Raw genomic sequence first — 72,089 nt, 5'->3', positions numbered from 1 at the left:
GGTTTATCTTAAAGCACTGTCCAATCACTGCTGGTTGAGTCCCACAACAGTCCTGAGGGGGCTGCCCAGGGCTTCAATCATATGAGCTATGACAAGAATACTGACCCCATCACATGGTTAGGCGAGCCTGGTGCTCATGAAATGCACAATAGGTGTGAGATCCTCCCAAGGAGGAAATAGCACTGTTGTTAGAATTTCCATGTGAATTTGATCATCATGTGACTTTCTTCTTTCACAAGAGAGTCTGTGCAGATTAAGATCACTGGCTCAGGGCTTGGAAGATAGGCTGGAGGTGGCGGGAAAGGGAACATACCAGGGGAGATGCAGGGGTGTGGAACACAAACTTGGCTTACTCGAAGTGTTTTTCCTATGCTGTCTGAGTGGAGAAGTAGAGACAGCAATTGCAAAAGTAGGAGTGATGGGAACACTGTGACTGGGCCTCAGCCAGGAGCGTGGTCTCAGGAGAAAGTGCCCATATTATAAAGGGGAAAGGGCCCCATGGCTGCCTGAATGGGCAGACCCCAAGGAAGGGCAGCCAGGCAAAGCACAACCCTAAAGGCTGGGCCAATGCAGGATGAGGGCTTGAGAACGGGGTGAGACAAGGGCTAGGCAGCAGGAATGTTTGAGAATCACAAAACTGGGGAGGGGCAGAATAAGCTGGAAATCACCCTGAAAATCACATGCTCAATTTTTGTTTTACATTTCATAGAAACTGAAGCCAGGTGCTTACATGACTAGTTCCGTGAAACAAGGAAAAGTCGGAACTCAGATTAGTTGTTCTTTTTAAATCTAATGACCCAGAGCTCTTTCATAGATAGATAGATAGATGATAGATAGATAATAGATAGATGACAATAGATAAATAAATTTTAATTGCAACTTGTTTTCAAATTTCTCAATAACGCAATCAAGAGCCAAGTGAGTTTGATGGTAAATAATGTTCCAATATTGGGCAATGAAACCATAATAGCCTTTATGACTGCATTGTCTGTCAGGGAGAGGCTCAGAGCAATGGGAAGACTTGGCTATTTGCATCCATTTCACTACCTGAAATATACCAGCATGTCGATCACGTTGGGCTCTGAGGGTTTTCCTTCACCACAAGCAGGCAATGCTTGTAAGCGGTTTGAAAGTGAGAATTCCCTGAGCTGCCCAAATACGATGGTTGCTGCTAATTTGAATTATTTATCAGACCCTAGTGATAAAAGTGAAGAATTGGGAACTAAAGAAAGTACAGTAGAGAAGAGAATCTTGTCATGAAATCAGTTTGTGACTTTTGGAAGGTTTATGAGAAAAAAAGTCGAACCTTTTACGTGCTCAATACACAGACTCAAGATGCTGATACCTCTTGCAATGTCACGAGGTGGGAAAGTCAGAGTAGGTGCATGTTGGTGGCCTCCTGAGGGACTGAGTAGAAAAAACATCCCAAGGAGGAGAGCCAAGTCTCGGGAGACTCCAGGAATGTGCAAAGGATTCCTTAGCATGACTTTTCTCTGATAAATCCAACTCTGTGAAATCGACGGGACCTCCTGGTTTCCCAGGAGAGTGGCTGGTGCCCGTGCGGGTGCTGTGCCTCCTCAGTGAGAATTCTGTCTGGGCGTCCGCCACCCTGCAAGATATGAAATCTCTCCCTTTAACTCAAACCCCAGCAGAATACTCTGAGCTCTCACAGAGCAAGAACTCTGGATGTTAAGCGGCAGCAGCACCTGGAAGAGAATTCGGCTGTTTCCAAACGAACGCCTCTGTACCCTTCACCTTGCTTGATGCAAACCAATCAGGTTGGGTGTCACCATGTCCATTGGCCATATGAGCTATGGTACTCAGAACAGTTGACTCACCCACCTGCGTGAAAACAGTTCCCCTTTAGGACGTCTCCGTTTCTCATTGATTAGCGCCCCCAAAAGTCATTATCGACTTTCTGGGTTGGTTACAACTCTGCTTGACCATTCAATACGTTATTCATCAAACATGAAGGGGATCCAGGTCGATATCTAGTTAATGTTTCCCTCGTTGAATCTGCCCTATGACTGATCTTTCAGGTGCTTTCATCTCGAAAGCTGAAAACCAAACAGCAGTTATTTGCAAAACGGAATGGCCTAAGTAGACGGTTCTCGGCAGGGGGTTGGGGTCCCACTGAGTGAGAATGGTGTTTGCCAACCTGGCCAGTCCAGTTTTCTCTGACCTCCACTGTCAGCCCCACTCCAGCTTTGGTGAAAAGTCTATATTCAACTGACAGAATCAGTCAAAGGCAAATGAGCTCCCAGGCTCAAATCACTTCAGGAAGTTTTACATTAAGACTGACCTCTGACTTATTTTAGCTGTTATTTCCTTATAAAAATGAAAAAAAAAAAAACCACCCCAAGAAATATATTTTGACTGTCAGGATTTATAAAGTGACTCTTGAGTAAGTCCTTGGGGTTAGTCAGCTATTCAGAGCTAAGGCCGACTGTAAATGAAGCATTCTATGATGGATTTTATAACAAATCCCAACCCCATATCTTCAAGGCCAGTTTCTCACCTGAGACTAAGATCAGCGGCCTCCTAAGCACCTACATTCTGATTCAACAAGCCAATAAGCCATTCTTTTCCTACTCCTCTTCCTTCTGCCCTTTGCTCTCTGTTTTATAAATGGAACTGCCATTGGCCCATGGATTCGAGCCAGAGATCCAGCTATCATCCTGTCCCCTCCATTCAGTCCCCAGATCTCATCATGTGGGGCTTGCTAGGACTTCTCACACCTGCCAGCCTCCTCTCTACATTCACTGCTACTGTCTCTCAGACAGGTACCCGTATCACAACCCCTAAGGCTCTTTCCCTTTCGGTTTGGCCCAATCCAATGCTTGGTCCACTGGGTAGTCAAAAGTGGGTTTCCCAGTGCAAAACCTCTTATGAAATCATCCTCCCTTTTGCAACACTGGTGGTTCCTCCATGCCCTACAGATAACACACAGACTCCTTAATAGAGCTACGGGGCACTCATTCAACAAGGATTTATCAAGTAGGTTCTCCGTGCCAGGTCCCGAGAATAAACAGGGCACATGTGGCCCTCCTGAAACTCGGCTAGTGGGGGATTCAGCACCACACACAGAGCCACACCCGTCAACACCCAATCCCAAGCTGTGCGTGCACTGTGACAGGAAATGTGATACAGAATGAGAATGAGTAATGGGGGTGGGGGGAAGGTTGCATGGCTTCCCCAAGGAAGTGATGAGGTGGAGGGAGGAGCTTTCCAGAAAGCGGGAACACCAATTATAAGATCTCTCTGATTAGGAGGGAGCATGTGCTTGAGAAACTGAAAACAAGGCCCCCACAGCTGGAGTGGAGAGGACAAGATGATGTTCAGTGTGAGTTAAGACCACAGCGATGAGGAGGGCCAAAATCACACCAGGCCACCGGGCCACACGGAGAACGATGCCCTCTTCTCCACTGCACGCAACTGAACCAACGTGGCTGGCATTCCAGGTGAGGTTGAGGTTGGGGAAATACCAGCCAGATCCTTGGACAAGCTGAGTTCGAGAGGGTTTGAATCATCCTAGGAGAGATGTCATGTAGAAAGTAAACATCTGTCTAAAGCTAAAAACAGACACTGCAGCCAGAGGGGGGCATTTGATAAACAAACCTTGTGCCTGGCCACCCTTCTTCATGGCCCACACCCTCTTGCTGTGCGGCACTCCGACCTACTTTGTAATTTCACGAAGCCCCTCGGGCCCTCTTCTTTTGGAGCCTTGCATCCAGACCCTACATTCAGAACCACTGTCCCTCTCTCTCTCTGTCTCTCTCTGTCTCTCTCTCTGTCTCTCTCTCTCTCTCTCTAGCTTCTGCTCATCCCTTACTGATTATTACCTGCTGATCCCCTACTGGGTCCTTCAGAGCTTGGCGAAAACACAACCCCGGAAGCATATCTTCCCAAAGCACCCGGGCTTGCCCCCAGGGTCGCAGTGATCCTCCACACTAAGCTTGCCGACTGTCTGGTCTTTTCTCCCTGCTAGATGCCAAGCTGTGGGGGATGTGCTCGGTAAATATTTTTTAAGTAAGAGAATGATGAATTGCTTAATTAGTGATTATTTATGAACCCTAAAACTACAGAACACCAGAAAGACAAAAAGGAAATCTTACCAACGGCCAGGGGAAAAAAGGCGAAATAATTTTTGACAAGCAGTAACTAGACTCACGTCTGATTTTTGACAAAAACAATGGAAGGCAGAGTGATATATACAAAAAGCGAGAGGAAGTAGCACACTGCACCTGGGGAAAATGTTCCTTAAGAGTAAAAGTTAAATAAAGACACTTTTATGCCCACAAATGCCAAAGTATGCAAGTGGCAAGTAGATCCACACTAAATGAAATACTGAGAGGCTCTCTTCCGGCAGAAGGAAATATTCCCAGATGGAAGGCCACAGATAGTAAACAGTAAATATATGGAAACATACAAATAAAGACTATATAACCAGCACTTGTTACGTCTGGGCAAAGGGAGGAAAGGTACTTCTCTCTGGTCAGAACAGATAAGTATTAGTTGGAACTTGGAAAAAAAAGGGAGGGGGGGAACGTTTGTTGAGAATTGCTGTGTTCCAGATTTTTCTACCACCTGGCTACTATTACTAGGGGTAAAAACTTCAGTCTCTGAGGATTTTTAAAATACTATAACTTTATCAGCAAACTTATGAAATCCCACTGATTCCACACAGAGAGAAAAAGAACCCCGTGACTCCGGGCCAGCTCTAAGTCCGCAGTAAAATCTTCTCCCTCCTTCCCATTCAATGGCTCAACAAAACAAGAGTTGCAAAGTCCTCTGCAGGTCTAGGTGACTGTCCACGGCAGCTGCCCCCCATGTTTTGCCCAATCTTAGGACATTCCATATCTTCTTGGCTCTCATCATTCCCATGGCAGGGGGAGGGAAAGGAACACACAACAGCACCAGCAGTAAAATGTTCTTTTGTTAACCTGAAGAAGTCATGTGGCCATGCATACTTCATGGGGGCAGGAGAATGGCTCCCCTAAGAACTGGAGACTCAAGAACTGAAAAGTAGTTCTCCAGTCTAGGATGATCCGATGTTAATGCCTACTTTAATCAGACTCGGCATTCTGAAAATTCACTGCCTCTGAATTATTCCCAATGCCACCATGCAGTAAAAACATAAAAACATACATACATACATACATAAACAAACAAACTCACTAATCCCTCTTTATAAACCTGAAATTTACTTTTGATTTCTCCCTCCCTCCCTGTCTCTGTCTGTCTCTCTCTCATTCATCTTACTCATGAAACCACATCTCCCTTTTCTCGTAAATATCTCTTGAATTTGCCCCCTTCCCCTGATGCAACTGCCTTGGTCCAGTCAAGCTGCCTTCTCTCCTACAATCATTGCTTCTCCCTGCTTCCAGCCTCATTTTTGGTACCAACTCTAAATCAGAACCTTGAGCATGTGATGTCCCTCCTCTAAATGCCCTTGATGACTTTCCATTGCCTCAGGACAAGGTCAACCTCTACGTGGCATAAAGATGCTCTTCTCTTTCCCCATCCTCATCACCTTTTATCGTCCACTCCATGCTTTGGCCCTAACAAACAATTGTTTTTCCTCAAACCCTAATGCGCCCTATCGTTTTCACCTCTTTTCTCTCAGCCTCCCTGCCTGGTGCACACCTGCCATTGTGTAAGAACCATCTCATCTTCCCCTCGGTGAAGCCAGCTCTACCCTCTCCCCCCATCTCCGGTGCTACTCAAAGGCCCGAGTCCCATTAACTTCTGTACGCACAGCCCAGCAGAGTGTCTGGTGGAGTAAGTACTTTTAAATGTTAGATTTTTAAATGGCTGATCAATAAGTGAATACTAGCTCTCCCACTTGGCATTCAGAGGCTATGTCCCCAAGAACCTGGGTCCCTGTTTGCCGTTAATAAAAATAATAATAGGGATACTTAACATTCATATGGTGCTTACAGTATGTCAAGTACTATTCTAGGTGTTTTACGTGTATGAACTCCCATAATCCCTCTAAGTGCCCCCGGAGGGAAACGCTATTTATTACTTCTTATTTTCCTGGTGAGGAACCTAGAGCCCTGGCTGGTAAAGTGCCAGGTTACACAGCTAGAGTTGAGATGTGAACTCCTGCTCTTCACCTTACTGGCTCCAGGGAGAGCCAAAGGCTGTGTCCTGATGGCCTCTCAGGGTCCACACACAGACCCTCTGGTGGAGACACTCCATACCCCGTATTTGCTCAACACGCAGTGCACCTGTCTCGTGTCGTTCCCTCCAAATCTAGATGGGACAATGGTGGTGCGTTTGGCAGATTGCCATAGAGGTCTGCGTTTACCCTATCGATTCTCCGATCAACAGAAGGGCATGCTAAGGAGATATTAAAAGTTCACGAGAAGCAGATTCAGTCTCTTATCTGGTAATAATAATGAGCATAAAAGCAACAAGCACACAACAGAAAGTCTTCTCAGGACATATACATACTAATTCATTTAATCCTCTTAACCACTATGCAGTGGACATTGCCACCAGCCCCTGTTTATCAGATAGGGAAATAACTCAATCTGACCATTGATGACCTTGCCCAAGGTCGTATGACACCTAAGTGGCGGGGTAGGGATTCCCAACCAGACATGTGTGGCAGAGGGTGCCAGGGGTACCTGGCTTCTCCAGCACACTGGGCTGCGTCATTGCTGATCCAGGGAGGCACAACTTGCTTAGCTCACCTTCTGTGCCTTAATGCTCTCATCCTCCTTCCCTTGAAAGCTCAGAGCTGTGCTACCTCACGCCTTCTCCCATCAGCACTGCCCTGGCTTCTCCACATGTATGCCTCCACTGTGATCTGTTCTCTTTTTTATGAGCAAACCAAGTTTGCATGTTCCTCCCATTTGCGCTGACCCATTCAGATGGTCTGTCCAGGAATTTCCTGTCCAATTGGCTAATTGTTTTCTACAGTCATCAGGAACAAAGGCTGAAGATGGGGAGTTCCCCAAGCCTCGTTTTAAAGGAGCTTTGAGTCACCTCTAGTCCGCATATGCCAAACTGATGTGAGTTGCAAGGATCTGTCAAAACACACATATGCGGTTTTCATTAACTTGTTCCCTAGAATGAAAAAGAGAGTCAAGAAGTCCTGTGCTAGGTACATCCTCTGCAGGATAGAGCCTCCAGCTTGCCTTTAACTGGGAAGAACAGCATCTGGAAGCAGTCCACTGCCACGTTTTATTGGAACATTCAGATCACCTCATGAAAGACCCTGGAGACACAGAGAGCGGATGAAGGTTATCAGCCCTGTTGACATTGATCCTGGACCATCTGTATCCATCTTAATTTGTCATCCTGGCCATTCAAGAGCTGATGACTAGACAGACTTCAAATGACTTTTAACTTTGTTTTCTAGCACTTATGGAGGATACAAATCTTAATCGAGTGGTCTGTTGTTATCTCCGAGCCCCCAGACCGGTAAGAAACCAGAACTCATGTCAAATAACCCCAAAGTTTTCGTGACGTTTTGTGAAGCATGAATGACAGCAGTTAAAGCAGATTTTTCTCTGCTGGGGCAGGAGATAATCACATGATTCTTAGACCTCCTCAATCCCCCAGGGTTGAGTGAGAAGTAGAATATGAGGATCACAAATAGATAATGGGAATAATCGTTACGATTATACTTTAACTCTGCAGCAGCTCTGATCTCTTATTCCTCTTAAGCCACAGTGTCACATAAGATCATAAATTAGAAATAATATGAATATGTGACCAATTCCCCTCGTGGTGGTCACAAAAGAATACAGGAGACCGGGTCAGTTTCCATAAAGCACCTCCCCTGCCCAAAGACGTGACAGTTTTCAGTTATGAGTTGTTCTGTCCATATTTGTCTTAGGGACAAATGGAAGGGAAAGGGATCCAGGAAAATCCAGCTGTCCCCTCACTGGGTGGTGTCATATGGTAAAAATCCTCTAGAGAAAGTGTCTTTTCTCAGGGGTTTGGAGACAGAGCCTCATCTCAGGAGACCCTGCGTCCTTGACCTTGCCTGTGTGCCATGTATCCTTGTTGAATCATGCAGGGTGGTGTGTAAGAGCGTATGGGCAGGCTTTGGATGAACACAATTCTAATATTTACATTTAGCTCACAACAGGCATAATTAGTTAACCCACCTCTGGACTCAGAGCCACAAGAAACGTTCACGATGCAAAGCACACCAGATACATCTGTTTCCATATGTGGTTTTGAAGGCACTCTTCATTTCATTCCAATAATTACAGGAAGATGTTTGGGGGCCACCAATAGACTAAATGTTATAGCATAATCTTCATTTCTCTAGCTTATGGCCTCTCAACTCTATGCACATTTTTAAAAAGACATGTTTATTTTTCTCTTGAGCTTTTGAATGTGGGGCTGTTGTATTCTCCTCTCTTCATTCCTGTAAGTAGTCCTTCTCTGATTTTTGTTGTTGTAGATCTGAAGTTATCTATTATTTCTTGACCTTGGCAAAAAGAAATCTCTCGTAGGTTACAGACAAATTATAAACATTATTATCTGGGGGAGAGGAGCAGAAATTCCTGGGCTTGTGAAGTTAATTCGTTAGAAAATAATAGTACGTGTCTTCCAATATTGGGTCAAATGTGACCTTGGCTACTCCTACATTCTGTAACACTTCAGAAAGCATTCAGCAAAGAGGAACTCAACCTTCTGACATTTTATTGCGTCCAAAAGACACCCTTATTTCCCATGAAGGCTATTCTGTCCATTTTAGGGAATAGTGTAATATGGAAGAGAAAGGTACCGACTATACGTGGGATCAAATCTTGGCATTATGCGACCTTGTCAGAAGTCGCCCTTTCCAAGCCTTTGTTTGTTCGTTGGCTATAATATCACCTGGCTCACAAAGTTGTTGTCAGGATTAAATGGAGTAATATACAGGAGGAGTTTACTCAGTACGGAGCCTGCAATGTATAAGTGTTAATAAACATCAGAAGTGAAAGCACCATTTTAATGATCCGAAAAAGATTATTACTGGCTTTGGTCTATAAGACATTGAATGTCATGATGTCATACACACCCTTTCCCAGTACTACTGCTGCCATCTTGCCTTGGTTTCTCTTCTTCGTGATAAATTCTTAAATTCTGTGGTTCCCTGACGTGGTGCTGTGTGTTGTCTTTTAGGCTTCCAGACAAGGATATAACAAAGAGTTCGTGGTTTCTAGAAGGTTCTCAGAGTGGCAAGGTCTACCTTAGAATATGCCAACACCATTAAGATCCTTTTTTGGTGAAACGTTTCCAGTGATACTCAGATGCCACTGTTCAGAAAGAACCCGGCAGGAGCGAACGAAAGCAGATTCCTCCTCCGAAGAGAGCCCAGGCAACAAATGGAGGCTGGTAAGTAGCACCCGTTGGTAAGAGAGATAAGATGACTTGGGACGAGTCTGAGCATCAGCAAGCCTGCATTTTCAAACTCAGGCCAACAGCTCGACGTCTATTTATGTCAGGTTAGATCGCACCCTTTGATATGATAAAATCATAAATCACCCTTTGATAAAGCATACGGTCACTAGAAAGTGTCCTTTTCTCCCCCTTCCTTCCTCTTGTAGGCATAAATTCCCCCTCATACAGATCAGTCTGCAGTCATGATTGGGTCCACCCTGAGTAAAAACAACCAGGACTTTCATCTGAGATAGGGGAAAAAAAAATCTATCCGAACCCACTGTGTGAAAATTGTATGGACCCCACGTAGTTTTAATTGAATGTTGTACTTTTTACCATATACTTCTGCATCTTTTGTAAATGGGTTGGAGGCCACTTTGTATCTAACACAATGGTACCAACGTTGAATTTTAAAAACAAAAATGAAGGAAAATAGGAAAAACTAGTAAAACCAAAGCTTGCATTGGAAGTGGTCCACTAGAAAGTCCTACAGGATTGCTTAAGGTATCTCAAAACTTGGCTCTACTCTGCTTATGGCCAAGGCAAAGCTTATGCCAAGCACCGGCGAGGGACGTCTATAAAGGAAATCTGCAGGTTTCGATTATATGCGTGTAAGAAATGACCAGTGCTGAATGGGGAAAGTTCTGCGGAAGCAACCCTGTATAGGGACCTCTAAATTTCCTTCAATAATACCCACGCCACAGAGGGAATGAAAGGGCCTGATGGTGGTGTGGCCCCTGCCAAGCAGAGGGAGATTCTGGTCAGGCTCACAGGAAAGGAAAAGGCTCTGCCTGGGACCAGCAGCCAGAGTGGCTCCGGCCTTTCAATTTTTTCATTAAACAAGCCATGTTTCACCAAGGCGTCCAGGAGGCTTTCGGGGTGGGCGGGGGCTGTCTGTGGGCGGGGCCGAGACGGGTTTGGGCCGGGTGGGGCCCCCGGCTGACACCTGCTCCTCACTAGGGTCCCGCGCCCGCCCAGCGCGGGCAGGTGTGCTGGCTCCGCCCCTGTGCCTTTGCTAGGAGCCAGGGCCAGAAAGAGCGGCTGTCCCTGGGGGGCCGCGTGGAGGGCTCTAGGAAGGCAGGTGCACCCCAGACAACGCTTCACCCCGCAGTAAATTCCATAATTACAGGTCACCGAGTGGGCGCCCCTTTGAAGTGAGGGACTTTCTTGTTGTTCCTGCGGCGGATACAATTTGGCTGAGATATCAAATGCAGATAGTAAAAATTTAATTAACAAATCAAAGCCTTTATCTGGAGTTTTTAGAACTGTGGCCAACAGTTTTCTTCAATCTCAAGAGCTCCAGTCAGAGCCGAAGAGAAGAAAGCAGCGCCTTTGTAGTGCAGAAAACGTACAACTTTTCCTGATGATGGCTCTCACAGATAAGGCTCCTCTTAACTGCCCGCTCCTTCCCTCCTTCGGGAAGAGGCTTTGAGGCCCCTCTGCAAAGGGGCTGCATTTTTGAGAGCCCTTTGACACTCTGCTCTGGTTAACCCTTTATCTGGTTAACAGGATGGTTCTCCCAGCAAGCCAGGCTGTTGGGAGATGATTAGTCTCCCTTGCGTGGTTGTGTGGACTGACAACACGCCCTGGACCTGGGAGAAACTGAGACTCCAAAAAGCGAAGAATGTGTTCTGCCTCCTTGTCCCGACAGAACTCTTACGAATAAAGCAAGAGGAAATGTTCCGAGGCCGTGTGTAACGAACATGTAATTAGAACATCAGAATCCAAATTTGCGTGTATGTACTATATACATGCCCATCTGTATAAAGTAAAATTATCATGGTGTCATCTCTGAATGTGATTAAAAGTGATTTTTATTTCCATTTTTTGGTGTGCTTTGCTCTAGCTTTCAGGTTTTCTAAATTAACATGGGTTAAATTCATACTAACAAATTGCTACAATGGTTAATTGAGCTCCCAAAGGCAGAGACCAAATAGCCCCAGTGGCTGGCTCCCAACGCTGACAGCACTTGGTTTGGGATTAATTGAACTAGACAGGGTTGAACTGGATGGAATGGAGAAGGAATAGAGTTCACTCAAGATTGCACACACAGGATATGAAGTGGGTCTGAAAGAGTAATACAGGGAGAAGCAGAGAGCTATCTCTAGAAAACAGCTATAAAGACACAAAAGTGAGACCAGACTTGGCTAGAGGAAATTTAAGAAGTCCCCCCCTCATATCACTCACTTTTCCAGTGTCCAGGGAATGAACATAACCTGGAGGATTCTAACTACCTTAACCCTTGAACCACGCAGGGGTTAGGGGCACAAACCCCCTCCCATTCAAAAATCTGCATCTAACTTTTGGCTCTCCCCAAAACTTAACTACTAATAGCTTACTCAATTTGGTTTAATGTTTATTTTTGAGAGAGAGACGGACAGAGTGTGAGCAGGGGAGGGGCAGAGAGAGGGAGACAATCTGAAGCAGGCTCCAGGCTCTGAGCTGTCAGAACAGAGCCCGACGTGGGGCTCGAACTCACGGACCGCGAGATCATGACCTGAGCCGAAGTCAAACGCTTAATTGACTGAGCCCCCCCAGGCGCCCCTTAATAGCCTACTCTTGATCAGAAGCCTTACTTAACACCGGAAACAGTCGACTCAGGTATTTTGTGTGTTATGTGTATTCTATACTCTATTCTTACAGTAAGTAAGGTAGAGGAAAAAAAATGTCATTAAGGAAATCATAAAGAAGAAATACATTTACAACACTGTACTATATATATGGAAAAAATCCATGTATAAGTGGACCCGTGCAGTCCACGCTCCTGTTGTTCAAGGTCAGTTCTCTAATCCATCATCCTTTATGCTGCTCATGTTGGCCCAGTGATATGGAGAAGAGCGGAAGTGATAAGGAAGCATGAAGAGGGAAAGAGGAGGCAGCCCCTGAGACCTGAAGCACAGGAGCAGAGCAAATCTCCCCATGTGATTTGAAAGCAAGTGCATCTCACAGGCTACGTCTAAATGAGGCTAAAACCAGGATTCGTTTAGTCATTATATGGCACCAATATATTTGGATGTGGGCAGTGAGGATACATAGGCAGGTTGTGCAGGAAAGGAGGTGGGATGAGACAGACTTAAGATGGCCAATTCAGAAGCAGCGTAACTTAGGAACCTTTATTATTGCATGGAAGCAGACAGAGCTCCTCATCACTGTGTCCCAAGTCTGGGAACCTGTTGGCATTGCCAAGCCATCTTGGGCACCTTGTCTCTTGAAGGGAAGTGCCAGACTAGACTGAGACCACCACGTTCAAGGCCACCAAAGGAAAAGTCTGGAAGCAGTTGACCAAAGGAATCCCCTTCCAACTCTATGCTGCAACCCCAACTCTTTGCCCACCATCATCCCCCCCCAGGAAGTTTCCACCCTGACCACTAGAATGTTCCATTTCTGAACATAAATATGATCTAAGATGCATTTAACAATTAAAGCTGTTTATAACCATCATGATCTCCCTTTTAAACAACCGTCTTGTTGGGAAGACAAAAGAAAATGCCTGTGATGCTCTCAAGATGGGTGCAAGTGATCAGAAAAACTGTAAGAAGGTGCCGTGATGTTTAAAGCATCACGTAGTTTTAAAACATACGTCCTCGCCCCTTAGTAAAAAGAGAAGGAATTTTATTAAGGTCTTCAAAAAACAATAGCATTGTGGGTCTTAATTTATTTTTACAGTTCACTGGGTCTGCAATGTATTAAACATGAGAGGCCCCTCTTGGCCAGTCTGTTTTTCATAAGGGTGCCTTGCTAATTCATTTGCACTTGCTTAATGACTGTGAGGGCTGCAGAGAAAGGCCCGGTCTACAGAGTTCTTCTTGGATGACACTCAGCTAAACACGTGCTCACTTAGGCATTTGATGAATAGGATCTGGTCAAAGGGAAGCTGCTATTTAGGCTACAAACCCTAAAAGGAAATGTGCAAAAGGTTAAGTGTCCCTATTAATTTGTTAACGCAATTAATTAATCAATGCTTATTAACTTTAGTTACTATTTACTGAGCACTTATTTTGTGACCAGCCCTGCAGGTTATTATTCAATCCCCACAGCATCCCACTGAGAAGTAGGAACCATTATGCTCACCTTTTTTTTTTTTAAATGTTTATTTATTTTTTGGGAGAGAGAGGGCATGAGCAGAGGAAGGACAGAGGAATCGGAAGTGGGCTCTGTGCTGACAGCAGCAAGCCTGACGTGGGGTTCGAACTCACAAACTGGGAGATCACAACCTGAGCCCAAGTCAGACACTCAAAGACTGACTAAAGTGAGTCACCCTAAGCTCACTTTTTTAAGACATAATAATTGACACGATAGGATTTGACTCCGGGCCAAAAAAGGAAGCAGGTGACCTAAGGACTCCCCCCTCCCAACTCCATGCTTCAACCCCAACCCTTTGCCCACCATCATCCCCCTGGGAAGTTTCCACCCCAACCACTAGAATGGTCTGTTTCCGAACATAAATATGATCTAAGATGCATTTAACAATCAAGGCTATTTGTAACCACCATGATCTCTCTTTTAAATGAGCATCTTGTTGGAAAGACAAAAGAGAATGCCTGTTCTGAAGGAATCCAACCCCCTACCATCCTACAGAGAAATCCATTGCTCGAGAGGAGTCTATAGTCTGCTTGTGCAAAGGGTTCTACCCATAAACTGTCAGCTTCCTGTGATGGGGTGGAAAATGTGTGCGGTAGCACTCAAGAGGGAGGACGAGCCTGTCTGCTCGAATTACCAAGAAAGTTTCCAAAGAGAGAGCATGTGAACTGGCCGTCCAGTGATGATATCAGGAGAGGAGACTTGAAGGCAGCCCAGGATCCTGTTTTCACAAGTTCTGAGCAGGTTATGAGAGGAGCCAGCCTTGAAACGTTTTTATGTGTTAGTGCAAAACTTAAGGGGAAAGAGTCGTTTGCTTGGCTGCAATAGTATCTGAGTTTAGGTCGATAGTGAGGTTCACAATAGCACGCCAACAGCGGCAGCTACTATTTACTGAGCATTGACTCCGTGCGGGACACTGTAGTCGGTCTTTTGCAACTGTTACCTCATCAGACTTTCCAGTAATGCTAAATTCCTGTCCCATTTAACAGATGAGGAAACTGAGGCCAATGGAGGTAGGTAAGTTTCTCATGCTCACACAGCCATTAACTGGCAGAGCCGGAGTAGAGCTGGGTCTCTCTGACGCCAGAATGTGCACTTCGGCACCTGGCCATCCTGCCTCCCTAGTGCGGTAAAGTACGGAGGGCACAGGTAAGGATTCAAATTGACTCCGGAAGGAGATTCTTGGGAGATGCACTGTGGAAGCAGAGTAGCTTGCACTGGGGATCAGAGGTGACTCTCACGGTTGGAGAGAAAGTGACATGAAACGTGGTGTCTCTCAGAGACCAAGAGTCATCATTTCCCTTTTTCTCCTCCAAGAGAAGTCCATGTGGCAAATAATCCAACGCGGAGGGCGTGGCTAACAGCACCTGCGTGTGGCCCCGGATGACCACAGGTGATGCACACAACAGGAATCTGAATAGCTGCCCCCCCCCCCAAAGAGGCCCAGACCCTCAACCTGAGAAACATGAGCATCCACGGAATAAAATCCGATGGCCTGGGGAATTTGCGATTCCAAGTGAAAATACTGACTTGATGTTTGTTACCTGTCATTTTCCCTCTGAGAGGCATATATACCTAGTATGAGGGTCTGTCCCATAGTTAGTATTCCTCTGGTCGATACACTCAGTAGTAGAAAGCTGATGGGAGAGTGTCACGTCCGTCTGCAACTGGCTTTCCGTTTGATCGACGCCGAAAGGCGGTGCCAGCTGCGGAGGCTCCCGGCGCCTGCTGGGCAGACCGCCACGCCGCAAAGCAGGGTTTCTCATCCTGGGCTGTGATTTCGGCACGGGGTCAGGCCCCCGGGCACAGAGCTACCCAAAGGCCTCCTCCCCTCCAGTTCTTTCTCCTGCTTCCTCCCCTCCTTGAGAGTCTGCCCCTCCTCTCTCCACCCCTACACACACAGCATCAGAAACATTGCAAAAGGCATGGCCTTGGGGAAGAGTTAGCGACTGAGAGTCAGGGGTCCCAGATCAGCAACGTGATCTTATATGATAAGATAAGCAAAGGCAGTGGCTCAGAAGTTGAGCAGAGGTTTTTGCAAACTCACGGTGCAAAGAGAACCTGCACTCAGCAAAAAGACCAGGCCCTGGGAAGCAACTCGGGTTGTCCATTTGAATGCCACAGGCTACACTTGAGGAGCAAGAGGGAACCAGGAATGGACCAGCCTCACAAGGACTGCCACCTAGCTTGGCCCCTGAATCACCTCAGTCCTCAACTGGATCAAGATGCTCAGCAGCCTCTCAGAAGCAAAAGTAAATCCTTCAGGCGGAAAAAAATGGTTCCAGGTAGGAACACGAAAATGCAGGAGGACACAAAGAGGAATGAGTGTAGGGGTCAGAAGAAATGAATACTGACTATATAATACAATAATCTTGCCCTGAAGAGGTTAAACATGTAAAATTAAAGCACACGTCAACAACATAAGAGGACAGAGATGGGTGTATATATATATATATGCAGTGTAAGTTTCTGATATTAAGCTTTTTAATTGTGATATAAGTCCCTGACATTAGGCTTTTGATTGCCTGGGCATCCATTTCAAAAACATCTATCTGGAGTAAACATACTGCGAGCCATATAACACAGCTACTAGCAAATCAACTAGGTATGAAATCAGGATGCACCCAGAACTTTAAAAGGAAGTCCTTTTTACAAGCCCTGGGTAAACCCAGATAACCAACCATTTGAGTGACCCTGCTTTTCCATTCTCCTAGCCTAATTCCTAGATGCAGTGAGCCTGCAAAACCCTAGGCACCCTGGGGCACCTGGGTTGAGCCCAGTTGAGCATCTGACTCTTGATTTCAGCTCAGGTCATGATCCAGAGTCATAGGATCAAGCCTCATATCAGGCTCCATGCTGAGCATGGGGTCTGCTTAAGATTCTCTCTCCCCCTCCGCCCCTCTCCCTCACTTGTGCGTGTGCTCCCTCTCTAAAATAAATAACATGGAAAAAAAGAAAAACCCTAGGCACCCTACCCTGGACCCCAATAAAGGCAGAGCCCCGGTTCTGCTCTATATTTCTCACTCCCCTCCTCTCTCCCTCTTCCTCCCCACCAGTGACCTCACTGTGCTGCCCTAGGTGTGTTGTGCATCTTTCAGGACTTGTGAGTAATAAACCTTGATGTTTCGAAGTTTTCTGATGGTTGCTGCTGAGGTGCATCTTGCAATCCTAAAAAGGACCACAAGGGCCAGCCCAGCCACAACGTTGGTTGCAGCTGGGGAAATGTCTGTGAGAGCTCACCACCAGACGTACTGGCCCAGATGAGGTCCTCAGGCATCCATAACCAAGAGTGCCACTATTAATAGACTAAGATCCATACAACAATGGAGTTAAAGTATCCTAACTGCACTCCATTCAGAAAGGGGTAAAGAATTCATTTATATTAGACTTTAGTGAGTCAGGGAAGGGGATTATCATTTCTATAATAACCACTAAAAGAACACTAAAGCAACATGTAACTAACAAACTAACAGAAGAGAGGGCTGAATTTTTAAACATATTAACCTAAAGAAAAGCAATACAAGAAAGAAGAAGGAACATAAACAGGAAGGCAAATGGAAAACAAATAGGAAAAAGGGTAGATTTTAACCAATTACATCAGTAATTACACTAAATGTAAATGTACATTTCAATTCAAAGACAAAGATTATCAGCTGGAATGGGAAAAAAAAATACTAATGCTTACAAGAGCCATGCCTTAAATATAAGAGTATAGAAAGATTGAAAGGAGGGGAAGGATTAAGCATGCAAACAATAACTAAAGGAAAGCTGGCATATCTGTCCTAATATTACAGACTTTAAGGCAAGAATCATTCCCAGAGATAAAGAAGAATTTCATAATAGTTTGCCTAATAGAAAATAATCATTTTACCAATGTTTCGATAAGGAAGGAGTCAAGCCATCGAGTGGGAGAAGCTATTTTTCATGCATCTATATGACAAAGGACTCTTAAATTTGGGATACAGGAAGGACTTCTACAAGGAAATAAACAAAAAAAAAGAAGATAGTACAATTATTTTTTAAATAGGCAAAAATCTTTTTTTTAATTTTTTTTAACGTTTATTTATTTTTGAGACAGAGAGAGAGCATGAACGGGGGAGGGTCAGAGAGAGGGAGACACAGAATCTGAAACAGGCTCCAGGCTCTGAGCTGTCAGCACAGAGCCCGACGCGGGGCTCGAACTCACGGACCGCGAGATCATGACCTGAGCCGAAGTCGGCCGCTTAACCGACTGAGCCACCCAGGCGCCCCAATAGGCAAAAATCTTAAACAGGCGCTCTACCAGAAAAAAATATATCCAAATGGTCACTAGACCTGTAAAACAATACTGAATTTTAGTAGTAATCAGGGAGGTGCTAAGGGCATACCCCCACTTAATGGCTAAAATTAAAGACAGACATGCCAAGTGCCAAATGGTTGGCAAGAATATGGAGCATACGAAACTCTCATACCCTGCTGAGTGAGCGTATATGTTGGAACTGACCTTTGAAAGCTGTGTGATGATATACACACCGAAGTTCAACATGCACATCCCCTATGACCAAGCAATTGCACTCAGATACATAGGCAACAGAAATACGTGTACATGACCACCACAGACATGTTCAAGGCAACTTTATTCATAACACTCCAGAAAAGGAAGCGATCAAAACACCCGGCAACTAGAGAATGAATTAATAGGGTGTCTATAGTATATCTATACAATGAAATTCTGCCTATAAATGAATGAAAAAGGGTGAACTTGTACACCATACAGCAACCTTGATGTACCTCAGCAGCACAGGTTAATCACAAAAGCATGATGTGAGAGAAGGAAGACAGTGGTCACGTAGAGGGGAGGCAGTAATGACTGAAAGGAGACTCTAGGAGTTTCTGGAATGTTCTGTTCCTTGATCCTGGAGCTGGTTACACAGGTAAGTTCAGTTGTAACAAGTTCTTGTGTTGTACGCCTAACAGACATGCACTTTTCCATGGGGGTGTCGTTCTTCAATTTAAACAAGAAGTTTGTTTTCAGTAAGTCTAAGCTATCTCGCAAGAGGAAGACTCTCTGGAAGTTTGCATCTTTCTCAGAATCCGTGATCAACCGCATAGCTGGGCTGGGCCCTTATCCCAGGGCAATGGACGTTCGGAAATCCCTCACTCTCAGGTTCTTCCCAGACCCGGCTTTTGGGTTTGGGTTTATGATGAGCCAGTTTCTCTGTCACTAACACGCAGACCAACATAAGGTCCTGGGGCAGCAAACAGACTCAGGCTGAGGAAAGTGGGGGGGGGGGGGGGGTGGCAAAAAGCCCTTGATTTTTGAGGGTAGCCCTACCCTGCGTGTGTTGCAAAATTACATTCTCTAGTAATTGAAGCACTAATTGGATTGAATCGCAACAGGCATGGGTCAGGAAAACAAAACAAGACAAAACAATAATAATTGTATCTGCTGGCATGGCAGAACGATGGCATTGGCCCCCTCACACCACTTTCCGTTATTTGTTTCTTAAGTGAACAGCTGAATGCCCGGGTTAATGACCTCAAATTACTGCGGTGGGAACTTCACTGTGAATTTGTTTGGGTCTTCAGCTGGTGAGACCTGGTGAGCAACAGACAGTGGGAGGCGACCCCGGTTCCCTGAAACCAAATTGGCTATTATCCAAGTTAGAGACTTAGGGTCCAGGGCCATATGTGTCCTACGTCCCTCTTCAGCAGCCTGCTGGGCCCTGCACCCCCTCCCCCCGGACTTGGTGTGGAAGCTGTCACTGACACACTGAAAAGTGTCTCTTCCAGAAAGACAACCTGGTGGGGAAGCGGAGGCCCCCGACCCCATGGAGGAGTAGAGGGAATTGGGGGCTTTCGGTTATGTGAAGCCCCAGGCCCTGGTTTTAGGGATAAGGGCTGGTGTAGCTGGAGGACTCTCTCTCTCTAACTCAGGGAGGGAAGCTGCGGTGAGAGAGTTGACAAGGAGACAGCAAAGGATAAGATGAGAGGGAGCCGAGCCCAGTCTGCAAAAGCAGAAGCGGCAGGAGGCTTTAAGAGCTGGAGCATCGGTCAGCGACCCGAGGCTGGGTGCTGTGCAAAGGTGCGGCATCTCTGTCCGCTGCTCTCAGCAAATCGGTGATAAAAGCCTATTACACACAATGCCCTGTGTCAGCAGTGCCTGGGAAGAGGGAGTTCCAGTTCCCGTGTGGGAGGAGCCAGAGAAGAAAAAGAAGCAGCCTCACCTCGGAGGGGAGAGAAAGAGAACCATGTGGGCCAGGAGGGCAGCCGTGCACCTGCCAGGCCGCACTCATGGGTCGTGGAGAGGATTTGGTGGGAAGACACCAAAAATGTACCAGCATAGTGGCTGGGACCCAGTCAAGAAAAGGGAGTGATGATTATCTTTCTTGCTCCTTGAAGTACCCTCCTTAGTCTGCCTTCTTCGTAAGTCCCAGCTGGCTAAGCAACCATTTTCTTCAACACATCCACCCCCAGGCTTTCTTCCTGTCATCCCTGCCCCTTCCGTAGCTCCCCCAGGAGAATCCTTCTTTAAACACAATATTTTTTATATATATATAATGTATTTATTTTGAGAGAGAGAGAGATCATGTGATCAGGGGAGGAGCAGAGACAGCAGGAAAGAGAGAATCCCAAGCAGGTTCCACACGTCGGCACAGAGCCCAACACAGGTCTTGAACTCATGAACCGTGAGATCGTAGCCTGAGCCAAAAATCAACAGTCAGACGCTTAAGGGACTGAGCCACCCAGGTGCCCCTAAAGACAGTATTCTGCCTTCAGACCCAGCCACTTCCCACAGTTGCCCGCAGGTGTCTACAATACCCGAAGGGTTTTCACTCTGAGGCTTGGGTGTAGAACTAACTCATTATGAGGTCTTGGAGCCAGAAGAAGAATTTTGCCACACGGCTAATACCTAATTAACACGAGTAACCGGACGACCTGCAAGAAAGATGTTTTCCCGTCAGTCAAGCACTCTCACACCTTGGAGAATTTAAGCTTTGTTATTCGACTTCTGCTTTCTATTTTGACATCTCCCCAGTAACATTTTAAAACATCATCAGCTGGAGGCAAGCCTCCCTGCGCCCTGATCAACCTGGTTTTGCACTTTTCGAGAGGGTGACACTGAGACAAGCTCTGTTCCCTAGATCAATACTTTATTAGGTTGAAATCTGCAGATGAAAAGGGCTGGCGAGGTGGTGGTGTTGCCTGCCAGGAAATCTGTGAAAACTATTTTCTTCTTTGCTAAGAGGTAAAATATTTATGTCTTTAATAAGCACAGCGACTGAGACATAAATGTACTTATAAATAGCTACACCAAAAATGTGCATATACGCACTGCTTAAAAGGAGCATGAAACCCTCCATGTATTCTGATTCCTCCCCAGCCCATGGCCCGTGGGGTGCAAGATAGCTGCCTCCATAAACTTCAGAACGACTCTGTGTCTTCACAGCCACCGGGCCTTGAGAGGGGAGGTCTCTAACTCCCCTATTTGTCACGGACACCCTTCTTGCAATGTCCCTAAGATAGCTATGGTGCTTTCAGACCAGGTAGAGGCAGTGGCCCACCTACGTGTTGCTTCTGCTGTGGATGCACTGAACCGTCGGTCTCTTGCCGGGGGTCGGGGTGACCAGGAGGCCTGGGCATCGGGCAAGCTGGCTATGTGTCAGGTGGAGATTCTGGCTGTGTGTGCCTATCCACGTAGAGGCATCCTCCACGGGACCTTTCTGAGCTCCATCAGAACAATTATAAGGCTGTGCAAACACACACACACACACACACACACACACACACACACACACACGACTGTCTAGTGGACAGGTCAGAATAAAGCAGTCATCTTACCATAACCACCAAACCACTCAGTACAGGGAGCTCAGATTACAGGGACTGTGAAACCTGAGTAAAACTTGAAGGACCCAGGACACTTTCACCAGCCAATCTCCCTTCTTTACTGCTGAGTTAATGGCGATGTGAAAGAAAACGTGTGTTGGCACCAGGAACAGTTATATGACCCAGGTGCTATGGGCTCAGCAGATCCCAGCCAGGATCACACGTAAAGCTCACCGGACAGAGGGTGCTGAGGCCATTAAAGGTCTTGAAAGAGATTTCACTGCCATGGAAAAGTAAATAAACACAGCTCAATAAAGAATACATAGATGTCTAGAATTCTTCAGGAGATGGCCAAGTCCCAAAGCACTCTGGGAAGCATTTTTGGCATTCAGTGTCTGCTCTGTGTGCATGCACACATCATCTCTCTGGGAGAGGTTTGGGCACATCAAATAAAGCCCTCCAGTTCCCTGATTTATAGGTGGAGTGGCCTTTGAGTTGGCCCTTATCCACACCCAGAGGTTAATCCTGTGATTTTTCATATGCAATTGAGTGGAGTGGGGGGTGATATAAAATAACCCCCGAGCCAAACACACACGTCCTCACTGAAAAGTACAAGAACATAAACAGATCTTTATTTGACACACGAGTAGCCATAGTGCTTCTATTTAGACTTGGACCCAGGAAATTTTATGTGCAAGTTTTCAAATGAAAATGTTTTGTGAAAATTTTCAACAGACAAAGCATTGTTAAAATATTTTATTAAAAAAAATTTTTTTTAATGTTTATTCATTTTTGAAAGACAGAGACAGAGCACAAGCAGGGGTGGGACGGAGGTGGGGGGGAAACACAGAATCTGAAGCAGCCTCCAGGATCCAAGCTGTCAGCACAGAGCCTGACGCAGGGCTCAGACTCATGAACCATGAGATCATGACCTGAGCCGAAGTCGGACACTTTAACGGACTGAGCCACCCGGGCGCCCCTAAAATATTTTCAAGTGAGAGATAAGTCCTAAACCAAAAGTTGGTGATTAAGAGTTTAATCATCTTCCATTTTAAACACTAAAACACATAATTATATACTGTTCTTACATAGTCCTACAGATATTTTTAGGATCTTTCCAATGTATCCCTGAGGTTCCCAAGGGAGGGTCTCTGCCTCTACCAATGAGATCGGACACAAACCTGTGACAGATGGGGCTTCAGGGGAGCAGGGATGTACTTTCCTCCAAGCTGTCCGATAAGAAAAGCATGCATAATTGTCAGGAATGGGATAGAATTATCAAAGGCATATAAGTTAAAAAATCATAGAATGTACTTTTCCATTCTATTGTTTTGCAACAATGAAAAGCTGCAACTTTCATCAGGATGACCAACAGAAGCTACAAGCTCTCTGGGGCAAGACAACAGTCAATACTGCCTCAGGCCACCTGGCTGGTCTGCCTGCCACGTGGACACACACACACACACACACACACACACATCAACTCTCGCACAACTTTGTTTTGCTCCACAGACATTTTACCTCTCCTAGTAATAGGATATCTTCATGGGGGTCAGCAGGAGTTTCTTTCTGGATAAATTGACATAATGGGAAACATTGTCCAAATTCCTTGGTAGCGATCTTTCCAGAGCAATGGTTTCTGTGTGGCATCCATTCTCTCATGCTATCACTCTCCTTGGGCTCCAGCTCCCTCTGTCCCCACCCCATTGTTGCCTCCCCTGACCTGGGTCTGGATTTTTGAGAAAGACTGGGCACATATCACCTGTGAGCCATGGTTACGAGCAACACCAGTGCCTCCAATCACAAAACATGGTTCAGAACCATGGATGGCAGGACTCAGGTGGAGGTGGCAAGTCATATACACGTACTTGCCTGTAGATGAGTTAAATACTCGTGTGGGTACATGTGATGATAGATAGATAGATAGATAGATAGATAGATAGATAGATAATAGAGATAGATAGGTGGATAGATATAGATGATAGATAGATAGATGATAGATAGATAGATAGATAGATAGATAGATAGATCTCCTTAGTAAATCGATTATATAGATAGATGATAGATAGATAGATAGATAGATAGATAGATAGATCTCCTTAGTAAATTGATTATATAGATAGATGATAGATAGATAGATAGATAGATAGATCTCCTTAGTAAATCGATTATATAGATAGATGATAGATAGATAGATAGATAGATAGATAGATCTCCTTAGTAAATTGATTATATAGATAGATGATAGATAGATAGATAGATAGATAGATAGATCTCCTTAGTAAATCGATTATATAGATGATAGATAGATAGATAGATAGATAGATAGATAGATAGATCTCCTTAGGAAATAGTTGACAGATAGATTAGATAGATAGATAGATAGATAGATAGATAGATAGACAGATCTCCTTAGGAAATAGATAGACTAGATAGATAGATAGATAGATAGATCTCCTTAGGAAATAGGATAGATAGATGATAGATAGATAGATGATAGATAGATAGATAGATAGATAGATAATAGAGATAGGTAGAAAGATATAGATGATAGATAGTTGATAGAGATAGAGACACATATACATACATACATACATACATATATACATACATACATACATACAAAGGCAAGTTAAATAATACGTATATGTATTTGACCCTTAAACAACATGGGTTTGAACTACACAGGTCAACTTAACACAGATTTTATTTTCAATAAACATACTACAGTCCTGTAAATGTATTTTCTCTTCCTTTGATTTTCCTAACATTTTCTTTTCTCTAGCTTACTTTGTTGTAAGAATACTTTATCATATTGTAACAATATAACACATATCACATACAAAATATGTGTTAATCAACTTTATGTTATCGGTGAGGCTTCTCTGGTCAACAGTGGGCTTTTAGTAGTTAAGTTTTGGGGGAGACAAAAGTTATACGAAGATTTCTGACTGAGTAGGTGCATAGCACTCCTAACCCCCACATAGTTCAAGGGCCAACTCTATGTGTAAATTGTCTAAATTATATTATTCCTGTGTCTACGTTTGAATACTCAACAACTCTAAGCAATGGATATTTGGCTTCTGTTTGCTGAGACAACTGAATCTAAAATTTATCATTTATAACTTTAGTAAAACCCTACTGTCTGTCCTTTCCCTCACTTAGGAACGTCATTAGAATTTTTCTTACACCTCACTACACATTTGAGTCAGAGAGAAATTTTCCTACAAAAGGTAACTAGGAATTGGAAGGAATCAAGGATAAGGATGCTTTTGGTATGCACATTGGAAAAAAGATTTCCTAACACGAAAGGCATGGATTCGTGAGAGATGAAAGATGGCAGCTGATGTGTGTCACCTCCAAAGGGAAGGGGGAAAAAAATGGTGGTCAAGACCTTGGTCAAGATTTCCTAACACGAAAGGCATGGATTCGTGAGAGATGAAAGATGGCAGCTGATGTGTGTCACCTCCAAAGGGAAGGGGGAAAAAAATGGTGGTCAAGACCTGGGTCAAAGAGTTTTTCACATCAACCACTAGGTGATTCATCTACCCAGGACTTGGGTAAAAATAACAGCAATGATAATAATACATAATGTTGATTGAACACTTACCATTTTCCAGGCACTCTAGGGAGAACTTTTTCTATGTTAACTCACGTAGGAAAACATTGTGGAAGATTTTGAGATTACTGAAGAAGTCAGAAGAGATTGCTGAACACCTTTTCATTAGACTAACAGACACTCCTCTGAGGATGTTTGACTTTGGCTAGACTGTTTCACAACTCAGTAGAGATGAAGATTAACTGAGAGTAACGCGACTTACTCCTATCCACAGAAATGTAGATTGTATCCAATGGAATGCCGTTGATTACAGCCCGGTGGATATTGACCAGTTTTGCCAGCTTTGCATCCATTTCTAAATTCGCTTCTTCACTCCTTATCTGATTCTAGATGTGTGCCCTTTGAACCAGTCCTAACATCCAGTGAATCTCACATGTGTCTATGAGCTAAGTACAATATTTGAGACATGTTCATCTTGAAATTATATGAGAGTCATGGTTTGATTGTCTTTTAAAACTTAACCTTTAACACTCATCTCATCTTTGGAATAGTACTATTAATGATGGGAGCAGGGTTTATGGGGGCCTTCCAGCAAGTGGAGAAGGAGACACAGTGAACCACCAACCCATACACAGATTCAATCACTTTCTACACACTCCCTCATAATACATGATACTTCTTCTCCAGCACCCCCACCTATAGAAGTAATGAGTGAACAGGAACTTAGAAGACAGCCCACTCCAAAGCTGGGAAACTACGTGCTTCGGCAGATATTTCCTATGTTGAAAGGAATTGTCGCTTTCTGAAATGTTAGTCAACCTCCTATGAAGAAGGCCTCCTCCTTTCTCTACAAGAGTCTTTTAACTGTTTGAAGGCAAACACGTGATATGCCCACAGTCTTCTCCAGCACAGAATACATCAACCTCTTCCTTATTTGAGATGATTTCAAGACCTCCTCACTATCTTGCGCCTTCTTGTGGCGCTCCGGCTCATAATATCCATCTAGAAACATGGCACCTAGAGTTGGAAACAATAGTCTGACCCACCCAGAACATCGTTCCTGTGATCTGAGTCCTACAAATGTGTGGGACGCTAAGGAGCCCCGGGTCTACAACATGAAGGTGCCTATGATTTGCTAAAATTCCTTCATGTCAATGAAGCTGGCCCCAGTTCTTCTTGCCTTTTATACATACTCACTATGTAGAGCCGAAGATTTTTTTTAATATGTATACTTACTTATTTCTAGTTAGATTCATCAAAAGCATTCATCCTGAAGCAATTAGTAACCTCTTCGTTCAATTTTTACCGAACAAAAAAAGATGCTGCTACCTTCTGTTTATGTTGAATTGTCTTTCTATTCACAAATTAACTCGAATGATTAAAATTTATCAAACTCTCTATTTGATTTAATACCCTATAGTCTGATTATTCCAATGCGATAAGGAATTCATTTTGACACTAAACTACAAATCAATCAATATTTATGGCTACTCTTCATACTTGTTTAGGAATTCATGCTGATGAATTTACACATTTTTTTGACAGTTCTTTCCCTAGAAAGCTAGCCAGTTGTGGGAATCCAGTGTGGTGATGACAAGAATCCATGGGTCTGAGATGCTAACAAAGCTGTGAAGATTATCCTAAGGAAAGAAATACCCTCAAAGACCCTTGGGCCTGTAATTAAAGTGATCAACTACCCACTCCCGTAACTCTCCGTCTCCCAGCCCCTGGCCAGGCCAGCCCGTGAAAGCCTAACCTGTAATCAGAATGGGGGAAAAAATAACAAAGCCGAGAACAGGAAACTGTTGATATCTTCTCTACCAGATGTCCCTCTGCTCACTGAAGTTTCAAAAACACGGGAGCTTTAAATCTGACTTCTTTCCTTACAGAGCTCCCAGCCCACCCTCCCTGCTGAGCTCATTCAAGGGCAAACACCCAGGCCCCTCCCTGAAGGTTACTAGCACAACGTTATCCTTGTTTTTCAGCCATTGTTAATTATGCACATGGCACACTCAAGCTCTATCACATTTTGCCAAAATAACTGTTGGATAAAGGAAAACTACGGTCAGCTCGCTAGTTCATTGATCTTCATGATATCCAGACACTGATTTTTTTTTTTTAACCACATTGATTTAAATAAGGACGTTTTGACATCCTAGAGAGACAGAATCTAAATTCTTCGATGTTCTTCACTATAAACATATTGCTTATCGTATGAGTTCTTCATGACATGTAAAGGCCCCTTTGATACTGTATAACCATCATAATCATGGGGAAACAGATATTGAAAGAGGAGACCATAGGCCAAAGGTCACTAGCAAGGTCAGGGATGAAATCAGATTTAAGAGTGAAAGTTTCCACTTTGTTAGTCATTATTCCCCAGCGAGACTCCAGAACATCCTGTTAGATCTTGTTATGTCTACGTTCAAAGCGAATTTCTATCCTTAGCAAGCAAGGAAACCATCTGAGCAACATCGCAGAATTCAATTATCCAATTTGATTATTTGGGGTATAGAAATGTGGATAACTTTCTCCATGTCAAGTAACAGCCTCGATGTTTCTCTTTAGTTAAATCTGGCTAATTCCTTACACCTAAAATGAGTTCCTAGTTCGCTATTGATTTCATTCCCTCGGGCGAGCCGGAGACAGGAAATTCTGACAGAACCCCTTGACCATCTGCTCTGCACACCTAAGCATTCAATTTCTGAATGAACAGCATGTATATTCATTTGTGTACCACTTTAGCTGATGTCTGGAAATCCCCTTCACACACACACGAGAGCCTTGGGTGGGCAATAGTTTATTTGAACAGAGAACCAACCTGACACCCTTAACACAATGATGTAGCAATAAGGTTAGAGCAGTCACTTGGCTACTCCAACCTGTTAGGAAAAAAAAAAAAAAAAAAAGTGGAAAACTGTGCCAGTGGCTTCCATGGAGCAGACCAATCCACAGCCCATAGAGAGTACTCAAGGAGGTGACAAGAGCTCCCTGGTGACAAAGCTGTCGTCAGGACAGGGCTGGTCCAGGAGTTCACAAGAGCTAAGGAGCAGGCCATCCATCACTCACCCTGGCCAACGGAACAAATAAACCATTTCTTGTTTCCTTGAGATGCTTGCAAAAAGAGCTCCTGGGCCCCAGCGTGCACAGAGCGAGCTGCTCAGAGCCAGTTGTGTCCAGGCCTCTCAGATCAAAGATGGGTTTGGGGCAAAAGGAAGTTTTGAATTTGACAGGATTTTCCTGGACACGTTCGAAACAGGAATAACGTGACAGGCCAGGAGCAACAAACTCAACCGCATGAGGTTCTTTTTTTTTTTATTTTTTTTAACGTTTTATTTATTTTTGAGACAGAGAGAGACAGAGCATGAACGGGGGAGGGGCAGAGAGAGAGGGAGACACAGAATCGGAAGCAGGCTCCAGGCTCTGAGCCGTCAGCCCAGAGCCCGATGCGGGGCTCGAACTCACGGACCACGAGATCGTGACCTGAGCTGAAGTCAGCCGCTTAACCGACTGAGCCACCCAGGCGCCCCCGAGGTTCTTAAGGGCGACGAGGTTGGGTGCGTGGGGGCAAATTCTTCAGGGTCCGAGGTGGTCCTGGTTTAAAGAAAAGCTTCAAGGCTGAAGACTGGCCCTCAGCACAGTAATCCACAAAGCTTGTGGTGAGACTTAGAAGTACAAGGAGGGAGGAGGGGAGGCAGATTTAAGTAAGCAAACGAATTCTTTGACATATGCCTTATGAGTTTTGACACTTTGATAGGAAGAATCTGTTACAGTGCTTAAAAGTTCCAAGCTCACCCCGCAGGGTATAGGGGAAAGGAGCAAAAAGTTCAAAGAGAATAATTACCTGTTATTGATGTATTATATTTAAAGACCCTGGCTGAGGATTAAAGACACTCTCAAGGCCGTTAACAGCCTGCAGTAAACAAGTCATGTTTCAGAGAGGAGGAGGAGGAAAGAATTTCAGAAGGATTTCCTCCATCAGTCTGGAACCCTCTGTAGGTAAGGCAGAGGATGCATATCTGCCTTCCACAGAAGGATACATTTCAGACCAGAAAAAAGAGTCATCAGATACTCCCGGAGCTTTGTCTTGGTCCCTGGGGTTTCCTCCTGTGAGCTTTATTCTCTTTCAAGGACTTTGTCTTACTAACCATTATATTCCTGGCACCACAGAAGGATGTGCAGCCAGTAGGGACGCAATGGATTTTAGTTGGCTGGGGGTGGGGGGTGGGGGGCGTGGGGGCAGGGTTAGTGGGTGGTTTCCTAGTTGAACCCAATTCCTTTTTTGTTTACACTTTAAGTTAAAAATGGGGTGCCTAGGGGGCTCAGTTGGGTGAGTGTCCAACTCTGGATTTCAGCTTAGGTCATGATTCCAGTGTCGTGGGATCGAGCCCTACATTGGGGTCTGTACTGAGTGTGGAGCCTGTTTAAGATTCTCCCTCTCTCTCCTTCTGCCCCTCTCCCCTGCTGGTTATGTCTCGAAAGAAGAAAGAAAGAAAAAGAAGAAAGAAAGAAAGAAAGAAAGAAAGAAAGAAAGAAAGAAAGAAAGAAAGAAAGAAAGAAAGAAAGAAAGAAAGAAAGAAAGAAAGAAAAAAAGAAAAGAAAAGAAAAGAAAAGAAAAGAAAAGAAAAGAAAAGAAAAGAAAGAGAAAGAGAAAGAAAGAAAGATTGTATCACTGAAGTAACTGGTGGGCCACCAGACCAGCACATCTTCCCTGGCACAGGCCTAGAGAAGGGATGGTCTCTCCCGAATAGTCCCCCAGAGGCAACCACTGGGTATCTCCCCGAAGGATGTACTTGATGGTCCCCTGTTCCTGTTTCCCCTTCTGCGGTATCTGATCTCTCAGCTGAGGACTATTATTCTAATGAAAAACACTTCCAGGAAATCAGTCCAAGACAGATTTAATTTGATGTGGAAAAGAATTTCAAATGCACATTATGTCCATCGGAAATTATGACCAGCTTTAGCTTTCAAGTACCCAGATCTGAAGATGCCACAGAGCTTTGAAGGACACAGGGAGGAGTACTTCCTTGTTTTTTGGGTTTGGCTGGTTTTTGTTGTTGTTGTTGTTGTTGTTTTCTTTTTTTCAGGAAAAACTGAAGAAGAAAAAGAGGAGACATCCCTCCCCTCCTCCCAGGGAAAAGCCAGTTCTGATCCACATAATCACAACCTTTGCACGGGCCGTGCCTAGCTGTGTGCTGAAGCCACAAGGCTACGTGTGGCTGCTGAAGGCTGCCTGGAAGAGCCCAGCCTGCACAGGAAGAGTGCATCTGGTCCCCAGAGGCCACCTCTCTCAACCCACACTCTCCTATAGCACTCCCCTGCCCAGGAGCCCTCGGCCTCTCTACCTCAAAGCTCTGAGCTGAGAATCGAGACATCCCCAGCCCCTCTTCACTTGACTTTCCAAATCCCCGCATGTGCCCTCAACAAACCATGCCCTGTATCCTCCAGGTGTGTCCAAAGCTTGTCACCAGACGACACTTCACGGAGCCATGGCCAATCCTTCTCTCCGCCCCTACCACCCAGAAGGGGACAATTTCTAGAGCAAAAAGGGACCTAATCAGCACAGTACCTAAGTTCCAGGATAACAAAATAGAAAGATTAGATGTACTTACATGCCACTGCCTCTCATCTCTCAGTTTTTCAAGACCCAACCTCAAGGTCCTTCTTAGTTGCGCTTCCTGTGTGCTGGGCTCAGAGGATACACAGTCAGATCAGGCAAGGTTCCTGCCCTAGAAATTCACATTGGTGAATGCACCCTGGCGCACGCTCTCTCTCCGTTTATGTATTTTCTTATTGTGGCAAAATATATATACCAAAATTTGCCATTTTAAGCATTTTTAAGTGTTCTATTCAGGGGCATTAATTATATCCACAGTGTTGTGCAATCATCACCACTGTGTCCAAAACTTTTCGTCATCCTGCACAGAAACTCTGTACCCATTACGCAATAGCTCCCCCCCTCCCCTCCCCCAGCCCCTGGTAACCCCTACACACTTTCTGTCTCTCTGAATTTGCCTATTCTACATATCCCATGTAAGTTGGAATTGCACAATACTTTTCCTTTCTTGTCTGGCTTATTTCACTTAGCATAAGGCTTTCGAGGTTCATCCATGTTGTGTATGTATCAGATTTTCATTCTTTTTTAAGACTGAATAATTTCCCCTTGTGTGTACGTCCCCCTGCCCCCATTTTGTGTGTCCGTTCGTCTGTCGGTGGACACTTGGCCTGCTTCCATCTTTTGGCTGCTGTGAAAAGGGTGCCTATCAGCATGGGTGTAGAAGTATCGTCTTGAGTCCCTGCTTTCAATTATTTCAGGTATATACCTAGGAGTGGGGCTGCTAAGTCATCTCTCCATTTATATTTGAGGGACCGATGAATGAACGACCGTTGTCAGCACAGACTCCAATTTGTGCAAAGGCACTAAAGCACAGCACAGCCCGTATAACTGTGCTGCCAGAAGCTATTTGGAATGGCTCCTCTGGGGGACCCACAGATGAGGCCACAGAGGCAAGAGCTCTCCTGAAAACCCACCGTTTTCGTCTTCTGAGTGTGCTTAATCTGACTAAACTCCCAGGAACAGCCACAACGGGACTGGTTCCCAAATATTCCTCTTCCTTGACATCCAGGACAGAGGTCACCCAGAGAAGCAAACCACCCATGGACCGTTGACAAAGCGGCCTTAGCCCCACCCCTTTTTCTGTCCATCCAGAAAGATCTCAAGCTAAGGAGACATGTTCTTTGGGAACAATCATTCTTATGTATAAGGAGAGACCAACGTTCAGCATTTTACTCTGAACAACTCTGTGGCCCACACCTCGGTCAATAGAAGCAAGTTACCAGAGGTGCAAGAATCTTCTCCAGCCTCTGTCTTGTGGATGCACCCCACGTGGATCAGCTGACTTTAGTGATGAGCTCCATTAGCCAGGGCAAAAATACGGGAAAAGAGGGGGCTGGGGGAGGATGACGTTTTCATTTTTCAGATAAAGACTGAGAAGTGGCCCCCAGAGGTAGAGTGGAGGCAGAGGACAGATCTCCAGGGAAAGGTCAGCCTGGAGAGACAGATGTGAGAGTCATGGACACACAGGATGAGACAAACCAGCTAGGGATATAGCTTCAGAAAGAAAGAGTACCAAGGCCAGAAGTCTGAAGAATTCCATCTAAGAGATAAGTCATCAGAGGGAAGGATAGCAAAAATTAGCGGTCAAGGGAAGCAGTTCAGGGAGGGGTGATCGACAGAACCCAGCAGCACTGAGGCATGGTGCAAGGTAAGGATGCCATGGGGTCTGAGAGCTGGGAGCAGTCTCAGGAGAGCAGGAGGCACTATAGACATGTTGAATAGGGAAGGGAAGGGATGCAGTGGATTCCAAATGGCCGCCACATTTGGTAAACGATGCGACCCATGGTAGGTGCTCAAATGTCTGTTGCATCTGTAAATGAGGGAATAAATACACACTTGGAAAGAAGTAAGTAGTACTATTGTCACTGCTGAATATATGACTGTCTATATTAAGAGTGGGAGGGGCGCCTGTGTGGCTCAGTCTGTTAAGCGTTCAACTTCGGCTCAGGGCATGATCTCTCGATTCATGAGTTCAAGCCCCACATCCGGCTCCGTGCTGACAGCTCAGAGCCTGGAGCCTGCTTCAGATTCTGTGTCTCCCTCTCTCTCTCTGCCCCTCCCCTGCTCCATGCTCTGTTTTTCTCTCTCTCTCAGAAAAAAAAAACAAACATTAAAATTTTTTTTAAAAGAGTGGGAGATGGGCATATTTACAATCGCTAATTAGTTACAGAAAAGCCTCGAGTTTTTTTTTCAAGCCAGATGAACACTATTTAGTGATAGGACAGTAAAGTCGCCCATACTTATAATGAATGCAGCGAATCAGACCACGAAGTACACTAGAAGGTGATTATTAGATACTCGGGGCTTTGAAGATCTGATGATCTGGAAGAGTAGACCTTGTTCTGACTCGGGGCCACCTCACTAAAGGCAGAGCCAATAGTCTAAATACTTTTGGGTTATCTCACATGTTTAAGAATACGGACGAAAACAGAAAAGATGAGGACCATCGAGAGGCCAACCATCTGAATTATGGGCTGGTTTACCTCAGAATATTAAACTGAGAACCTTCCTTCAATCCTCTCAGGGGCCATGAGCTGAGGAGTGTGATGAACCCAACTCCGTGCACTGGACATAAGGAGAAATGAAATAAAATGAACACCAATCTCCCACATTACAAAACAAAATACCTCACATCCTTGTATCCTGCTTTGGCTCCAGAGTGGGTCTTACTGATAACCTGGGACTATCTCCAGAAAGACTGGAGTCAAGACACACAGAACCAGTGTTCCTCTGGGGGGTCCCGCACACCTCTGTCACTTTGAAAGGAGTGGCGGGGCGGGGGTGCGGGGGGCCTAGGTAATAGACCCTCCGAACTGGTCCTCCTCCCTCCAACCTCCTTATCTCGGTTCCACAAGTCTGTCAACTTACTCCTCCGAAAATGCTTTTTGCATCCTATGGCTCTAGACCTCAAGTCTTCAGTGAGTTCTTACTTGTATTTAAAAAAACAACGCAAAATCTTTAGGCTAATGCCATGCTAATTCTCGATTCCCTAGATTCTTGTCTTAACGGTCTTCTATGAATTCTCCAACCAAACTGACCGGCCATTGTCCTCCAGAAACTCAACCAGGAGGTCCTGCCTCGATGCCGTGTCTCATGGGAACCCCTCCCCGAAGGGTCTTCTCAACCAGTGGCTCCATCCGTGACCTTCCTCCTCACAGGAAGATACGTATCTAATCTAAGCTTCTTGGGGAGGTAGGCAGAGCATTAAGTTCTTGTGTTTCCCACTGCGTGGCATGGTGCTATTCACACAAAGGCTCAGGAAAAATAATTGAATGCATGAATAGAAAAGTGAATATGAATAGGGGCACCTGGGTGGCTCGGTCGGTTAAGCGTCCAACTCCATTCAGCTCAGGTCATGATGTCACCACTCGTGAGTCTAAGCCCTGCATTGGGCTCTGTGCTGACAGCCCGCAGCTGTCAGCTTCAGATTCTTGCTTCAGATTCTGTCTCTGTCTCTGCCCCCTCCGCTCATGTTCTCTCCTCTCTCTCTCTCTCTCAAATAGAAATTTAAAAAAAAAATTTAAAAAAGAAGAGTGGATAAATCAAAGAGGAGCTAAATAAAATCCAAAGTTGTAATGATTTTTGGAAACTAGATGTATTCACTGGGGGGCTTTTAACCTGCACTCAGACTTCCTCACGCAATAAAGAAATAGGCTATTTCTTATTATGACACATAACCGGAAGTGCAGCGGGAGGGAGAGTATCAGGGCCGGTTGATAAGTGACCCAGCACAGCCACCAGCAATGCAAGCCTTTCCTATTCTCCCTGTCCCACACCCACCCGGCTGGCTTCATCCTAAGCGGGTGGCCCCACGGCTGTGAGAGCTGCTGCCAGCCGCGACGGGGGTCATGGGTGTTTTTGTTCGAACCTGGTGGGAGATAGCACACTTCCCTACACGCATCCCAGGGAAGTGCCCTGCGGACGACAGCAGCTTGAACTGCAATTAGGGGTGAAGTCAGACCACTTAAGACACGTAGACTTCCCTGGACGGTTTTCTGACGAGACTAGACAGACACCCTTGCTAACAAGTTGTGTCATCTGGCATGGATGACCTCATCGAATCACCACGTGTGAGGTAGGCACGATTGCTCCCATTTCACTGAAGAGGAAACTGAGACACAGCAATGTCTCGGAACATGTTCTGCTCACACAGGTTTCAAGCAATAGAGGCAAGATTTAAAACGTGGGTTCCTAGTAACTTCATGGCTTGCAAAATGACCTAACTGGGAGGCTGTAGAAAAGTGCTCTCTCCTGTTTACCAAAGTCAAGAGCCAAGAATTCTTGCCATTAATCATTCCTTAAAGGAGAAATCAGCACCACCCCACCCACTCCACCCTCCAATAAGCAAAAACATAAAAGTGTTATTTGGGAACACTTGCTTATTATCACTTCACATGCCTGAAATTAGGTAATCAGATTAAAAATTAATCATGAAAATGAACAAATGGGGACTCCAATAAAAGCTAAATAGGTGCCAGGCACTCTCTTAAGCACATGTCATGTACTTTATCATTAAATAGTCACAAAAACCCGGTGAGGTCATACTATTTCCAATTTACAGATTGAGAAAGTGAAGCCCAGGAAGGTTACATAACTTGCCTAAGGTTAACTAGCCAACAACAAGCAGAACTAAAATGTGAACCCTTCCTCTTAAAACCTATTCCAAATCCCCTCCATACATTAATAATTCTTCTATCTGTTATCTCTATCACAAACCTGATCAGGTTCTAAGCAAATTAGGAATGAGTTTCTTTTCCTGGGACAGTTTCCCATCTGTCCCAGGAAAAGAAGAAGGAGACGCCAGGTATGGCCTCTGGAAACCAGGCAATTTTGTTGAAACACCTGCTTGGACCTCCAAAGCATGCCCTCTCAAGGTGGGAGACATCACCCCTAATGGGGCACAAATTAATTCTCTGGGGCCAAAAACCACAGATATTATCACGGTTTGTGGCTTTCCAAAGGTGAATGCTACCCATCAAAAGCTTACTTCTCAGTATTTCATTTCCTTCAACAGGCAGAACTTTAATCGAAGCTAATTTTTCTCCTAAGGGAGGTGATAATGAAAAAAGTGATTGAGAAACACAGCAAGAATCCACTGGGAAGTGAACCAAGACTGAGAATGCCCCCCACCCCGGCTGTATCCACACTCCTTCCCTGAATCTGAATCTGGGCAATGTTGGCTGCTAACCAGGTGGAGGGGATGGGGCACACTTTGGGAAGCGCTGCTTCAGACCACAGTCCCCGCCACCAGGCCGCACTCAGGATGGGGCGTGAGCAAGAGAAAATCCTTGCCGATTGCATTTTCTTTCTTGCCTTCTGAACTCAGAATGTCCTGATGCTCAGCTCTGCTCCAACCAGGCCAAGCCTGGGGGAAACCTCCACCAGAGAAGAACAGAAAGAGAAAAGCATCTGTCTGCACGGTTTTTTGTCCCCCTTGCAATCCACACGCAGCAGCGTTACCCAGCCACCCCCTCCCCAAACACACACTCTGCCTGCCGTTAGTACATCTCGAGGGGTTTCAGGCCTGTGTCCGTGAGGATATGGGGACGGATTTATTCAGCAGGAACATGGTTACAGACAAAGGAGAAGGAGGAGGGGAAAGAAGCAGAACTCTGCCAGGAATTCCTCTTGCAAAGGGAATCTGCCGAAGAAGATAAGGAGAAACGGAGACTCAGACTCGGAAGGTGGAGTGAGTCCCCCACGTTGCAGGGAGTTAACAGCAAGGCTGAGCACAAAACCTGGAGAGCCGAGCCAGGGTGCTCTCTGCCTATCTGCACAGCCCCTTACAGCCAGGAGTTCTTCTAATAGCACGCACTAAAAGAAAATACTCCAGAACCCTGAAATTGCCTGAGCACCAGCACATTTTCATCTCCTCCACTCGGCAGGACCACCTTCTTGGTCCAGGTTTCACCCACTCGAACCTAAGCCACCGACACTTGCCTGTAACAAAGCATTTCCAAGCTGGGGTTTTGGAGGGAGGCCGCCAGGCTATCCTTGACCACCTCCTCCCTTGCCCCTCCTCAGCCCAGTGGGTATTTTCCGAGCGCAGGCATTTGGTTTGGCCCTCGCCTAGTGTCCACAGGCGTCCTTGACTGATGAAACAGACATGTCTCCGGGGTGATTTGTTTGTTTGTTTGTTTTGCTGTCCCCTAAAGATATACGTGCTGGATTCTTCATGGCTGAGGATCTTAACCTCCTTCGTTTCAGACATTGCACCCAAAACTGCAAGAATCCCTAAGTGCACAGCGTCTTGCTTTATGTGGCATTTCCGTGGACATCTATAAAAATCAAATTCAAAGTTTAATTTCCATCTTTGGGACCAGTAAGTATTTTCATCAGAGATTTTTATTTCACTTAGTGATTTTTTTTTTCTTAGTGCTTTTTCTAAAAAAAAATTATTTTGGATGTGAGCGGGTGTGCAAGGGCAAGGGTATGGAATGATGTTTCTTTGATTATCCCACTTAATCAACAACCCCAAGTGTCACCCCAGAGCATCTTACGCATTGCTAAACCATGTGTTTGCAATCGGCAGTTGTTCTGTGAGCCGGGCTAGCAATACGTTTTTGGCTTTTGAATTCAATTTCGGCAACCTTGAGAAGGCCCAACATAGCTGGGCAGGAGTTTGAATGGCATTAGCTTAATTTGGATTCTATAGAAGCCCCTCTGTAGAGCCCCTCTTCACCCCTCTGTTCCAGGACATCCGTTTGCACGTGCACACCAATCTCTCACTTAGTTGTGGGCCTCTTAGGCCTGGATGGATAAAGCGAAGGGAGCAAACAAGTCCACTGTCTGATTGACCGAAGCGTGTGTCTGCATGAAAAAGCCTGGGCATTTTTACATGATGAGGATAATGAAGCCGGCAAGGTTTCTGCCGAGCCCTGGCTTTTAATTAGTCAGTGACGCTTGATAAATTGCTCACCTCTTGGGCTGTATCTTCACATCCTCAGACATCTGGAGGGAAACTGGAAAGGAAACGTCCTGCTCATTCCAAAGAGCCAGATGTGTGCCATCACGCAGAAGGAATGTCCAGATGCCGGACGTCTCCACTGTATTCCTCCAAGTGAGCCTTTCCTGTAGTCTTTTGGAAAGTCAGATGAAGAACTTCTTTTTGTTTTGTTTTGTTTTGTTTTTTAACGTTTATTTATTTTTGAGAAAGAGAGACAGACAGTGAGTGGGGGAGGAGCAGAGAGAAGGGGAGACACAGGATCAGAAGCAGGCTCTAGGCTCTGAGCTGTCAGCACAGAGCCCAACGCGGGGCTCGAACCCATGGGCCACGAGATCATGACCCGAGCCAAAGTCAGAGGCTCAACCGACTGAGCCACCCAGGTGTCCCTAGATGAAGAACTTCTAACTGAGACTTCCTGCACTTCAAACCCTTTAGCAGAGATAGGGGCATAAGTGAATAAACTCATTTTATTATGAGACTAAGGAATTCTCTCTTTTTCAAATTAGAATTCTGTGTTTAAATGGACTTCATTACATACATGGAGTGTGTAAGAGTAATAACCTGAGTGTGTGTGTGTGTGTGTGTGTGTGTGTGTGTTGGTTAGAGCAGGGATTTTGAAATAAGGCTACCAGTCACTGTTACCTGAAAAGGTTTCTAGAAACACAGATCCCTGTTCCAAACTGGATCTGTTCAACTAAAGAACTGTATCTGTTGAAATTCCAATTTTGGAATTCAGAAATCAGTATTTTTTAAATGCACCCAGTTGGTTGTGGCATCAGACCAGAGTGGCATTTGGGAACCAGAAAGTGGGGAAATTGAAGCTCAGTCACAAAGCTGGGTAAGTGGTGAGGCTGAACATCCAAGATCCAAGGCTAAAGGCTTGGTTCTCGTTCAATTACAGGCTCCTGCCTGGCCAAGGCAGACGTCATTCCCAGAACACTTCCCCTCAGCCCTGAAGTCTCGTTGATTAGAGCTGAATCGGGAGATTAATCTATCCTCTGATCTAGCCCAACCTGTTTGTTTTACAGATGAATAAACTTTGACCTAAAGAGAATAAGTGACTCTTCTGGGAACACCCAGATGAGAACTTAAATTTCCTGATTTTGTCAGAGTTCTTAAAAAAGCACCACCTTTCTGGTTTAGTAACTAGCTCTCCCCATGACTTAAACATTAAAAAGTCCCCCTGGAAAGATAGCCACATTTAATGGTGCTCAATTAATTTCCTAAAAGTTCCAGGTTTAAGGATCTCTGCAACTAAGTCCTTCTAGAATCCCATAGTGCACCTGGGCTTTGTGTTTGTTTGGTTGTTTGTTTGCGGGTCTAGATAAGAAATATTTCCAAATTTATCTCAGAAGTCTGCTTTTGTGACCCCAGCTCCATGAGCATTTCTTTAGGGGGTGAAAAGTTTTCAAATGATTACCTCGTGGCACTTGGAGACTCTAGACACATGTTTCAACAGTTTTCCCTGAGGCTCCCAACTCACATGTTGCTTACTGCTAAACTGTGAGTTAACATGACTGCTTGAGATTTAGACCTCAACAACCCACCCACTGACATACTCTGGAAGCTTCCTCTCTCCATCCCACACACAAGATTTGACTGTTGACACGATTACATAACTTACCTCAAACTCAGATTGCCAAGATGGGTGCATGGGGCTCCTACTGTCTTCTGAAGTGTAGCCGTGAATATGTCTGGATTCACAATTGCCTCTCAGCCTAAACGTGTACATTGAAGGTTCAGATCACTGAGGTGGAAACTTCACGCTGAAGACTTCTACTGAGATGTGTTTCGGTGTGTGCCTGCAGGGCAGCAAAGGTGGCGAAGGCAGACGGGTCAATGACCTGGTTCCTGCTGTGCTTCCCTGACAATGGCCAGATTTGTTCTCATTTCTTCAAGGATTTGGGGACTTTCTCCTTCTCTTCCAAGCTCGAGGTACCAACAATTCTTATTTATTAGAGAAACAACATCTCATGCAATTATGGGGAAACTAGGGAAATAAGGCTCCAAAAGAGGGATTCTTTAACTGGAACTGGAGAGGGATGACACCAATGGACGAGTCAGCACTTGCCAGAGTTGCTGGGACCAGGCACGCCATCTCCCAAGAGAAGAGCCCGTGGAGAAGGCTGTGGAAGGCAGGTCTCGCTCACTGGTGGCCAGCAGGGCCAGCTGTCAGGAAGGTGAGTTGGAGGTGGAGTGGGGCATAGCAAGGATAGTGTGGGCCCCACCAGCAACTGTCTGACGGACTCTCACTGAGGAGCAGAAAGAACAGCCCGGAATCCACTCGTGTCTCTACATTTGTCTCTCGACACATCTAACCACAACTATCTTCAGAAAGTAATGGCTGCTGCTTTCTTTCCACCTTTCAAACATCACACGATTTCTCTTTGAGTGTGTCTAATTCACATCCACACAATGACCCTTGGGAACATATTTCCAGTTTAGCCAAGTTAACACTGCACAAAACCATCACAGCCCACCCTTTTTCAATGAGACATCCGTATATACCTTTTGAAATCATTTTCTAAGCTTATTTATTTTGACAGAGAGAGAGAGAGAGAGAGAGAGCACAAGAAGGGGAGGGACAGAGAGAGGGAGAGAGAGAATGTCAAGCAGGCTCCATGCTGTCAGTGCAGAGCCCAACACGAGGCTCAATCTCACAAACCGTGAGATCCTGACCTGAGCCAAAATCAAGAATTGGCCACTTAACAGACTGAGCCACCAGGCACCCCTTAGATCATGTTTAATTCCCAAGTAAGGATGATAACAAAACTACGTTTTCACCCAAAATGATGCAACTACCATCACATGACCAAAGACAGACTAAGTCTCTCCCTAAAGCAGCATACAAAATCCTACTTGTTACTTCATCCATCTTTGGAGGACCATGTCATGCAATCTTTTATAAGGTAAGACTGAAGTTCTTTCCTCTCATTAACCTGGTCATAACAAATCCCCAGTGATGCCATATGTGGATGCTGAGAAAGAGGAGGCAATAAAGCGGGACTGGGAGCCATGAGTATCTGAGCCATTTGTTTGTATAATTTACATGTGGCTTATCACAAGACTGATATTGTACATGTTACATCCAACTGATGACAGAAAGCTGTGCCTGCCCAACTTTATGACTTGGTCTGTCAGAAAACATTCAGTTCATGATGGACAGTATGGATTCCGTGGTTAAGTGTTCAGTCTCTGCTCTATAAAGACATAGAGACTGAATCGTGTAATGAGCCAAAATCTATTTTTCAAATGAAGAGCCATCTGCAGAACGGCATGGCTATGCTCCAAAATCCTAAAGATCTTCTCTCTGATTCATTCACAAGGAGCTGCCAAAGTTTCAGGATAGCATCCATGTGTCAGAGACATGACGCATCATAAAATATCCTTCATCACAATGTCAACCTGGCAACACAGCTTGCCAAGCCATCTACCACAGAGCCTTCTTTTGTTGGGGGACCCACTCAGAACTGGTACCTTGTGGAGTCTTTCAATGAATGATGCAGATGACATGACCAAATGAAGTGCCTGCTGCCTTCAACATCCAAAAAGACCCACTAGACTTGTGTCTTCTCCTTAGTGGAGGAAGTGCAAGATATGGAGAATTCTCTTTCAGCGTGTTTTGGCGCCTAGAAAGTCTCACTGAGCTAAAGCTCCTACATTTTTATGGGATCCATTTCCACCCTCGGTTACACATATGTCTCACCGAAGTGTCTAGGTCAGTGTCCCCCAACTTACTTCTCGCTCACTAGGTCCAATCAGCATATCATCAATGGCCATCAGTATAATAGATCAGTATGATGTCCCGTGGGATAGAGGGACAAGCAAGAGCCCTGTGGATTAGATTATGACAGAGGACTAGAGACGAGTTTGTTTCAGTGAAGGTACATTGTTAGCCCTGCCAGCTAAGCGCACGCTGCTTCTGATAACCTTCACTAACATGTATAGAGGGGAAGAGGCATCTGCAAAATCCTGGTAGCTGCATGTCAGATGCTAGAAGATGTGAAAAATGTACACATGTGGAATAACAATTGCCATTGGAGTCACCACGTGACTGAATGCACAATGACCCACCGTTGGCTCCTAAAATCCATCTGTCATCTGCGTAAGCCAAACAGGAAAGTTAAATGAAAACACTGTCGAATTTGCTAACTTTGACTTTCAAGTCCTTAATAGTAGCACTAACCCCTGCAGTCCCTCCAGGAATGCCGTAATGCTTCTGTAGCAGTTCTAGAATCTTCCACTTGGCCTTTCCCACCATAATAGCCCTTAGGTAATCCCATGGGTCAGGAAACCAATGTGGGGATTCTGCCAGTTACTGAGTATGTCTTTTTCATATGTAGCCCAGAACTGGAGATATAAGCATAGAATGGGTTCAGAGATACACTTGGCCCACTGTGAGATGGACCTGAGTCAAAATCCTATTAATCGCTTGACCATAACAATCCCCAGCTCTGGCTGATGGGCCATAGCCTTTTGAGTCCCTAAGAGGTAGTATCATTTCACAGCCAGCATCTAACAATTCTCTCAAAGTCTCACTCGTTCCCCTTCCTCAAAATGCAGTCACCTGCAAAATGGCTGCACATCCCTCTGGAGAAGGCCAAGGACATCTACAGTATGCACCTGTGGCTGTGCTTTAGGGTCAACCTCACTGCCGATGAGCAGTCACAGCCACACCTCCACTTGCTCTGAGAAGCCAAATGGTGGGCACACTCCTCAGAGTGATGGACTCTTCTCCAAACATGTCTTCTTATCCACCAAGGGCATCTTCCACTATGTGTATGGACAGTCTTACACCCTTACAGTGTCGCTTATTGGGGAGACTAAGGCTCTGCAGCTACCCAGAAAGAAAAAGGCTGCCTAGCCTCTGCTCCCCTCTTGGGGGAACATGAGCCCCTAATGAGATTCTTTGCATATAAATCCGTTAGCACCTTGGTTAAAAAAAAGAAGAAGAAGAAAGAAAAAGAAAGGCCCTAAAGTCAGGTATTACAAATCCCCTCTGTATTCATTTCCTTCATTTCCTAGGGCTGCTGGAATTACCAGCAACCTAGGTGGCTTAAAATGACAGAAATTTATTTTCTCACAATCCTAGAGGCTAGAAGCTAGAAATCAAAATGTCAGCCAGGCCGTTCTCCCTCTGAAAGCTCTAGGGTAAGAATCCTTCCTTGCCTCCAGCCTATGGTGACCTCAGGCATTCTCTGCTCATGGTGTCATGCCAATGTCCTCTCCACCTTCACCTGACCTTTTCTTCTATGTGCACCTCCATGCTCACCTCTTCCTATAAGGACCCCAGTCATTGGTCTCAGGGCCTTCCCTACCCCAGCATGAACTCAACTAATTACGTCTGCAAGGACCCTGATTCCAAACAAGTTCACGTCCTCTGGTTCAGGGTAAACATGAATTCTGGGGGGACAGGCTTCAACCCCCCAAGCCCTCTGACAGTATTTCTCAGCCTTAATGGCCTTGCAAGCCCTTGAAGGCTCCTTTCAGACTCATGTTGCCCAGATTCCCATTCTACCTCCTGAGATTCAGCGTTAGTCTTGCTAGAATGGAATCCAGGCATTTGCACTTTTGAAAGCTCCCCAGGTGGGTTTTACTGACTGTATCTCAGAGGTCCACATGGCGTGTGACTTCCCAGCCATCCTAGATCCAAAGAGAACAAAGGTCTACGCCCTCCTCAAGTCCGGCTCCCAATCACTGCTGACAACCAACTGTCCAGCCCACAGGGATTCTGCAAGATCTACAACCACCATCCAAACTTTTACTTAAAAAAAAAAAAAGCACAAGACATCGCATCCACATGGCCAGAGTTAGGTCCTACACACAGTGAGTACTGCTCACTCGGATCTACTGCACCATTTTTACTTTGGGCATCTACACTGTCCCCTAAAACACCCCAGGCGGTAGGTTTCCCGGAGGTGACAACACTTCTCAGTTAGATGACATCTCGTCACGCCATGCCTCCAAGGTGCACAAAACCCTCAGAAAAAACACGGGCCCTCTTACTCTTGATGCTCCCCCAACAGAGCATCTCTTGTAGGTTAGGATGTCCCTGGAGGTGGGACGGACCCCCTCTGTATTCTTTCCTATCCTGGTGCCCAGCCCAGATGCCCATCTTCCTCTCTTCCGATATGCACACATGTACCTAAGTTCCCTTTGGCAAAGCCCTATGCGGCAACCCCACATTCCTGCCTTCCCCAGCGTTTACATACATATCCCCTTAGCCCACCTCTATGGACTTACATGAAAATGTGCAAAAATGTGTTTGCGTGTCTACGGCTATGGTCTGACAGGTTTCATTTTAGGATGAAGTCAAAGACTAGCTACCCGGGGCGCCTGGGTGGCTCAGTCAGTTAAGTGTCCGACTTCGGCTCAGGTCATGATCTCACGGTTCAGTTTGTGGGCTTGAGCCCCAATTTGGGCTCTGTGCTGACAGTTCAGAGCCTGGAGTCTGCCTCGGATTCTGTGTCTCCCTCTCTGCCCCTCCCCCACTCACACTCTGTATCTCTCTCTCTCTCTCTCTCTCTCTCTCTCTCTCTGTCAGAAATAGAGTAAAAACAAACAAACAAAAAGACTGGTTTCTCTAAACCAAAACACTGGTAGTTTTCCTCGCTAGCTTCAAGAAAAGAAATTCTCCTTTGTTCCATGTTAGTTAAATTTTCCAATTGCAGAAGAAAGGCTACGTTTTTCACTTAGTAATTAAACTTCCTAGATGAAATAAATCTGCATTTATTTCAACCCTGAATGCTCACGGAACTGGGGATTTTCCATTATAGAGTTGCCCCAAAATTGTCCTCCTAAAACGGTGCCTTGGGCTCCGGAGGACGGCTCTGACTCTGGGCTGCCTTATTATTGGGGCTCATTATCGTGTCTTCTCTCGATGCCACTACCGTGACTTAGCGGCAGGGAGGTATGGCCAACTTGCCTGGTGAATGGCGGATGACTGCTAATTATTCCCAATGCTCTTCCAAAGTCAGCTAATTCTGACATGTTTAATAGCAGATAATAAAATATATAATCATAATGTTATATACTGTATATAATATAATAATAATAAGCTATGTTTTGTATCACCTAGTAGGCTATAGAAAATTCTTGCGAGGATACCATGCTAATAAAACAGATCATTTGATTACACAGGAAAGTGGCCTTGGCTTATCTCTTTGAACTTTCCTCCACAATAGTGAAACACTCTCTCTCTCTCAATCTCTCTCTCTCCTTCTCCACCCTGCTCCCATCCAACTTGATGTTTCCATCCCTGGTTGTTTTCTTTCAAATTCTCTGCTCGGGGTATTAATATCTTTGTGGTGAGAAGCACCTCTTCCTATTCCTGGAAAACTATATATAAAGCAAAGGAAGTGAATCAGGTGCCACAAAAAGGACACAAAGAAATCTTGCCCCAGTGTTTTTCCCCAAGGCTATTGAACGCGGTCCCACTGCTTCCTGCGGTTCCACCTGGAAGGGAGCCCCAACAGGATGAGGAGACAGGTCTCTGCCCTCTCATGGAAATTGTGTGTGCAAATGCCACTCGCTCCTTCTAGGTTTGCCTTGGGGCAATGGCTAAACAATCAGAAGAAAGCACAACCCCTCAGGCTCACCGATACCCTGGGGCATCTTTGACATCCTTGGCAGGAACCCTCCTTGCACCTGAAGAAGAACCCAAGTCCCAGAGGAAGCCCAGAGTGGGGGCGGGAAGATTCAGGTGATCCAGTCAACCGGCCAGCTCTGCTGTATTTTGAGGATGTCGTTCCCATCCCCATGCCTCAGTTACCCCATATTTAACAGTCAAGGAATTCAATTTAGTGACCTCTCATATCCTTCAAGATCCAGTGATCTGAAATGCTAAGGCAATGCAAACTGCTAACAAACATTGACAGTACATCACCTCTGTTCTAGTCATTTAACTGAATTGGTAACACATATTTCATTAAAAAAAAAAAGGTCTCAGTGACTTGCATACGCATCTAAAAGATTTGCACAAACAGGAAGTTTGTACCTATCTGTGAATATTTCACTCAATGCCCACTTCCCAGGGGCTTACTTGCCATTGCAAGCAACTGTCCAGCACTCACTCCTTACTCCTCGACGTGGCTCAGCTTTTATTGATTTATTTCGGGAGTAAGTTCCTGGTTGCTACTTGCTTTGTTAGAAATAAGACTGCCATGTAAAAACTAAAGTATGACATAATTCAATGGACCTACAGCAGAGACATGTTAACTTACATAGAAGAATAACAGAAACACCGCTGTGTGCTCCCCACACCAGCTCCGTTGTCCAGGAATGCTGGAAGACACCTTTCTCAGCCTCCCTGAAAGTTGGGTTTGACCCGCATGCCTGAGCCTTCCTCACCAGCCTGTGAGCAGCAGTAACGCCCCAGCCGGACCAGGGCAGTGTACCTTCTCCACGACCACTGACATCTGCACAGTTGGAAGCAGAGAACTCCCAGGGGGCAGAGCCGCAGTGAGAATCTCTGTGGGTCCCTGAGTCCCAGTTGGAGAAGGGCCTCTGAGAGAGACGTCGGATCACCTCAGATGCGGTGCGGGCAAGAAATCGACTTGTTTGTGTTAAGCCACTGACACGTCGGGGTTTATAACTCCAGCAAAGCCTACCCTATCCTGAGACTTCAACAGGCCCGTCCCAAAAGCAGAGAATAAGTGTTCCCAAGACTGTCAGCCACTGCCCCTACCCAGCACTGTCCTGGAAGGTGGGGGAGCTTCGTCCTGGGAGCTTTTTCTGGCTCCCACTGGAAAGTCTCCCAGGAGGTAGAAACTGATACGATTATTCAGTCAACTTGTCTAGTTACCTGAAACTATTAAGTTACCAGTTCAACCTGGGTCCCTCGTTCATACTCACAGCTCACCGAAAATCTAATTCTGATTCGGTATCTGATACAGTTTTATTGACAGGGAGAGGATATCACATGAGATGAATTTTGAGTTAAAACACATCTGTGAAAGGAGCGCCTGAGTGGCTCAGTCAGTTAAGCATCCCGCTCTTGGTTTCAGCTTTAGGTTGTGATCTCACAGTCTGTGGGATGGAGCTCCACGTAGGGCTCTGTGCTGACCATGTGGAGCCTACTTGGGATTCTTTCTCTCCCTCTTCCCCTCTCCCCCCACCACCTCATTCTCTCTCTCTCAAATAAATAAATAAATAAACATTTTAAAAAAAAGAAAAGAAAACATTCCTGTGACAGAGTCTAATTAGACATAATTAGTTCTGGCTTCTGGCATACTTCTAGCCCCTTGTAGGGGAAATGTCCCTGTCCCTAGGCCCGGCTGATGGGCCAATTTGGCAGCCATGTTCTGACCACGGGGTTCCCAAACCACAGTCTAGCTTATGACTCATTCATTTTTTCATTCATCCGCTCTACAAGTATTTATTAAGCACCTACTATGTGCCTGTTATGGGCACTGGGGAAAGGGCAGTGAACAAACTCCCTGCTGTCATGAATATTGTATTCTGGAGGCTGGAAGGCAGCCGCTAAGTATGAAAATAGATAAATAGATAACACGTCAGATGGATATAAAGAGCAGAAAATGAAAGTAGGATAAGGAGGATAAAGAGTGTGATATGGGGCAAAGGAGGGACTGCCATTTCTATGTCTCAAAGGAAAGGTTTCTCTGGTGAGGTGACATTTGAGCAAGACAGTGAAGAAATCAGGGAGACGGCCGTGTGGGCATTTCCCAGAGCCAGGGGAAAGTGTGGTTGTGAGAGGAACAACGGTTGCAAAAATCTTTAGGTGGAGCAAGCTTGTTTGGTCAAGAAACCGCAGGAAGCCAGAGGGGCCCAGAGGATGAACAAAGGAATAATAGGAATGAAGATCCATGGGGAACAGGGAGCCATAACGCACAGGCTCATGTGGGCACGGCAAGGGCTCTGGCTTTGAGTAGAATGGGAAGTCATTTAAAGGTGTGGAGCCAAAGAGGGGCACTATCTGACTTAGATTTTAAAAGGGTAGGTCTGGTTGCTCCATTGAGAGGAGACACTAGGGCAATACGTAGAAGCAAGGAGATCCATTGGGAAGTCAGGTGAGTGATAAATGATGGTTCCTGTGGCCTATGGCATAGTTCATCAAATTCTCTTAGGGATCTGAACGGATAATACCAGGAGAATGAAGCAGGGAACTTCAGGGACAGCCACTGAGAATGCATGAGGCAAAGAGCTCGGGGCCCCTGGGCACAAACAGCCTCCCCTGACCCCCAGCCCCAGACGCTGGCCTCACTTCCTGATACCAATAGCTTCACCTCTGGGGTGCTGAATCTTGTCTGCGTGGATATATAAAACCCATGTCAATCAGCTGTATCAGTCAGCTATTGCTGCATAACAAACCATCCCAGAACTCAGGGGCAAGCAATACTATGCATTTATTCTCAGGGTCAGAGATCTACAGTTCAGCTAGGGAAATTCCGCTTTGGGCTACAGTCTACAGGCCAGCTGGGGAAGCTCTGCTCCATGCAGTCATGCCGCCTTAGGCTGAAGAGGCAGCAGCTTCTTGATGGCATTTTTTCCACGTGAAAGCTGGAAGCTCCCAGAGGGGCAAGCAAAAACATGTAATGCCTTCTATTGCCAAAGATTGTCAACCGTCAGAGCAAGGGAATATACTTCTACTCCAGTGGGAAGAACTGCAGAGTCGCATGGAAAAGGTGTGGATCCCAAGAGGGTGAAAGATCGGGAATAACAATGCAACCTATCACATCACCCCATTGGGAACCGAGTCAATGACCTCTGGTAGAGTTTCTCAGAACTGGCCCTCATAAGAATTGCCTCCAGTGCTCATCAAATACAAATTCCTGGCCCCACTACCAGAGATCCAGATTAAGTAAGTCTGAGAGGGAGCCTGAGAATTTACATTTCTAACAAGCTCCCAGGTGACCCTGACACTGCTGGTCTACAGGCCACATGTCCAATAGCAATGACCCCTAGTGCATTCCTAAGAACTGAGTATCAGATCCATGGGACAGTAGGTAAAAACATTTTAATTCTCCAGATAATATCTAATATCCCATAGTGCAGTGGTAAGTCATCTCCTTAGCTGTGGAGGGAGAAGCCTATCAGACACATCTGAAGACAGACCTTGCGGGAATCAACACCTTGTCTCTCCCTTGACCTTGAGTAACTGAGAGCACACAACTTGTGCTAAACTGCTCAGTCTCTCTCTCTCTCTCTCTCTCTCTCTCTCTCTCTCTCTGCCAAATAAGGATTATAACTTCTAAAGAGCATGCTATAACCCTACCCCCAACCCAACCCTCCTTCCACTGAGCTCATACACAATCTCTTTTAAAATAGTTATGGCAGAGTGTCCCAATTATCTCTTTTCAACTCCGTTTTCCCCAGAGCTGGTAAACTCTGTGACAGCCACCTCGTGTCCTCTCCATGGGTCTCCCTAAAGTCTAACACTTATTAAGGTCTCAGCTCATGTTTGTTGAGTGAATAAACAAGGAGAAGTGCAAGATGTTGGTCTCTTAGAGAGACAGGACCCTTGTGAAACCATTTGAGAACACTGCAAAGCGTCTGTTCCCCCACCCTGTTCCAGGCCCCTGACCAACCTTCAGTCTTTCCTGAATTCACAGAAAGCAATGGTTTTCTTCATGGTTGCATATGAGAAGTACCAGGAGATATTTAAAAAATCTCAATGCCCAGGCCACCATCCAAACCACTTAAATCAGAAGCCTCGGGGCGGGACTAGACATCAGTAATTTTTTAAGCTCCTGGTGATTTCCACATGCATCCAGGACTGAGGACAGCTGAGTGATCAGAGGACGGCCAGCTCCAAGGACAGCAGTGACACCTGTGAGGCAGAGACAGGGGTACCAATGAGTCATGGATGGAGTTTAACCATCCCTGCCACGGGCACTGCAGCTATTTAGAATCAACAAACAAGCTGGAGAAACAAGAAACAGATTCTCCCAACCTTGTTATGAAAACAAGGGATTAGCTGTTATTGCATAAAAGCTGGTGCCTCACTAATCCTTACAGAACCTGTTTTGTTGTGAGTTCCAAAGAAGCCATGGGTCCTTGGAAGGCCTTCTCCGTTAATGAATGGCCTGCCCACAGGCTAGGAGAGAGCAGCTGGCAGTGGGGCTGGTCCAGGGGCCCCTTGAGAACACAGGAGCTGGGGGGAACAGGCCCTGATATCACAGAGGGTAGCATATCACAGGGTGAGGAGCACACAGAAATCACGTGCCTGGAAAGTTGGACAAAGGCCAGAAAAAAAGGAGGAGGAGGAGGGAGACCCAGATGAGCAGGGAAGAGAGGAGGGAAAGGTGGGGAGGAGAAGGGCTGAGAGGTGAGGCTGGCCCCTCGGAGGTGAATTTGCTTCTTCCCACTTGGCCAGGACCTGCCCCACATCTCCTTGCCCCCAAGGCCCCTCTCCAGCAGCCACTGGGGTAAGACCCAGGACAAAAAACACAGTGGCCTCCCCTTTCCAGCTGCCCCAGAATGCTCTATGCACCTCTGCCCTGGAGGACCTCATCTCCAGGGACAGGAGGTCATGGCCTCCAAGCAGAGAACACATGGACCCCAACTGTGACCCCAAGTCCCATGTCACACCCAGTGGTTTAGGTGGAGAACAATGCTGGTGGCTCTGGGCCCCTCCTACCAAGACAGTCTTGTTGGTTTCTTATCGCCCAGAGGGATAAGCACCGATGTGTAAAGCAATAAAAACTCTCCACAGATCAGCATCAGCCAGGCAGTAAAGCAGCCGGGCTTTATCAGATGCCTTCATAGCCGAACACAGGAGAGAATCCCTGCATCCAGTAATCAGGAGCAGGTGGCCCACGGAACCAGCAGAATTCAGCATCAGAACCAGGGACTTTGGAGACTCCCAGTCTGGCTCATCGGTGTCCCGGAAACGGACTGACGGTGGACCAAGGCAGTCTTTTGGCTTGTGTCATTCATACCATCAAGAAAATGCTCCATGACCATTCCCAGCCATTTCTTATACGGCAGGTACCACCAGCGGTCACAGCCCATCCCATCAGAGTGAGACTAAGCAAAGCTCCCACCTTCTCCCCCTGCGTGCGAAAAAGGAACAAGGATGTTGCAAAACTGGGGATTTCTGCTTTGGCCAGAGCAGAGGGGACGTGTTGATTGATCTCCTGATAACATTTTGCCCTCTCGGGAATCTGACAGCAAACCCTGTTCAAAGTGAGCCACCGACGCCAAGAAGACCGCTCACTCCTGCATTAGGATTCTTAACAGTGTGTGCAGCCTGCTCGGGACACCGTTTTGCTGGTTCACCTGCATACGTCAAGCGCTACAAGCCCCAGGCAGCCCCAAAGCCTGCCTTCCAGATCCGCAACCCTGCGGTCATGGTGTCCATTCGGGGACCAAGAGAGTCCAAATCGGGCAAATACAGTCTCAGCTCCATTTGGGCTCAACACGGGGCAGCAGCCACTGCCAAAGGGTCCCCGGAGTGGGGGTGAGGAGGTCCAAAGAGATAAAAACACACTGAGGACTTGCGACCCTGCCAGGCACACGGTAAGTGCTTGATGACTTTGGGCAAATCTGCATCTGCTCATAGGACTCCTCAAGAGCCGGTCTATGTTCTGGTCACCCGTCCCCCGGGGTCACTAGTCCCAGAACCCAATTCTGTTTAAGAAGCAGCCTGAGAAGACAACTCGTTCTTGGCAGAACGCCCAGCTCCAATGCACAGAGACTAGATAGGAATTTTTGTCCCCTGTCCCGCCACCCTGTGGGCTCTGGGAGAGTCTTAGGTTCCCGGGAAAGGGGCCAACAGCCTCCACAGCCCCAGGGCCCTGTCTTACCTCATCTTCCCCAGCCACGGGCCACTCTGCTCTGCATTTGGAGTGGCCATGTGTGGCTAAGGGGGAGTCACGCTCTTGTGTATTTGTTTGTTGATTTGATTGCTTTTGGAGAAAGAAGAGTTGTGTGGTGTGCTAAATTTCTTTACAGAGCTGGAAACATTCAAAATCCTTCTCTCTGTAGCCTCTGTCACACTCACCCGTATCTGCCCCCTTCCCATCCACGCGCCCCCACCCCTCTGTGTTCTCATCTATTTTTTCCTCCCCTCTCCTTTGCTGCCTCTTTCCTTTCTTCTTCATTTTTATCCTCCTCTCCCTCCCCCTCCTTCGTCGCCCCCTACACCCACACCCCATGGGACCATCTGGTGAGGGTCAGCAGTGGAGGGTCAGGTGGGAAAAAGCAAGATATTCCAGCTCCTTTTCACCATCTCAGACCGCTCACGTGCATCGTCAGCAGGTTAAGCAAGTTTGTTTCATTATATTGTGCATTTCAGGATGAGAAACGCACCCCCAAACCAAACTGCTTTTTCAAATTGCAAAGTGAAATGCGTCTCGAGTGATGGAAAATAATCAGGAAACCTGGTGGCCAGCTGCATTTCTGTCATCAGAAGTAAACTAAAATCCACTGCAATGGTGTGGGGGGTGAAAGAGGAGCGTCCTCATACCAGAGTAAACAAATCCAGTTGGTAAATATTTACTACGACCCTATCGCAAGCAAAGTAGAGGACACAACTCTCCAGAGTTTCCGCCTCAGGCTCACCTAGATTTAGATGTCCCTGCGGAACTGCTCAGCAGGGCAGCTCTGGACAGGAAGGGAAAATGGTCCTTCCTCTCGGGCCACATCCCCCGCCCCCCCTCCTCCAGCCAATCAAGGGCCTCAAGACCCTCCAGCACCCCAGCCCCGACTTGTCAGAACCATGGAGGAGTGGCCACAACTACATCTGAGCCCCAGTGTGAGTGTGTGGACTCTGGTTCAGAGAAGGTGGGTGCCACCTCAAACTCGTGGGATGGGTCCCTCATCTCACCACCTCGCCTCCAGGGGCATCTCACCAGGGCCCTGGCCTCTCCCCAACCTCTCCTGAAGCCTTTGGAGCCATTGCCCTCACCCTGTGTGCCCCCCCACCCCCCTCAGCATTTTGGAAAACAGCTCATCCCGTGACTATCACGCCAGCTGGGACATCATCGCGCCTACCCTCACAGGCAAAATATGCTCCTGCCCCAGACAGATGGGCCTTTAAGAATATGAGTGATTTTTTTTTTTTTTTTTGTACAAAATCTTGCCTGCAAAACAGTCACCAAAACAATTCCGTGCTCCAGGGTGCTGACCTAAAAGCTTCCGATCATAGCTCTCCCCGTTAAATGTCAAACTTTTCCCAGAACACCTCCAAAATGAGATGAGTTCAAGACTGCACAGTAGATGCTTATGAACTCAGCTCTTTTGAAATGGTAACGCAATGGGAACGAGTCTTTGAGAAATATGTCCTGGTCGAAATTTCCATGCAGGAGCCCCGGTGAGTTTGGTCTTTAAATTTCTTAAGAGATGTAAAAATAACAAATCCCATTCTTTCTGCCGGGGAGTGAGGCCAGACTGTGAGAAAAATCGTTTCTGGTGCTTTAAGGTGGTGAAGATCTCTCCTGCCGACACAAGGATCTATTTATGTTCATCCCTGCCTCCTGATCCCTGCAGATTCCTGTTGGTACACAGTCTAGCTGATACCTGGGCCTGGCCTGACGAGGGGGAGACAGAGGGATGCCTACTATGCCCGTCAGAGTACCAGATGGCCACTCACCAGGTGGCAAAGTCATCGCTTTCATGAGTTGTTTTGAGGACAATTTGACTGCCAACCCATTGATTTCTTTCCTTCCACAGCATTGCTAGAGATAGAGAAACACGAACCCAGTTGACTATTTTAAAGGACACATCAATAAAAATAACTTTTGCGTAACACTGTGGATTGCGTGGCATTTAAACAAAAATCGGGCTGCTTAACCATCTGAACAGCCAACAACATAGGAATCGCTAGTTCCCCAATATTTTCATCCCTCCCTGGGTGGTAGAGAGATTAGACAAGTTGCCAGAGGTCTAACCACCCGCAGTGGTAGATGGGGGGCTGGGGCTTCAGCCTCACAGGTCACTGCTCTTCGACAGCTATCTCCCATCAGGAGCTGCTGAGAAGCTGTTTCATTCTTCTACCTTCCAGCAATGTGACACTTGTAGAGAGAGCAAGTTCTGCCTATTTCCAAAGTTTTCCAAAGCTGACACTCCCAAAGTCTCCCAGGGACTGCAGCTTAGGGCTAATGCCATTATCTCACTGTGTCCCAGAGCAACACTCCCGTTCAGTCATCTTTGACACAGAGGAGAGTGGCTGCCTTCTTCCTCCAAGTCCTCCTCTTCTCAGAGACAGGGAACAAACACACGTTTCAGCCAGGGTACAATCAGAGCAGTAGATCACCTCCTTGAGTGACGTGGAATACAGGCTTTATTACAGGGCATGGCCGTTCCACCGTCGTGAGAGCCAGACAAGGCATCTGTGCAAGTCAGCTACCTCTGCCCCTGGTGCACAATTGGCCAGAAGTCAGCAGGCCAACCCCCAGGAAGGGAAGCAGGGTGGAAGTGGCAGAGACCAGGAACAGAGGGGAATGGCATCTGTCCCTCCCCGCTTCCTCCAGCCATGATGACATGGGTGACAGGGAGGATAAATTGGAGACAGAAGAAGAGGTTCATGGGAAGCCAGAGCCGTTCAGATCTGACTGCTGCCCCACGCAACAAGGTCAGCCAGCAGGTCAGGGAGTTGGGGCTCTGTCTGTAATGGTGACCCACTGATCATGACAATGGCCTCTACCTCACTCCTTCCAAGTCCCATACAAATTTCTCCTATGGCAGACTGTCTATTTTTTTTTTGTTTTTACCCCATCTACCCCTATAAGTGGTTTGACTTGACTTTGGACACTTACTAGTCTTTCTGCAGTTCACATCTCATTAGCTAGAACCCAAAAGGAAAACCTGATTTCAATAGGACTGATGCCAGACTTACTTAGGTTAAGATCCAATCTGTATGCTAAAGCCTATTTTGAAAAGGCTTCTTTAATATTTTCTACCGTTTCCTATTTCACGTAAACTTTCATGGAACTTTTTAGAGACGTGACCATGCATGAGATACCCTTATTTCATGCTCAGGCAGCAAATCTCGCCCCAAAATACATTGACACTATTGACACACTGAGATTCATATTTTGTCACTCATCTACAAACTGGACAGGCTTTTCAAAGCAAATCACCTTCTACTCTTCTAAAACGTGGCTTTAAATTATTAAACCAAAGTAACCACTGACACCCCCCCCCATATTCACCCACGCAATTTGAATGGTGGTCCATCCCACTCTGCCCTAATTCAAGGCCATCTCAGGCTCAGATCAAAGGCAGCACACACCGAGGCTTCCCCTAAAAAGAAAATGTGACATCTCACGTGGTCCTTAAAGGCTCTGGTTGATGAAACCTGGCAAGTCTTTCTTCTAGGCATGCATATGACACACACACACTGATGAATAAAATCTGTCCAGATGTGTAAAAACTTTCTGATCTCTGTTATGAATAACAAAAGGACCCAGAAATCAATAGATTGCCTGGAAGTGTGGTGGTTTTTATTTCCATTAGTTGATTGAAGTGTCCAAGTCATGATGATGAACGGAGTCGGAGCTTCACTGTTCTGGGGAACTATGCCACATTATCCCAGGAAACCCTTGCAAAATCACATGTCTGGTTAACTGAGTAAGTTCAGTATTCCCCAGCTCAATTTTACTGTCATTGGTGAAAATTTTAATAAAATATATTGGTCTATTTTCCTGTTTGACTCTAATAACACAGGCCTAGCACATGCTGAACAATAAATAGTCATGGATGAAATAATTAATAATGTTTTCCATTGTTGATCTAAGATTTTGAAGGGCTTCAAATTTATATTCTGTATGCAAGAATTCCTTTTCAATACCACAAAAACAAAAGCTAGGTATAAATTATTGGCTGGATCTCTAATAAACTTAGAATATACATTACAAGATTATTTTAAGTAAATCCCTACTATGAATTTGTCTTCTTACCACTTCCTTTTTGGACAAAGGATTTCCTGCCAAAGGATATTCTGGTAAATTGAGGAAATCCATTGATTTATCAATTCAAGAAAATTTTCTCATTGCCTTTGTTAGACTCTATGCTAGCCTTGAAAAAAAGGTAAATATAGAATTCAGCCTCTATCCTGAAAAAATACTGTCTAGATTTCAAGATACACTACAAAGCTGTAGTAATCAAAACAGTATGGCACTGGCACAAAAATGGGCATGTGGATCCATGGAGCAGAACAGAAAGCCCAGAAATAAACCCACATTTGTATGGTCAGTTAATCTATAATAAAGAAAACAAGAATATACAATCAGAAAAAGACAGCCTCTTCCACAAATTGTGCTAGGAAACCTGGACAGCTACAAGCAAAAGAATGAAACTAGATCACTTTCTTACACCATACCCAAAAATAAACTCAAAATGAATTGAAGTCCTAAGTGCAATACCTAAAATCATAAAATTCCTAGAAGAAAACATAGGCAGTAATTTCTTTGGCATCAGCCATAGCAAACATTTTTCTAGATGCATCTCCCTTGGCAAGGGCAACAAAAGCAAAATTAAACTCTTGGGACTACACCAAAATAAAAAGATTTTTTCACAGGGAAAGAAACCATCAACAAAACAAAAAGACAACTCACCAAATGGGAGAAGATATTTGTAAATCATATATTCGATAAGGGGTTAATATCCAAAATATGTAAAGAAGTTATACAACTCAACGCGAAAAAAGCAACTAATCTAATTAAAAATAGGCAGAAGACATGAACAGACATTTTTCCAAAGAAGACATACGGATGGCCAACAGACACATGAAGAGATGCTCAACATCACTAATCATCAGGGAAATGCAAATCAAGACCACAAGGAGATATCCCCTCACAGCTGTCAGTATGGCTAAAATAAAAAACAAGAGACAACAAGTGTTAACGAGGATGTGAAGAAAAAGGAACCTTCATGCACTGTTGGTGGAAATGCAAACTGGTGCAGCCACTGTGGAAAACAGTCTGGAGTTTCCTCAAAAACTTAAAAATAGAAATACCATATGATCTAGTAATTTCACTATTGAGTATTTACCCAAAGAAAATGAAAACATCAATTTGAAAAGATATATGCATGCTATGTTTATTGCAATATTATTTATAATAACCAAGATATGGAAGCAACCCAAGTGTCCATCCATAGATACACAGATAAAGAAGATGTGGTATACATATACACCATAGAGTATATATATGGTATATAATGGAATATTACTCAGACATAAAAAAGAATGAAATCTTGGGGCTCCTGGGTGGCTCAGTTGGTTAAGTGGCCGACTTCGGCTCAGATCATGATCTCGCTGTCCATGAGTTCAAGCCCCATGTCAGGCACTGTGCTGACACCGCAGAGCCTGGAGCCTGCTTTGGATTCTTTGTCTCCCTCTCTCTCTGGCCCTCCCCCATTTGCACTCTGTCTCTCTCTGTCTTTCAAAAATGAATAAATGTTTAAAAAAATTTTTTTTTAATTAAAAAGAAAAAAGAATGAAATCTTGCTATTTGCAACAACACGGATGGACCTAGAGGGTATAATGCTAAGTGAAATAAGTTATTCAGGGATATACAAATACCTTGTGACTTTACTTATATGTGGAATTTAAGGAACAAAACAAAGAAAAAAAAGAGACAAACAAAAAACAGAGTCTTAAATATAGAGAGCAACTGGTGGTTGCCAGAGGGGAGGTGGGTGGGATGGATGAAGTAGGTGGAGGGCATTAAGAGTTTACTCACTGTGATGAGCACTGAGTAATGTACAGAGTTGTTAAACAATTATATTGAACATTTGAAAATAATATAATACTGTATGTGAATGATATTTGAATTAAAAAATTTTTTAGGCAACGACAAAAAAAGGATGCTGACCTCATATATATACATGTATATATATACGATCTAACTGATGATGTAGAGAAGTAAACCAGAAATGACAAGACAGTGGGATAAGTTGAAATGACAAATTCTTTAAGTAGGGGAGGGGCTACAGTGGGAGAGGACCACCCTGGCGGGAAGGAATAGTCTATTTCTGCCATTGATTAGAGTTGCTAGTGTGAGGTAATAAATTGACTTCTGGTCAATTTCATCAATGTTTTAAAATTCTCTGGAGACCGACCATGCACCTCTTATTGCCTGCACTGCTCCAAGGCCACCTCCCTCCTTGATGGCACCTGATTGGCAAGGGGCCAAGAGAATCACCTCACAGAGCAGGGCAGGAGAGAAGAACATGGGCAAACCTGAGTCCCAGCTAATCAAAGACCACCCCTCAGAGAACCAACAAGGACTTTGGGGGCAATTGAGTTTCTGGATCAGATCTGTTGTGATCTGACCATAATTGAGATATTAATCTTAATATGAGGTCATTTGGAGCCAAACTGGTAAGTCATGGTAATAATTAGGTAGCATGACAGAAGTCTCCAGCAGTTCAAAGAGGCCCAAAGAGAGAATGTTCAGTCCTATGCGGGGGGGGGGGGGGGGGGGGGGGGGTCGGGAGGAGGGGGGACATCAGTAAAGAAACTGGAGAAGGGCAGCATCTGTCTTACCATGTCGATGGGTGGGTTTGGGGTGTCTGGGCAGAGGAAGCCTGCTGGGCAAAGCATGGAACAGCCTGGCACTGAGAGATACCAGTTGGCACAGAGAGAGCTAGAATCAGGTGCAGGAGGGTCTGGCAGATACAGATGGAGAGATACACTAAGGGCTTTTATGCTGCCCTGAGGAATTAGGACAAAAATTTGGACTTGTACCTTGTGCTTCTCTATTCTCCTATGTCCCTCTTCCGATTTTGTGCTAGGTAGGTAGCTGGCACATCAGAAAGCATTTTGGGTAAAGGTGGTCAGAAGGTACAAAATTCCATTTGTAAAATAAGTAAGCCATGTTGATGTAATGTACAGCATGACTATAGTTAACCACACTGCATTACATACTTGAAAGTTGCTAAGATCTAAGACAGTAGATCTCATCACAAAAAAAAAAAAATCTGTAACTATGGTAACAGATGTTAACTAGACTTATTGTGGTGATCATTTTGCAATATATGCAAATCTCAGATCATTATGTTGCATACCTGGAAGTAATATAATGTTACATGTCGATTTTACCTTAATTTTAGAAAATGAATTAGCATGATCCAAAAAAAAAAGTATTTAGCAATTTTTCTAATAAATTGGCACTGGTGGAAAGTATCAAGCATGGAGTGCTGTCAGGTTATGTTTTAGATGCCTCGTCCTGGCTAGATCTGGAGACTGGACAAGAGGAAGGAGCCAAGACAGGGAGACCACAGCCCCACCAGGCCAGGGACAGGCCAGAAGAGGAGGGAGGAAGCCCATTCAGTAAAAAGAAGCTGTGGGTTTAGTATCTGATAAGTCAGACCATGAGGAAAAAGGACAACTCTGGCCTGGCCCTGGTTTCTGGCACAAATGGTAAATGCACGACTCACAGAAGGGGACATCCAAGAGAAGGTCAAGATTCAGAGGCAAGAGGGAAACAGGAACTGGGGCCAGGTGGAGTTGGAGATATTGGAGGACATTCTCCTGGAGTTGTCCTGCAGAGTCTTCTGCAAATGTTATAGGTTGTGCACATGCCAGCAAAGGGGGGTGGGGGGAGTCACTCAGCAAGAACAGATTGTGTGACAAGAAAATAGGACCCGGGACAGAACTCTGGGAAGCACCGACACGGAGGAGCAGCTGCAGAGACTATCAGCACTCTCAGGAAAGATGTCAGAGGGAAGAGGAGAGGCTGGGGCTCAGAAGCCGAAGGAGGAGAGAGTTTCCAGGAGCAAATGACCCACAGCAGCGCCGTCTGATTAAGAAAAAGTGCAAGACGTGATGTTTCTGAAGCCGCACCGAGAAGAAAATCAAAGCAGGTGAAACCAACTTTAATAACCCGTTTTGTTTAACCCTCTCTAGCCAAAATATTATGATTTCAAAATGTAATTAATATAAAAAGCACTGAGAAATGTTACGTTCTTTGTTTCAAACCAGATCTCAGAAACCTGATGCATAATTTTACACTCACAGCACATCTCAGTTCGGATGCTAAATTTGCATCAGAGATGCTTGAACAGTGTTTAGATCGCATAAAATTTCCAGTTGAAAAACTACATTCACAGGCCCGAAGTTGTTCCGGTCATACTTGAAAAGTTTGTCAATCGCCAAATCCAGTATCTGCTTTTAATTTTGAATTTTAGATAATTAATAAATGAACAATTCAGTTGCTTCATGCTTCACGTGTTCTTGAAATAACCCTCTGGCCAGTTGGCCACACTTCTGGACACCGCCGTGGACAGTGCAGGCCACAGAATCAAATGACACAGAGCCGCCAACGGACACAATGGGCCAGAGACCACTGCGCAAGGCAGTGCAAAGAAGCAATGGTTTGAGTGGGTTTGGTGCCACAGCCTGGGAACGGAGGGTCGAAGAATGAAGGAAACCTGAGGAAACGCCAATAGGCAAAGTACATTTCTTGGCTATTGACTTTATAAGAAAGGAGAGAGAACGTATAGGAGGCACAGTGAATGTAGAACCACAGAACTTTGGATTTTTTTTTCCCATAAGACAGAGGAGCGCTAGGAATACTGACAGGCTCAGGGAAAGAAGCCGTACCGAGAGAGACTTGTGGTATTGACGGATAATGGAGGCCATCTTTGAGAGCTTCCCGGTTAAAGCAACATGGGGTAACAAGAGTCATACAATAAGGTCTACTGAGTGCTTACTATGTTTGTCATACTTTCTTCACGTGTTATCACACTTAATCAACATCTAATCACGGACTCGTAGATGTTGCTTTGAGAAGAAAAGCAGAGACTGGAATGAGCATTGTTAAATCACAGTTGGAGCTGAGGCATCATCAGAATCAAAACATAATCCCCGAGGGATCTGGGGACATTTGGACCTTAGGACGGACAAGAAAAGGGTCCCAGTTATACTGACATCCTCTTTCACGTGGTGGGCTTTGCCTGCTCACGTGTATAACTGACAATGCAGCTTCTGACTCAGAAGCGGTGTAGGCGCAAGCAGGAAGAAGGACGACGGACAGATCCTGGGTCAGCTGTCCCAGTGCAGCGCCTTCCCCCAGGCCTACAAAGCCTTGGCGAAAAGGCTGCCTGCGAGGAGCATTTGAAGACCACTGCTCTCAGTGGAGCCAAGGATCCACCTGGGAAATTCCCTCATTTGTCCACCGTGACCGAATCATGTGCAAAGTCCCGTGCAAGATCCCTCTACCCACAACTGGAAATTGTAAGGAAAAACAGTCCATCTGAACCAGCTCCGCAAAGAGGCAAACAGCTGCTCACACATGCAGAAAACATGCCTAGCCCACTTCAAAGACATCGTGCATGTCTTAACCACCAAAGGAAGGAATTCTAAAAAGAAAGCCATAAATAAGTCTTGCGGGGGGGGAAGGCATATTCAGCATTTTTGATTGCTCTGTTGAAAGGCAGGGCTTTTTTTCTTCCCTTTTTTCTTTTTGCTGATCTTGAGCCAATAAACTTATTGACATAATTTTTTTTTTTTTTAACGGAGTACTAGAAATGTATTTTTTTTTAAGTTTGCCCATCTGGAATAGTAATCCTGGCACATGAGAAAGAAGGCAGTGGCCTCACCACCGCCAGCCAGTTCCAACAGAGAGAGACTCTTTGGGCCAAGGTGGCGGGGACCAGAAGGATAACCTCAGGTTAATCCCAGTGCATCCCCACTTAGGGTCATGCTGGTGTGTTTGGATGAAGAGAATTAGCTCTGGGGGATGTCTCTCCTTGGGGCAGACAGCTTTCTGAATTCCAAATCCCAGGAAATATAAGAGACTCCACACTAACAGCTAATACTTGCATGGGCCAGGCAAAGCTCTGAAAGCTCTACAGATTTACAAATGAAAATTGCTTTTCTCTTCATAACAGCTCTTCTAGCTGACAAAAGTGAGGCACAGAACGGTTAAGTAATTGTCCCAGAGTCACACAGCTATTAGGTGTCAGAATTTGACTGGACTGCTTGGCTCTTGAGTCTGCAGAGTGCCTGCTAATCCCATATGTTTTACTTCAACTTAACTCTTTTCTGGACTGTTCTGGGGTTTTAAACCCCACTGGGTCCAGTGAGAAGGGACTGACACAATTAAGGAAAAGTCCCTCAGGTATTCCAAAGCTAAAATTCCTACATACGCACTAATGGATATATAGATGCCATTTTGAAGGTCAAGATTTTACTGAAGAAGGGCTGGTTATTCCCCAACTTGCATTTAAATAAGGGGCTTCTTTCTACCATTTCCAAGGCGGGGCCTATCCAGATGGACAATTGGTGGTGTTTGTTGGTCGTTAATCACATCTCTCCCAGAGTGTAAAAAATAATATGGGTTTCTTCACTAGTTGGGTTCTGGTTCTGGCTGCTTCCAGAAGGTTCCAGGGAAGCAGGACATCACAGGCATTAGTGATCTCTGCAGAGAGAGCCAAGAGCAGTGGAAACAGGAAGTCTGTGAGGGCCTATTGTGTTTTCCATCCCTGTGCTCAAGTTACTGTCACCCCCAAGAAATGACTGACCTATTGGCAGAGGTAATGTCAACAAGACAGGTAAAATATGGTAAACTCCAGCTTCAGAAAATCAGAGTCCCCCCTGAAAAATGTCTCTCCCTGGAGCAGTCAGCTTTCTGAATTACAAATCCCAGGAAATACACATCCCAGAGAGCCTGGAAAGTTCTAGAACTATCACAAATGTCAGAAAAAAATGATTCCAGCCTCCTAAATGAAGCCAACAGTGGCCATGAAACTGGGCCAGCTGAACTCCTAGTACCCAGGAAGGAAAGAGATGGGCTCCTGGCCCAGGCTGGTCAGCAGTGCCCCATTCTGTGGGCTGCCCTCAGTGGCGGGCAAACTGGCCCAGGCTCTCAGCCAGCTGGTGGACCTGAAAGGAAAGAGTAAATGTGGCTGTTTCTGGCAGCTCTATGGGCCGATCAAGTTCCTCGTAACCATAACAAGTCCTGGCCATTTTCTTGTCCCTAGAGCTCTGGCTCACATCTAAAGTACAAGGAAGACAGAAACCTTGAAAGTGGCTGAGATGTGCCCTTGCATTTCTCTGGGCAGCCGAACTTGCAATGGAAGACCGTTAAAATAACACGCAGTATGAGCCAGGTTTTGTCCACACGTTTTCCCGTTTAATCCTTAAAACCTGGTGAGGCCAGTGTTGCTCTCCCTATTTACGGAAAAGGAACAAAACACAGAAAGTTTGTAAATGAGGTTTCCACTTGTTAAAGCCAATCTCGGAACCCAGTCCGGTTGAGTCCACAACCTTACTTCACGATATACTTGTGTTTTTATCAACTCAATTAATTTTTGACCGTAGATCCTATGACTCACGAGCCAGGAAAGGTGTTAGAGACCTAGCCCAACCCCTTCCACTGTGGCAGAGGAAAACAGGGTCCTGAGAGCTGAAGGCAGTGCTCCCCTATTCACATGCTGCCATAGTAACAAATTACCACAAATCCGATGCCACAAACTGACACCCACTTCTTATTCAGTTTCCCTGGGTCAGAAGCTGGGGCGAGGGAGGGCTCAGCTGGTTGTCCACTTAGGGTCTCACAGGCCAAAATCAAGACGTCAGCAGGGCTTCAGCCCTTTCTAGACACTGGGAAGATTCTTCTTCCAAGCGCATTGACTTTGTTAGCAGAACTCAGGCCGTAGTGGTTATAGGGCCGAGTCCCCCTTTCCTCCCAGGTTGTCATCCAGAGGCCGCCTGCATTCCTGTCTCATTGCCCTTCCCCCCTTAAACCAGCAAGGACATAAGGAATCCTTCTCTTGGTTTGAATCCCTCCAACTCCTCCCTCTGCTGCATTTCTCCGACTCCAGCCAGAGAAAGTTCTCTGCTTTCGAGAGCTGATGTGATTGAATTGGGCCCATCCGGACGATTCGCGGTGATCTCCCTATTGTAAGTAAGGTCCGTAACCGTAATTAAATCTGCAAAGTCCTTTTGCCACAACATGGTCACACGGTCTTAGAATTGGGGCGAGAACATCTCTGCGGGGCCACGCTCCCCGTTAGAAACCCAGAAGAGGTGTTTAACTACCCATGGCAAGCATGGTGTGGGGCGGGAGCCTGCAGGCTCTGTGCTGGACAGGCTTCGGCTGAGGTGATGGGCCCATTCCCTGCCACCCGGTTTTTCTGGCCTGCCCTGGTTTTCTTGGCCTGTGGAGCCTCTTTTGGTAGTGTGCCTCATCATTTGGTGACGGCTGCTGCAAATCCTCAGAACGTTCAACACGCAGATGTGCAAATCCAAATACTAAAACCTACTGCAAAATATTCATTTGTATGTTAATGTATTCAGCCATTCAGTCAACATTTAGGGAGAGCTGCAAGCAGGCAATGTGAAAAAGATCTGTGGATTTGTAGCAACTTTGAATTATTTATAAGGCAGCTCCCTTGGTTAATATGAATAACAGAACCGACCACGTTCGGGCCTTTGCACAGGTCAGCATCCGTGCAGCCTCTAAGGGCCACTGCGGGTCTAGTGGGGAAGTAACCAGCGCACTGCACACGTGGGTAAGGTCCAGACTGAAGCTGAGTCCCCTTACAGCACAGTAGGACCTGTGACTGCTGTCATTGATCCTTCAGGCCCCAGGGCGACGTCTTTCTGCCGAGGCACCCAGCATGGAAGGGATGTACAGGAAGACAGGTGTCCAAAAGAACACATACCTGACTCCTCGATGAGGCCAGCAGGGATGTCCTGCCTGGCGGCAGATAGAATAGACATTAGTTCGTACTCTGCCAGAGCCCTTCGCTTGTGTAGGTCAAGGCTGTGCACCATTAGCGTTTCAGCTCATCTCCGAGAGGACTGACATGTGAAAATCTGAAATTATCACAACAGCAACTTGAGGACTAACTACTCCCTTCTCAAAAAGATCCAGTATTTATTATAAAACTTTTTGTTAAGCTTATTTCTTTGAGAAAGAGACAGTGCAAGTTGGGGAGGGGCAGAGAGAGAAGGAAGAGAGAGAATCTCAAGCAGGCTTCACACTCTCTGCCCAGAGCCCGACACAGGACTCGAACTCATGAAACCGTGAGATCATGACCGGAGCTGAAACCAAGAGTCGGCCGCTTAACCGACTGAGCCACCCGGGGGGTCCCTATAAAACATCTTGTAAAGCTGGGAAAGGACTTGAAATCCAAACTTTTTATTCTAAAGCGAGAAGAATGAGACCCCTGAGGGGCAGAGTGATTTGCCCAGGAGCCCAGCCAGTTGGTGTAGGCGGGACCAGAACTCAGAACCTCTGAGTGTTTGCCCTCCCTCCATCACGGCACTCAACCTCCGACAGCAACGCTTGCAAATTGATGTTTATACACCGATAAGCGTCCACACGTGGATACATTATATGCCAAGTTATATTCCATATGCACATCACTTCATGCAGAAGCACCGAAAAGGGCAGGAGAGAGGTGGCTGAGAGGCAGGAGAGCTAAGTGCTGGTCCCCGTTCTGCAAGTAACAAGCTGTGTGACCGCAGGCAAGCCGTTCAACGTCTCCGGGCTTCGTTTCCCTCGAATGTAAACTGACTTGAGTTTTAAAGCCTTTCCATCCCCGATAGCCACGAGGAAATGCAAAAAGCCTTATGGCCTTAGCGACGTGTCACATGTAAAATAGAAACATGGAAGGATTTGGGCTGACGACTCTCATTTAGTTTGTTCTGTGCAAGGAGGGCCCCGAAGCAGAGGTCTGCAGAGCTTGAGTTAAAGAACCCCAGGTCAGTGATGAGATTCCCCCTTCCCAATGCACGGAGTTGCCGTGGGAGAGGCAGGGGAGCCACCAGGCAGGAAGGAAGGGAGCAGCTGGCAGTCAGCTACCCACCCTGCAAAGACCACATCCCATGGTTGCTGCAAACCAGACCGATCAGCTGTCTAGACCCTTGCCAGTGCCTTCCTCTTCTTGTCAAGGATAGTGAGGGATAGGCGCTGTGTTCAGGGCTCTTGAACTTTCTACCTGAGCCTTAATTTGAGACATGAGGCAAGGACGGCAGAGGGACACCGAGTCCCGTGAGCCCCCAGTTCCACCTTCTGGAAGCACCACCATCACTGATTGGGAACTCTCCGAATGCATCAGGGCGGCTCTCCACTTGGCCTTTGCCTCGGCCCCATGAGGTGGCTAAACAGATATTCTCATTTCATCAGTGAGAACACAGAGGCTCTGTGAAGTGATCTGGTGGTCCTGCTTGTGACCCACAGTGTCCCCGTGAACAGTCTGCAGACCATGTACACATTCCTACCAGAATGGCATGCGACATGCAGGGAGGTTTTCCACCACCATCAGGAGATCAAACAAGGACATAAAGAAGACATCCTGTGCCCAACATTCATACACTGCACATGAGACGAGAGGCCGAAAATACGCAGAAGCTGATAATCCAGTGGGAAAAATACATCCAAGGCACTCAAAACCAACAGAGGAGGCTAACCCAGTCCTAGTTGGCCTGACTCATGCGGACTGAGGTTCAACAGAAGTTCGAGAAGGGAGAAGGGTAGTAAAGACCTCTCTCACTACCCTCACACGATTTGCTTGGCAAAAACAGGTATGTTGGATCCCAAGACAGTAATAAATGCCATCTGGAGACAGAAAAAAAAGGAGTCAAACCCCAGATGTTTTTATTACCTGGGCAATATTATGGTTTCCACTGTAACATGTGCCCTCTATTTATAAAAACGGGGCAAGGAAACGGGGCAGATGGGACTTTTCACAGTAATTTTTTCCCCAGCTACTACCGTGGCTTTTTCTATCAGGGGTAAATCTGAAACTCCACCAGCACAGGTCGTTACTCTGATCTTTCCCAGCAAAGGAGACGAGCAAATAAAAAGGAAACCACCTTATTAAAAGCAGAAACACTTTCAAAAGTTAAGAACCAAAATATTGAGAAGGGCAACCCCTTAAAAAAAGATTTAAGCATATCCAACAAATGGAAATCCCGCACCGACAGAACAAAGGTGTGCAGCCCAGATGAGTCAGAATCGGAGGAATGGGAAGGGAGCCGGTGTTTATGAATGAAGCCATCTCAAAAGCACACTCCCATGGCCTCTCATAACCGGTGTGAGGTGCTGGGGGTGCGGGACCTCCTTGCACCTCGGTCACATACTAACTGTCTCTGGAGCCGAGGATCCCTCGTTCTGGTTCCCCTGTGCAGCCATCAACATCTGCCCAGGCCGGCCCTCGCAGATCACGTTTCGGTGGAAACCGAGGATGGCTTCTCCTTCGGGCCCCTGGGTAAGGATGGGATGCACAGAGTTCTAGAAGCAGCAGAAACCTGCAAGGTTATCTGGCCTGCTCCATCATCAGAGAAGGAGCCTGAAGCCGGGGGAAGGGAAGTGATTAGCCTGAGATCACCCTAGAACACGGTGACAGAGCTGGGACCAGGACTCAGATCTTTGCACTTCTGGTCCTCAGAGGCACAGAGTATCTTCAACCATCAACAGAAAAGCCAGTGCAGACCAGGGTTTTGCCCAGTCCCGCTCCAGCCCTTGTAGATGTTCCTCCATATCACTATGCCTTCTGACGAGGCACCCTGGGTTCCTCTGTCTTGTCTCCTCTCCACCCTCTCTCCATCATGCCCACGGTGGGGGAGGGGGGCCCTCTGCTTCACTGGCTGCCCCCTGCACAACCCGAAGCAGTACCTCTATCTCACTAGAAAGGGCTGCATGAGTAAGGGGTCTGTGACGGGTGCAGGAGGAGGGGTGCACGTGGAAAGGGTACAGGAAGATGGGCATAGGAGGAGAAGTGCCGGAGGGAAGGGGGCAGGAGGAGGATGCACGAGGAGGGGTGCAGGAGGAGGGGGGCGGTGAAAAGGGTGCAGGAGTTGGAGTGCAGGGAGACAGGTCCCAGCCTGGAGTGCACAGAGTATGTATGGGGAGCTTTGAAGGAAAAGAAGGATTGTGATGCTTTGGGGTTGGTTGATTTCACAGCACATGAGAAATAAATGGTAACTATCGCAATCGACATTGTTGATATTTTCAGAGAACCAGCTCCTGGTTTCACTGATCTGTTCTTTTGGTTTTTTTAGTTTCTATGTCTTTCATTTCTGCTCTAATCTTTATTATCTCCTTTCTTCTGTTGATATGGGATTTTGTTCTCTTTTTTAAGTGTACTTATTTATTTTGAGACAGAGACAGAGTGCAAGCAGGGGAGGAAGAGAGAGAGAGGGAGCCAGAGAATCCCAAGCAGGCTTCGTACTGGGTACGAAGACTTCGTACAAGGGTACCCTTGTACCCCACCCCCACCGCATCAAGATCTCCCAGAGGGAAGCCCCCCACGGGGCCAAAGCACCCCATGTCTGTCCCAGGACATCAGGCTGAAAGGGCCCATAGTGCCTGTTCTGCAGGTGTCCCATATCCCTTACTTTGGACGCCAGCAGAAAGGATTGTGTTTCCTGTGGGACCTCCGGCTGAGCAAGGCAGCAAGATTTACAGGCTGCTGCCTGGATGCCTGGAGTTGAGGCACCTCACCCTCACCCGGCTGAGACAGGCTTTCCGACTTGATAGCTCAAGAAGGCAGAACATTATTTTTTTTTTAATACCCGCTAGATTCTAAGAAAAATAGGGAGGAATGGCAGTTTTATCAGCATGCAGCTGGAGTGTCTGATTGTCCGTTTTAAAAGCCTACCTCTATTTATGAGGCGAAGTTTAACCTCTACGGAATTTGTAGACCGCATGGATTTGTATTTCTTGATCCACAGAAAATATGAATGTCTGTGTGATTTTAGACTGAATAGACAGATACTGCTCCGTGTTCTTGATCATCTGGAAGGCCGTTTAGACCAACCCACCTGAGTGAACGAGTGAATCAAGTATGTCCGGTTGGTTTTGTTCTTTGATTCTAACATTTTTAAAAAAATGTTAAATGCATATTTATTTTGGAGAAAGAGAGAGACAGGCAGACAGAGAGAGTGCAAGCAGGGGAGGAGCAGAAAGAGAGGGAGACACAGAATCCGAGCTGAGCTGTCAGCACAGAGCCCGACGCGGGGCTCGAACTCACAAACCGCGAGATCATGACCTGAGCTAGAGTCAGATGCTTAACCGACTGAGCCACCCAGGCATCCCTCTAATTCTAACTTTTTAAGGGATGTTATATGAAAATCACCTCAAGTCATTTGCAAATGAAGTTAACCACCAATCTAATTTTTAGAATAACTATCAGTTATAGAACATTTATATGGGTAACAACAAGTAAACACCAAACATTGAAACATATTCATATCTAATTGCCTTTACTCATCTTGGAGGCTATGTGATTGAAATCTGTGATCAAATCGTATGTATTACATACACACTACTCAGAAATATGAAAAACAAGAATAAGCCACTAGCACCCTGAGCGAACTTTTCCAAGTATCTGCTGTGTAAGATACGGCTTCCCAAAGGCTATGCAATAAAGCCTTCATCTGCAAAGTACGTCCTGGTGCCGTTGGGGCAATAGGAATCTTTCCGGAGCAGTCTGGCTCAGGACACAGGGTTCAATGGACTGTCGATATGTTTTGTGTTAAAAATAAGGAGGGTTGCAGTTTTAAGGACAGATAAGATTAAAGAATACTGGGTCAAAGAGAACTTGGTTTCTCATACGGTGCCTGGCCAGGTTCACTCCCTCGATGTCAATGACAAGAACCGCAGGGTAAATTGAGTTAGATCTCTGTCAGCTACAGGACGGGGCGAGAGCAGAGGCCCAGACGACCCAAACCCATGCCAAGAGAGAGAATGGCCCTGGAATGGTCCCAAGATACACAAACACACTGAAGCCTCTGCGACAGTGTTCCTGTCTTTTCTATCTTTCCACCCCAAATGCTAATGCCACTGGCCCACTATCTTGGCCACTGTCATCAGCCGAACACCCAGTTAAACAGTGTTTAGCGGCATCCGCAGATAAACCAAAAAAAAAAAAAAACCAGATGCTTCTCCTACAGAGAAGAAAGTCATCTTTCCTCCTTGCCAAAATGGAACAATGAATCGTAGATGTTGAATTGGAGGTAGAGGTTAAGAAATCAAAAGAAAGCTAGTTTGTTCACATCTACTTTTAGGCAAGAAACATTGCTTCACTTTGTGCGCGCACACACACAACACACAAAATGTGTACATGTGTGTGGGCGTGTGTGTTTTACGTATACAAACTGCACCAAGATGACCTCAGCATCCTAACAAAGACTGACAAGAGCAGGGCGCCTCAGTCGGTTAAGTTTACGACTCTTGGTTTCGGCTCAGGTCACGATCTCGCGATTTTGTGGGTTGGAGCCCCACAATGGGCTCTGCGCTGACAGCTTAGAGCCTGCTTGGGATTCTCTCTCTCCCTCTCTCTCTGCCCCTCCCCCACTTGTGCTAGCTCTGTCTCAGAATAAATAAATAAACAAAAATAAATCAAAAGCACTGACGAGATCAACCAGCAAGCCTGGCGTCTCCGTTCTCCCAACTTCCCACTGCCTGGCATTCCGTCAAGCCCCTGAGTCCATCGGAGGCTGAATTATCCAGCCACCACTGGGTTGGTTGCACAAGGACCTTGGGTGGACCACGTGCCCGGTGTGGAGCCAGGTTCTGCAGCAATGCCCGCCGGTGTAGAAGACAGAGCCCCTGCTCTAACTCGTGTCACATGCTCTATCCACAAACGGCCAGGCAGGAGGGGAGTCTGAGGTAGAAAGGCAGGGTGACCATGTTTTGTCCTTTGGTCTGACAACAGAGCATCACCAGGCTTCTCTCTAGCACACAGAATTAAAAGTCTGAAGTGTCAGATACTCCTTTGTCACAATGGACACAATTTTTCCACTTGCACTGTTGATTTTGTTCCCCTTTGGGAGTGCATGATGATATGCTATCGTGGCAGAGCCTGACAATGCGAGGTGGGAAAGGTTTTCCTTAGAATTGTATCTCTTTCTATAGTTGGCTTCTCCGGCTCCCTTCCCCCACCCCTCTTAGCGGCAGGCGCCATGCTAAGACCAACCAGGGCTCCCCGGAGAACTGGTTAACACCCCAATGCCAGGGCTCTTAAAAATGACTTCATGCTTCAGAAGACATCCACTGAATGCAAAAACTAAAAGATGATGGAAGACAGCTCGGGATTTGGCCTCACTGAAGCCCACTCAGCCTCATGGCAGACGTACTTGCTTCAGCCGGTCGCCTTATTGTGAGGACAGGAGCCTGAGCAAAAGAGCTGCCATGAGAAATGCTCGCATTTTCCTTGGGTCACTATTCATTCCGCCACCCCTTTATTCATTTAGTGAACACAGAGGATACTGTATCTCCACATAGCAGAGCATACAGCGGAGGAAGTGGGTGGGCGAGAAGAAAGGCAGGGTGACCCAAGGATGAGGCTGGAGGAATACTCCACTCTAGAAAAGGAAATAGTAAATGCAGGTGTATTCCCACAAAGAAATGATGACGCTCTTTAGGAAACACACTACATAAAGATCAAAACCCACAAGAATACTGCTGCAACAAAACAGCTGAGAAAAATATCTAAAACGCCACCAATAGTGGGTTAGTTGAATGAAACATAGTAAATACACATATTGGAGCCATTAGAAAGAAAGAACGGTCTCCTTAGCATGGAGACGCAAAGATCTTTAAAACAGCGTTAGGAAAAAGATCTGATGGGGAATAAAATCAGCTCATTTTTAAAGTATCACTTAGCGTCATACCCTCTGTATCTATCCATGTTGTCGCACATGGGGAGCTTCATTCTTTTTTCTGACTGAGTAATATTCCATCGGGTATGTATCCACATCTTCTTCATCCACTCATCTAACAATGGACAGTTAGATGGCTTCCATATCTTGGCTATTGTAAATAATGCAGCGGTGAACATAGGAGTACATGTGTCTTTTCAAATTAGTGATTTCATTTTGGGGAGGGGATAAATACCTACAAATTGAATTACTGGATTGTACAATTGTTCTTTTTTTTTTTTTTTTAATTCTTTGAAGAACTTATTTTCCATAGTGGCTGCACCAATTTACATTCCCACCAACAGTGCACAAGGGTCCCCTTTTCTCCACATCTTCACCAACATTTGTTATAGCCTATCTTTTTTATAATAGCCTTTGTGACAGGTGTGAGGTGATATCTCCTTGTGTGGTTTTCATCTGCATTTCCCTTATGGGTAGTGATGTCTGCTGGCCACCTGTATGTGTTCTTTGGAAAACGCCTGTTCAAGTTGGCTGCCCATTTTTTAATTGGATTATTGGGTTTTTTGATACTGAGTTTTATGAGTCTTTTATATATTTTGGATGTTAACTCCTTCTATGATTTCAGGTCTTATATTTAAGTCTTCAGTCCATTTTGAGTCTATTTTCGTGTTCAGTGTAAGATAGTGGTCCAGTTTCATTCTTTTGCAGGTGGCTGTCCAGTTTTCCCCATACCATTTATTGGAGATTGTCTCTTCCCCATTGCAGAGTCTTACCTCCTTTGTCATAGATTAATTGAGCATATATGTGTGGATTTATTTCTGGGCTTTCTGTTCTGTTCCAGTGATCTCTCTATTTTTATGCCAGTGTCATACGGTTCTGATCATTATAGCTTTATAGTATCAATATCGGGAAGAAGGATGCCTCCAGCTTTGTTCTTCTTCAGAATGTTTTTGATATTCAGGATCTTTTGAGTTTCCATACAAATTTTAGGATTATTTGTTTTATATCTGCACTGAAATGCAAAGGTCCCTGGAAAAGTGTTGTGAAAAAAAAATACATAATGCAGGGCAAAAATCAGCTTATTTTTGTTTAACAAAAAAGCATAGAGACTCAAATCGGTGCTTTTAAAAGCTATGAAAGTTTTTGGAAGGATAAACAA

General features: G+C 45.7%; 3 long non-coding RNA genes across 3 annotated transcripts; 1 reads left to right on the top strand and 2 right to left on the bottom strand.

Moving 5' to 3' along the window:
* Nucleotides 1-3,191: 3,191 nt before the first annotated feature.
* Nucleotides 3,192-9,473, top strand: LOC131490407 (uncharacterized). Its single transcript, XR_009251091.1, has 3 exons — nucleotides 3,192-3,461; nucleotides 5,627-5,781; nucleotides 9,136-9,473. It is a non-coding gene; the product is annotated as an uncharacterized LOC131490407 (long non-coding RNA).
* Nucleotides 9,474-29,722: 20,249 nt separating this feature from the next.
* LOC131490405 (uncharacterized) lies at nucleotides 29,723-34,768 on the bottom strand. Its single transcript, XR_009251089.1, has 2 exons — nucleotides 33,767-34,768; nucleotides 29,723-33,023 (listed from the first exon to the last, which is right to left on the bottom strand). It is a non-coding gene; the product is annotated as an uncharacterized LOC131490405 (long non-coding RNA).
* Nucleotides 34,769-34,808: 40 nt separating this feature from the next.
* On the bottom strand, nucleotides 34,809-51,381 carry LOC131490406 (uncharacterized). The gene is made up of 4 exons (XR_009251090.1): nucleotides 48,951-51,381; nucleotides 39,029-39,206; nucleotides 37,378-37,562; nucleotides 34,809-36,736 (listed from the first exon to the last, which is right to left on the bottom strand). It is a non-coding gene; the product is annotated as an uncharacterized LOC131490406 (long non-coding RNA).
* Nucleotides 51,382-72,089: the final 20,708 nt, after the last annotated feature.

The sequence above is a fragment of the Neofelis nebulosa genome, chromosome 11 (assembly GCF_028018385.1).
Source record: "Neofelis nebulosa isolate mNeoNeb1 chromosome 11, mNeoNeb1.pri, whole genome shotgun sequence".
In the NCBI taxonomy this organism is placed as follows: Eukaryota; Metazoa; Chordata; class Mammalia; order Carnivora; family Felidae; genus Neofelis; species Neofelis nebulosa.
The sequence above is the reverse complement of the archived record's forward strand: the minus strand, read 5'-3'. Positions and strand labels throughout refer to the sequence as shown.